General features: G+C 40.9%; 2 protein-coding genes across 2 annotated transcripts; one reads left to right on the forward strand and one right to left on the reverse strand.

The window, feature by feature from the left end:
- The first annotated feature begins 30,287 nt into the window (after positions 1–30,287).
- Positions 30,288–36,826, forward strand: COMTD1 (catechol-O-methyltransferase domain containing 1). Its single transcript, XM_042018609.1, has 7 exons — positions 30,288–30,461; positions 31,751–31,887; positions 32,881–32,986; positions 33,762–33,880; positions 34,143–34,197; positions 35,532–35,665; positions 36,422–36,826. The coding sequence occupies exons 1-7, from the start codon at positions 30,380–30,382 to the stop codon at positions 36,572–36,574; spliced, it is 786 nt and encodes a 261-aa protein (XP_041874543.1). The 5' UTR covers positions 30,288–30,379; the 3' UTR covers positions 36,575–36,826.
- A 15,450-nt stretch (positions 36,827–52,276) lies between these two features.
- Positions 52,277–60,722, reverse strand: VDAC2 (voltage dependent anion channel 2). The gene is made up of 8 exons (XM_042018610.1): positions 60,610–60,722; positions 59,563–59,612; positions 57,152–57,304; positions 57,010–57,062; positions 56,347–56,574; positions 55,030–55,180; positions 54,088–54,145; positions 52,277–53,290 (listed from the first exon to the last, which is right to left on the reverse strand). The coding sequence occupies exons 1-8, from the start codon at positions 60,674–60,676 to the stop codon at positions 53,199–53,201; spliced, it is 852 nt and encodes a 283-aa protein (XP_041874544.1). The 5' UTR covers positions 60,677–60,722; the 3' UTR covers positions 52,277–53,198.
- Between the last annotated feature and the right edge of the window lie 3,434 nt (positions 60,723–64,156).

Here is a 64,156-nt window from a genome sequence, read left to right on the forward strand (position 1 = left end):
CAAAACTTGACTTTAGAAAAAATATAAAGATGCCCTTTTAAGGGTTTTTCTGCCTACCAATTATTATGTCATTGACAGAAAAGTCCCTCTTCCTGCTTCATTGTATTAGAAATTTGAAACTTTAAAGCTGTAATCTGAGTTGGAGCTCACTTAAAAGATCTGCAACACAAAGAGGTAGAATAAAAAGCGCCTAAGACTTTCAGTAGCACTTCTCACCAGAAGATCAAGAGTACCAGGCCAAGTCTCCTCCTGCATTGGTAATGCTCACTGAGAAGAATTGGTAATTTCACTTTGCATCTTAAAGGAAACCAGACTTCTCAATCCTGCTCACAAGACACAGAACTGGACACAAGAAATGGGAATGGTTTACCTGAGGTACCCAGCAAACCAGAGACATGACCAGGATGGAATGCAGGTCATCTCTAATCCGTCAACCACAGGACATGTTCACAACCAGAATCCAAGCTACCTTCCCAGCAGAACGACTTCACCAGTGATGGAGCCAGCCTTGTAGGACCTCTGAAAGTACCTGTCCCCTGCTAGGACACAACTTTGCATGACTGTCACTACAGTCAGCTTTAAGAAGCCAATAATGGCTTTTCAGGGTTCCAACTTGACCTGTCCTGTGCGTTACGTTTGTTCAGACAGTTGGTCCCTCCTTTCATTCCATTTCACTGCTGCAGTGCTGAATGTCAACAAGGCAATACATTAAGCTACTCAAAACATAAGGAATGGAATAAGATTATCCAGGTTTTGCAGGTTTTCCAGTAAAACCATGCTTTCTGAACAGGTCTTTTAGCCAATGCTGGAGGGACAAAATAAGTGTATTGAGACTATACCAGGTTCGTAATTTTGCTATGGCACCAACTAGGAAATAAATTCAGAAGTTAGAGAAAAAAGATAGTGAGAGTTTTACTAAGTAAGAAGAAAAGGAAATCAGTCTCTATATTAAGCCATTCATCAGAAAAACTCCAACAGGGCCTAGAAACTTAAGTCCCTATTAGTAGGTTCCTTCTAACATTACTCTTTAGCCTTAGCACCCAATTTCAGGTATTTACACACTTTAATACAAAGTAAAGATTTAAATAGCAACATATGATACTCATAGCTCCACATTTTTATAGAAACCACAAGGATTTGCAGGTTTGAAACCTAGATCACACATTAATTCATTTCAAAATAAATCACAGCTCTTTGTGGAAGAGAACATACTTTGAGATTTATGCAACCATAAATGGTCAGTTCTCCTAGTAGCATTTTGAACTGATATCACCTCTAGTATATATGCCAGGTTTTTTTATGTCTAATCCTTAAGTGTTTCACTGCCTTTTTATCGTAATCATGCTTAAGTGTTTCTTTGCCTTTTTATTTTAATCAATTATTTGCTGGTAGCCAGTAGCAATACTTGACAATTTCTAGGAAAAACAGATCTTTATTTTTTAATTTGCTTATTTTTAAATGAGTTAAGTAAATCAAGAATCAATACTCCAAAAACATTTTTCATACTTGAAATCTAAGAATTCTTTTCAGCAGAAGCCCAGACCTGAGACAATAGTTTCCTAACACTGCAAAGACCAAAACCAGAAATCCTACACCATTAGACAACCACCCTTACAAGCTACCTCAATCAAACTCAAAAAAACATTTCATTCTGCCAGAGGAAGCAACTGAAAATATTCTATTTTTCTCCAAATCTCTGCTTTCTACCCAAAAGGTTAATTTTTTGAGGGCCAACAAGAATTAACAACAATTCCATGCCAGCACAGTATTTTTCTTCTTTAACTTGTGATCAGACTGTACTCCAAGCAACAATCCCCAACAGAAAGGTGCTTAAAAGAAATAAGCCACATTACAAAATTCTAAGTGCCACCCAGGCTATCTGCTGCTTAATGATGACATTCACATTGCCTGCCAGACAGAACACAGGACAGGACCTTTGTCAAGTCACTGGTCTGAAAACAAGCTTATCATAGATAGGATTAAGACATAAGCATTACATTCAGAACCAGACTTCCTAAAGTTGAGAACAATTTCACTCAGGCTTAGCAATCAGTTCACTTCTACTTTGGAAGAAAGAAAATAAATCATTATGTATTTGCTCCACTTTGATTATTTTCCTGCCAACTTCTCTAATCTCTAAGACTCCCTGCATTATGTAACTATCCAAGCCATTCTTAGTTGCTCTCTTTTCTCAGCAAATCAGATAGAAACTGATGGATCAAACTTCCAAGGGTAAATTCATCTTTGGTACTCAATATTAACCAACATCTTTGAAAAGACTAAAGGCTGAAGCATGTGCTTGCACATATTCAACACCAAAAAACCAATGACAGTTGATGTTGTGAGGACAGTTTTCATTAATTGCTCTCCTAGCAAGAAAGGAGGAACAGACTTCAATAGTGCAATCATCCCACACGAGACTTCTTTGAATAAAAATACAGGAAGGTTATACTCTACAGGCCTCTGTATTGAACCATACACATTCAGGCTAAAATCAGGAGTTAGTCAAGTTGTATGACTCCTATGGAGAGAGAAGTCTGGAAGCCTTCTATGAGAGCCACAGAAGACAGTATTGACTTACTGTCTTAACCACAACTGCCTTGAAGATCTACTAACAGAGGAAACCATGAAGCCAGACACAGACTCCAATAAAGAGTCTGAGAGACAACAGAATATAACCACTTTAATTATTATGCAAGTAGCTGAATGACACTGCAGTGCACAATTAACTGTACATCTCACCTACCTCTTTATTTCATGTTCAGGCAGGGAGCCCTCACTTTACAGAGACAGTCTTGATAATGGCAAAAGACAAAACCAAATAGAGCATAAGGAATGTGCTCCCAGATGACAATGAGGAAACCACCAGGAAAAAAATTAAAAGGCCTCAATTTCTTTCAGCTGCTAAGGGATATATGTCACTCCATATGGAGATTGGCTTTATGACATTTCTCTTGGTGAAAGCTGCCTGAGTTAGAAACTAAAGGTGTTAGAATCAGATAATCTCGTGACCACACTGACTTTAGTGAGGTAGGTATAGCTCAACTTAGCACCTGGCTGCGTCGGAATAAGGCTTCACAAAAACCAAGCAGAGATCAGTTTGCAAGCTCCACTTGCACGAGCCCCGGTTGTATCCTGCCAGTGCTACTCGAAGTCCCAGAACAGTGCTTCTCTTCCAAGAGAGACGGTCAGGCAATCACCTAAACCCTGTTAAGCTCCAAACTAGACAGCCAATATCATAGTCAGAGCAAAACCAAATCTAAACCCAGAAACAAGCAGTTTCCTCCCTCGGCATTACAACTAAATGAAGCAGGAAGGACTTTTATCCACACATGTATCTGTAGGTGTTGCACACCCAAGTAGAATGTGCAAATGTGGATTCCTCTCTCATGATTACTTGTAGGGGGTTTTTTGTTTGATTGGGTGGGGGGGGGGGGGGGGCGGGCGGGAGTATTAAACGTCTGAATTCCAGAAAGAAGACATGCTGTTGGATACTAGTCTGTAAAAGCAGAGGAGCATCTGACAGGCTGGTTTCTTAATCTAAATGATCCCCATTGACAACTGACAGTCCTTTCAATGAAGAAGCACCTGAATACTTAATAACAGAGAATTAACAATCTGACAATAGGTAAGGTACTTGCTCAGGCATTAGTAAGGAAACAGAGTGACACCTTACATGAAAAGCTACCTGAATGCCATTTAAACTTGTCAAATTGCAGAAAAATAGAACTTCAAACTGATAAAACCAAGGTTATTCATTATGTGAACTAATGTCTAATTTTCTTAAATTGCATCCATTTTACACAAGTTAAAACAAGAGAGATCTTCTTTCTCCTGTTTGCTGGAGCAAACTACCCAGCACCACCAAGAACTACTATAATGGATTCTCAGATCCTACAACTAGAAGACACCAAGCCAGTCACCCTTTCTGACCTCCTGTAAAACACAGATCATACCAGTCGTTAAATGAAGTCCCTGGTTTTGAGCATGCTGTCAAGGAAGAGTGAAATTGCCAGCGGAGAAAAATCCATGACAACCCTTAGTAAAACACTCCAGTGGTTAATTAGCCCCATTCTTTTCAAACACAGCTCTTTCTTCTAGTCTAAATTTGTCCAGCTGCAACTTCCAGCCAGCAGCAATCACAGCACACTTGTCAGCTAGATAGAACATTTCTGGTCCTTATATAGGTACTTATAGACTGGTCAAGCCACCTTTAAACCTCTGCTCAATAAGCTAAAGCAGATTGTGCTCTCAGAGCATGTCACTAAAGGACATTTTTTCAGACCTTTTAATCATTCTGACATTGCCTCTGATCTTCCTCCAATTTATCAGCATCCTTCTAGCACTGTTGAAATGAGAGCCAGACACACTATCACAAAAGCAATTGCACCAGTGACAAAGGAATTACCTCTAGCCTCTCATTTTAAAAATCCCTCGTTTTCACACCCAAAGACCTCATTAATCCTTGAGGTTACTTAGGAACTGGTTATTCAGCAGATGCCTCAAGTCCCTCTCAGAGTCTACCCCTTCTCAAAGGGGTCTCCCATTCTGCACCCACAACCTCAATTTCCTAGATGCCAAATTTAACTTTTGGTCCTATTAGGAAGCTCCACATTTGCTTGCTTACATTTTCGTACGTGGTACTACTGTCTTGGAAACCTAATATTACAGAATACCATCTTCCTTGTTGGCACAAGACTTGGGGGAGCATAACTGCAGACTTTAATCACTAATGACCTGGGGGCTTATTTCACATTCACATAATTAAAAAGTATTTAACAACAGATCTAGGAACCAAATGCTGCAGGACCTTACTAGAATCACATATGCTCAGCAATGATTCCTTGCTAACCATCATGTTTAGAGACCTGTCACAGCTGGCCAGTTGGTAATATCATTAGTATGTGCCATGCTAGTTCTCTATCACTTTTTTCCAAAATGTCCTGTGGTAGCAAGTCAACTGCTTTAGAGATGTCTAGAGAATTTCCTTTAATCAACTAAATTTATCAAAAGAGAGATCAAGTTAGTTTGACAGGATCTCTTTTCCATAAACCCAACTTGACTGACATTAATTATATTACTCTTTTTAACTCTTTGCTACTCAAATCCTTTAATCAGCCATTTCATTATTTTGCCCGGGATAAACATCAAGTTGACAGGGCTATAATTACCAGATTTGTCTTGTTTTCCCTTTTTATGCATTGGCACAACATTAGGTTTCTTCCAGGCTTCTGGAACCTCACCACAGATCCAGGAACAAACATCAGTGTCACAGAGAGACAGACATGCCATCATTTTAAAAACTGTTTATGGTTGCACAGGGTAAATTGGCTCCAGCACCTACATACCTGTCACAGGATGTGTATCACGGATCTCACTGAAGCACAACTAAGCCAGGAGCAAACACCAAGAAAGGACAAGTTAAAATGCTAGATGGCAGGTGCCTCAATCTAGCACACTTTCAAGGACTCAAATAACCACAATAGCATTTCAAGACTCCTTTGAGAGGAAAGCCCTCCTCAGCTGCCTCCTGACCTGTCCATCCAACAGACCCCTGAAATGCTGCCCTGCTTTGCATGGTTTGATCAGAGACTGCAAATCAGAGCAACTGTGAGAACTGTGCACAAGTGAGCACATTTGGGAGAGCAGCAACAACTCATTACCATGAGAGGAGATGCTGTTTGCTGAAGCCTTCTAGGCATGGACTCTAATTGAAATCAATGCTGAACTCTCAAAGTCAGGAGATACATAAGCTTAAAGATGTCAGCAAAATCTAACTTGTAATGAAAAAAAGATTAGACAAGTGGAAACCAGGCTACGAAGGGGCTAGAGGGCCTAGATGGAAGTGATAGCTGATGTAAGAGATGGGGACATGTCAAAGAGCAAGAAACATTGCAGAAGGGCAATAAGGCAGCAAAGGAGAAAGAAGCAGTTAACATGGAAAGAATGGTGGAGGAGAAAGATATTAAATCGATGGTACCACCGCAAAGCCAGATGCAATTGCTTGAAAGCATGTTTCAACAGTCCCCTCTCAGCCTGCTTCAGTCAGCTTTCACAGCCTTTGCTCAGTGCTGTCAAGTGCCATCCCAGTGCACAGAGGGGAACAAATATTACAGGCAGCAAGAAAATGAAACTGAGCTTTCAGGGTGAAAACCTGGATCTCCTTACCACTCACTGCAGTCATGTGACTGTAGCTGCTCTGCTCTCCAGGGCTGTAACACAACCTGTGTTAACACTGGGCAGAGCCAGACGCTTGGCTCTGACAGAAATGGTAGACAACGAAAGTCTTGTTGGTGGAGATGCTGTAGGTCAAGCGTCTTATTTGCCTCCTGACACAAGCATCATGATGCTGCATTTTTCTGAAGAGGGTAAGTCACCAATCCAAGAAACCTCATTATTTCAAAGAGCCACTCTCACCCTTAAAAGCAACCTTGGGCTTTTAAGATTGAAGATAGGGGTTGTGCATTTCCAATCTTATCCCACTGCATTGCCCAAATTAATTTTGGTAGAAAGAGGCAAAAGGAAGGAATAGCATTTCTGTCTCAGAAAAAAAGCAGGATGCTGAGCAGTGAGGCAGTACGGCAAAAAACCAGAAGAGGGGTATATTTTGAAAGGACGTGGATAACTGTAACCTGACTGCACAAGACCTTCAACTGCAAGGGTGACAACACTGGCAAGGGAATGGTAGCTGTGCCTCACTTTCATGGCGGCAGACACAAGCAAAAAAAAAAAAAAAAAAGAAGTACCATCAATTTACTAGGTTTAGTAAAACTTTATTATGCTACGTTCAAAGCATATTTACCTCTATGTAAAACAATACCAAACTCATTGCAGACCTGGCCAAATTGGCTGACAACTCAGAAGAGATGGCATAGCTAACAGCAACCAAGCTAAAATGTTGGGACTAAATCAAACTGACAATGTCCCTTTAAGGGAACAAGCATACCCAAATAGGTCTATTTTTAAACCACTTTTGCAGAAGGCTGCTGCCATTTCTGACACTGTTACCAGCAGCCAAGACAGCATCTGCGGCAGCAATTTAACAGAGACAGTATAGTGGCAGGAAGCTCTTCTACCTCCCTCCCCAGCCTTGTCTCAGGAAAAGAGCAGTAAAGAGAATTTAATGAATTTTGTTCCCCAAAAAATTCGAAGCAAAGCAACCAGCATACGGTGCATTCATCAAATGGAACAACGTAGCCGTGGCTATACGCACTCAGCGCTCTGATCTTTCAGGCAGTGGTGTTATTGTTAGTCAGACCACTCGTGGCTCCGGAATATCAAAGAGGGAGAGATGCAGCAATTCATCAGTATATGTAAGAAATGGGTGAGATTAAATCTACAGCCAGAGCCACAAGGTAGCAGACTTCAACTCCTGGTACAGATTGGTCTCTAGAGGACCTTTCCTCCTCTCCTCCACCCAAACAAAATTAATTCATTTTTCAGAAAGTCTGTTAGGTGTTAGGGGAAAAAAAGAAATCTTTCTATTGTCATGTGAAGAAACAACACTATTCCTTCCAGTGTAACTTAAAAGACATCAAAATTTTTATATGTTCTTATACTGATTTTTTTTTATAACTTCTGTGGTCATTCCTATGCAATATATGGAAACACAAGTCTGAAGAGGAGATGTAGCACACCTGGTCAAAGGACCCATTTAAAAATACTTAAGACCATATTAGACGTGGAGGAAAAAAGCCTACAAATCCTATAGTATGAAGTATTTTTCATCTTCCGCTAAAGCAACACTAGTGAAGAGTCAATTGATCTAGCTGATTCATGCAGAAGTAAAATCCAAGAGATGCTCCATGCATCAGGAGGGCTGTAGTTTTAGATTAGTAAGTTCATTGACACAGCTCTTAAAACTTGCTCATTTGCAGCCTGTATTTTCACAAAACAGGGAAACAGATGCTAATTAACAGCAGTGCTTCTGAGAGCTGAGTAGTTACACCCAATATTGGCAGCATTCTAGGTTTCCACACTAGGGAATATGACATTAACATGGGTCAAGCCATCTCTGCAATTCTTCAGATTTCCTTCACATTGTGGAACATGATTTAATAGAGGCACAACCTCCCCAACACTTTCCCTTTTCCCATTAACAAACTTCTAACAACCCTGTGGCATGCTCAGCAAGTGCTTTGCAGCAAAGAACTACCAGAGAGACATTTAAACTGTTTCAGCTGTCTTTCATACAGTTTTAACACCATGTGATCAACAAACACTACAGACCACAGCAATCCACAAACTAACTTCATTATCTACTGCAAAACCGAACAGTTACATGGACTGCAACAGTGCAGCACAGAGTTCATAAAGCATCCTCTTCTAACCTTAAAAAGCATAATTTCCAGAGCATAAAGTGCTCCCTTATTCATTAACATCAAAATGTCACTAATGGTGCCACTAGACATCAAGCAGCATCCTTTTGAGAATCTGGCACATTCTTCACTCCCAGCTTTCAGATGAGTACAGCATTCAGCTGAATAGCTTTTTCAACAAATGACATGTCACAGCCTTGACACAAAAATACTTGCACCTTGTCAATCATTCACTCACCATCAAGTTCCAATGTTCATCTTCACAGAGATGAATTTTATCTGCACTGCAGTTAATGTTAAATACGGACTCACAGAGGAGAAGATGAGCGTAAGTAAAAGTACAAAGTAATTGTGGCAAATCAGAGAAAATACCATGTCATTTGTACATTAAATAGGCAACTAGGAACTTCTGTAGCATGTAGACATTCAGGCACATGGAACAACAAAAGCTGAGGGTTAGATGACAAGGATAGAAATGTAAGCAGATATGGATGGTCTCCAATTTTAAAATGCTGACCTAGATGTCCCAGCCCAAAGGTTAGCTACTGTTTTATCTGTCAAGGTTGTTATACTACAACCATCACTATAATATAACACAGCCAGTCAGGTACTTTATTGCCAGAGAGAAATCCATGTGTCATTTCCAACACCCCAGTTATTTTTTTGATAGATGTATAAAACAAAGCACTATTGTGCACAGCAAGTTGCCTGTACTAGCCAAGGCATCATTCACCACACCATTCAAACCAATTCAGTCTGAACTAAAAAAAAATAAAAAGGTAAAAATTAAACATAAACATTTTAGAATTATTCAGGAAAAATATTAGTAATTACTAACTTTTGTACTTAATTTCTCTGGGTCTATATCACAAAAATAATTCAAATATCTTAAGATGCCTGTGAGGAAAGAGCACAAGCCACCTTAAGACCTAGTCTGGCATTTCAAAAAGGTGCAAAAGAATTAAATTCAAAAGAGCTGGCTCCTTAATACTTGGACGTCACTTCAGAAATAACAATCTAAGATACCTGGAATGACAAAGTTGTCCCCACTGAATCCAGATGCTAGTGGAATTGATCATAATGCAAGATACAAGCTACAGGAAAGGTCTTGTTTAGTATTACACTCTTCCTGCTTTTCAGAGTAATTTTAGAGTTGTCTTGGCCTCATTCTCCCCTCCTCCCCCAGCAGGCTTACACTGAATGGTACAGTATTTCACAATTGCATTTTTAATGGAGAACTACATTTAATAGAGAAGGCCATTTTCTAGCATAGCACCACTTTGACACAATGTTTTCAACCAGCATGTTCCCAGACTTTTCCCAGTCCTCCCAAATCACCCAGTGAAGACACTTTAAACATCTGTACATGCCATCTTCCATGGAGATCCTGTTGGGCCACCTCACATAGCTAGGACACAACTGAGTTTTTATCAGGCATGTCTCACTCTAGAGTTAAGGATTTGGATATATTATTCCTCTCATTTAGCATTCTGTTTATTTCCTTTTATCTTGATGCCAAACATCTTAGACAATAACAGATTAAACAAACTAGTCAGTCATCATAGATCATCTAAGCTGATAGACAACAGTTCTAAGGTTATTGATTCTTATAGATTTTAATATCCCATTGAACAGCCCAATGTGATTAACTCAATTTAATTCAACGCCACTCATTCATTACTTTGAGCTCTTAACTTCCACATGATAGGTCATCTGGATTTCTGTCTCCTCAGTTTTCTTTTCATCCCTGTGTCATAGATCAGGTTACTCTAGACAGTATTTGCAGTCAAAGACCTCAGGGAAACAATTCAAGAGCAGCAAGCTTCAATAAAGCAATCTCTCCATTAAAGAAGGCTTAAAATAATCCCTCTTTGAATGTAGGTGCTGCTGCTTTAGTAAGAACCCCTCCAGTGTGGGGCATTCCCAAGACTCTAGGCAATGGATAACTGGCAGGATGGATAGCCAGGACACACTGGAAGACCGTCTCCATGTTCAATGACAGCAGATAAAAATCACAGAATCATCAAGGTCGGAAAAGACCTCCACGTCCCTTTGACCAAACACCCCCATGCCACCTAAACCATATCACTAAGTATCACATGCAGTTATTTCTTGAACGTTTCCAGGGATCGTGACTCCACCACCTCCTTTGGAAGTCCATTCCAATGCTTAGACACCCTTTCAGCGAAAAAACTTCTTCCCAATATCCAATGAGAACCTCCCCTAGCACAGCTTGAGGCTATGTCCTCATGTTCTGCCACTGGCTGCCTGGGAGAAGAGGCCAACCCCTTCTTGCTGCAACCTCCTTTCAGGTAGTCATAGAAAGTGATAAGATCATCATTGAGCCTTCTCCAGACTAAACAACTCCAGCTCCCTCAGGCCCCTTCCTCATATGACTTATTCCTTAGACTGTCAGACCAGCCTGCTCTTGTGCCTCTCTCTTTTGGCATTTTGATCCTTTTTCAAGCTACTTTGGGAAGGCTGGAAGCACTAGACATCCTCTTTTCACAGTGGCCTCTATGCACAGAGCTTCTTCCTGCTTTACTGTGCCAGTGCAACACAACCATATGTCCCTTTCTAAACCCTTTTATCTAAGGAGGGCTCTCGGATATGAACACTGGCACGAGGGAGAGAAGGAACATAACAGCAAGTACTGGAGCTCTTAAAGCAATGTATTTTTCTGCTGGTTCTAAATAATTTTATTGTATCTCAGATTTCCATCACATTATCTCAAATGGCAGGAACTGGCCCACCACTTGCTTTCATAGCATTGCCATTACTGCAAAGAAGCATCTCTTTTAATGGTGCCAGGGTTATTGGTCCAACAGGAAAAAAAAGGGATTGTGGTAGGGTGCCCATTTACCCACTGCTACCTCATTTCATCAGCCATTTATCAACACATTCTTCATTTGGAGAAATAAAATCAATGGTAAGTGGAGCTCTTTCCGTGCATTTAACTTCCCTGGCGTGATACAGGTGGTAACACAGCTGAGATCAAACACTTTCATCTTTCCTCCAGAGCCAGCTTGGCTGCAGACTAGCTGCTTCTCAATTAGAGATTGCAGTATTTCTGGAAAGGATTATTTGTGCTTTCTACAGCTCAGATTTGCCTCGCTGTTGCTTTTTTTACTTAAAGAACAATCACCTTCTTCTTACTAGATCATTCACCTTTTACCCAAGGTCTGTAAGAAATAAAAAGGCCCAGCTCAAGTTATGTATGAGACATAAATCTATGGGAAACTTTAAGCAGATATGAAGACCGAGATTTTAGAACACTGATTCTGTGTTACAGTTTATAAATCCTGTCACACACTGCAATAAGCATTTCTCTGTTAGTTTCCTGAAAGAGAAGGGTTATAACTGCATTTTGAATAAAGACCAAGGAAGCTTCAGGAGATCTCCTGGTTTTTTGCCAAGTCATTTCTGTACCCTGAACATTGTTACTCCATGTTAGGATAACAACAGTTCCCTGACAACAATTGCCTTGCACAGCAAATTTTACCAAGTTTAATTTCTTCAAATATCCATGAGGGCAACAGAAAAGGAGTGCCACCATTCCAATGCTTTGCAGGGAGAAAGAGGTACTGCAGTAGCTTGTTCCACTTTCAGAATTCTTTTTCTTGGTTTTATATTTAATAAGTAAAATGAAATATCCCAGCTCTAGAATAATTAGAGATCCTGGAATCAAAAGGTTAGTAATGACTTATGTTTCCATAGCACCATAAATGAGATCTCTGTTATGGCTTGTAAGAATGGCTGATACAGAATCAACACCTGAAGAGAAGTCATACCAATACAAACCTTTTCTTTTTGAGAGGGCAGAGTATTTCATAATGTAAACCAAGGAACAAGAAAGAACAACTAGAAGTTCCTATTTTTGGCATAAATTCCCCATGATCTCTTTCATGACACTTACTACTTTGTGTGGTTTAATATTGTAGTAGAATACTTCAGATCTTTATCTGCATCCACACCTCCCTACATCACCTGCAGGGTCCACAGGATGATAGTATGCCACTTTTAATTCATTTAAGTTTCTACACATTTTTGTTTGTTAGTATTTGCTTCAGTTGTTCACTCTTTGCAATTTGTCAGCACTTCACAAGTAATGATTCAAAATAACTCAGATGCCTAGTTTTCAAGTTTAAAGCCAAATGACCTGTAGTCTCACTCCTGACACTGAGATCAGTAACATTTGGCTGATAGGTAATGTTACAGATTTACACATACAAGTTTCAAAACACTACATACTGGAGACACTTCCCCCACCTTCAGGCTAGCTCCTCATCCAGTAATGTACACGTTGTGTTTTGCACCTTGTGAATTCCTACTATGCATATAGCTCAATAAATCAGCACTTATAAATCAGCCACAGCCTCTGTGTTGCATCCATCTTCCCACTCCCTGCCCTGAAATGCTCTGTCAGCAAAGGCTTGAGCTATTGGCTCTGCAGGTGCAGGTAGATCAATATTAAACACATGGCAGTTTAGTCTGCAGTGACTAATTCTAGCTCTGCTCCACCAGTCATTCAAGAGTGCAGGTACCTGGCTGAGATTACCAACATACTCAGCACTGACCAAAGTCACCAGTATAACTCTTGTTGAGACCCAGCATACAGGTTCTCCCATAAGCACTGATTATACTGGCCATGGACAAAAGTGTTCCTGAAAGTTGAGGAAGTAGGACCACATTAAAAGACATACCAGATGGTTCAGAATGAGCCGTTGTGTTGTGGTTAACAGCTCTTTCACTTGCTGAAACCCACAAACCTTAGCTCTCCTGAGAATAGGCACATCTTGCCACATCCATACTACGTAAAAAACTATCTGTCAGCTTAATTTTTAATCTTTGCCACAGAAGAAAAATGGGTACCCAGAACTCTCACTTCACTACCTTTTACTGATATTCAACGCAAAGTGGAATCCAATTTTTATACACATTTTAGGTTGCACCTTGCCTGACACTCAAAGAAGTAAAATCATGGAACTGTATAAAAGAGAGGAAAAATGCACACCAGAGACCAGGCTGAAGCAGCACAACTTTGCATAAACTGTTTTCATCTCCAAAAATAATACTGACTCTTAATTCCATCAACATTTCCTCTTACCACAGAGCTAGGAAAAGGCTTTGATGCTGAAGTACCACATGATTTTCAGCAGGGCATCATCGTAAGTTAATGAAAAGAACTGGGATATGATAGAAAAAAAAACACATTATCTTTAGTCTGCTTGGAAGGGATGTCGAAAAACAACATCAAGGAGGCGGCAGTGTTCCAGCCACAGGTATCACAGGTTAGTATATAGACCCAGAGAAAACATGGGAGGGCAGCAAGTTGATCCAGGGGTGCAAACACTACCAGAGACCATAACTCATGCTTCAGATGGAGAAAGATGCCAGCATTTAAAAAAAAACAAAACAAAACAAACCCCACACTCTACCTGCCCAGCTCAGCTGTGTGGACAGGCAATAAAAATAATTCATACTGCAAACTTGGCACCTCTGTCAAGGAAGACAGCATGCCTATCATGGAGTGTCATGACATGCTACAGACAAACAAAGCCCTTCACGGCTTTCAATTGACAGGTTAATCAAGCACAAGAACGATTTCCTTCCTTCCTGCATCACCACGAGAATGCAGTTTCCTCCAGAGCAAAACACTGAAGAGATTTAACAGCAAAAATGTAACTCCACACTGTAGATAGTACAAAGGAAGCCACAAAGGTAGGTGAATGAAGGAAACAGTCTATAGCTGGAAAATAGCCAGTTACAGGCAATAACCCTGGTTGGGAATACCACTTGTTAATGGCCACTTAAGTCTCTGCCTTAGAAACTCACCTGGAAGGAACTCCACCAGTTAAAATAAAAAGAACAAGTCACCCAAGTCACCTAAAAAATCATCACCCCATCTTCTGCAGCATCCAAGGTTTCTGCATTTGAGTGCTCACCTGAGCATCCTCAAGATCTTTCCAATCACAACCTGAGTTCAGCTCTCAGAGCTGAGGTACACGGGGGCTCCAGACTGCCATGACAGACTGTTCCATGCTGTCAGTAGGTACCGTGAATACTCTGTCAGACTGGATCCTTGCTCTGGACCATGGTGTCATGGTTTAAACTCAGGCAGCAACCAAGCCCCACACAGCCATTCATTCACTCTCCCACCAGCAGGATCAGGGAGAGAATCAAAAGGGTAAAAGCTAGAAAAGCTGTGCATTGAGATAAAGACAGTTTAATAGGAAAAGTAAAAGTCACACATGCAAGTAAAGCAAGGAATTAATTCACTGCTTCGCATGGGCAGGCAGGTGTTCAGCCATCTCCAGGAGAGTAGGGCCCCATCACATTTAATGGTGACTCAGGAAGAGTCATCACTCCAAACATATCCCCACTTCTTCTCCCTGGTGCCACTCTTGGGGAAGTGACAGAGCAGCTGCATGGTACTTGGTTGCTGGCTGGGCTTAAACCATAACACAAGGGCACATTTTTACAGGCCCCAATATGAAATATGCAGGCTATTGCATTTACATACAGCCTTCACGTTCCAGCTGCTTTAGGAACAAGACAATAGTCCACGGAGAATGCTTCTCTGCTCTTTCCTCTTGTTCTTTTGCATACCCTTGAGCTGGTTTGCTTTTAGCCAAATGCCAAAGATACCAGGCCTTCATCCTCCATGGCAGCACTCTACCCCACAGGGAAACACATCAAAGCTGTCAGTTCTACACCCACATCACCATTTACTGAGAAATTGCCCTGTCCTATTGCCCACCCACCCCTCAACAGATAAGCAACTTCACCACATGTGTCAGTCTTCAGTACAAAATGGAAAAGCCTGCAGCCAAAGCAACAGCTGCCATAGTCAATTTAGCCATTGGTAAAAACAGAAGTGAGGGAGTGAGAAGCTCACTGAAACTCTGTAGTCTCTGCTATTTTTATTACAGAAGACCTTGATCAACACCATTTCAGATATAATACCTGTACGCATTAAGACTCTGGATCAGGGTAAAGTCCCAATACAGGAGACATGCAAGAGAACTAGTATTTCTGTTTCTACAACCCATTAATACGGTGACCACATGACTAAAGTCACAAAGCGAAAACTGGGATTTGTGTCTCCTGTGACACTGATCAGCACCAGACTAGGGAATAAGAGGCCATTCACATGCAAGAACTCCAACAGCCAAAAAGGAGCCTTTAAGAATGAAATTCAGTGGGCAAGCCTCAAAACCGTCAAAATCAAACTCTCATGCTAATGCTCCTAAGCTGCTCCCGGGCCCTGAAATGCCTTCATTACCTATGTGGAATGATTCAGTAGAGGTGAAGACCGAACACCAGACCCACAGCACACACTCAGACCAGACAATCCAGCAGCAATTTTCCTTCTCCTGAGCTCACTTTTACTAAGCCTTCAGCAGAAGGCTCTAAACAAGATCTCAAACCCCAGGCTGTAAGCAGTGTTTTGGTGGGATGGTTTTTTGTTTGGTCATTTTCCTTCTGTTGGACCATACTTTCTACTCACGGATGATGCAAGGGGGAGACAAAGAAAGAACTAAGAAAAGCTATAAGCCTTTTGTCTATACCATTAGCATCAAAGATGTGCTCCTATATTCCAAGATGCTGCTGAAATTACATAAATTCACAGCCCTCTCCACCTTGCAGGATGCATTTCCCGTGCCCTCCAACCATATCTGTGTTTGTACTACGGTGGCAAGTAATGACTCCAACCAGAGGAGGACTCCATGATGCCAAAGGCAGCACAGCTACAGTAAAGAAACAGCTCCTGCCCCCAAAAGCAGTCATAATTTAAAACAAGGTGAAATGAGGGGGATGAACCAAAAACAGATGACAAAGTAAAAGGATGGAAAGCTATTATATGAATAGGACTTTTAACTGACAGTCTCTACTCCCTCTCCTGTTTTTCACTGAGCTTAGCTACCCACAACCAACACATAATAAAGACTAAAACCATGAATTGGAGTTTTAGGCCTTTTTTTGGTCCAGAAAAGGGCAGAAATACAACAAAGAGCTACCTTAATGCAGGGAAATTCAGCTGTTCCCATGCTCTTTTAAGCAAGTAATTACAAGTGATTGTGTGATTCTCTAGAGGTGTGTTAGGGGAGGCAGGGATTTAAATGCTGCTCTGAATTTTACAACAGGGGAAGGTACTTATCTACCCTGACCTGGCCCTGCTTTTTATGACTGGCTTATTCCATTCTCAGATGCCTAAAAACGATGAGAAAGAATGAGAAAGTGTGGGAGTACCCTTCTTTTATCCCTGCCTGAAGCAAAGAGAATGTTTAATTTATAGCATGCCCACTACACACACCCCTCCACAGCTTGTATCACTCAGAATCCACAGCAGAAGGACATGACATTTCTCCAGATTGCAATATGTCCATTCATTTTCAGATACCAGTACCACTGTTTAGGATAACTACTGCACACCAGGAAATTACTAGGGGGGAAAAAAAGAAAGAAAAAACAAAACAGCCATGTGCCAAGAAAAAAGGGGACACATGTGCCAAGCTCTTTTCCAAGAAGATTATGCTAGAAAACTAAGCAGTGATCTGAAAGGATAACTTCAGATGAATAGACTCATATGCAGCCCATGTACTTAGCCCGTATGCCAACTGCCAATATAGCACAGCTCTGCTATTCATCCCATCTGATTGTAAAAGGGTGGGAGTTGGAAGCTTTGCACTGCCAAAATGCCAGCCACTAGCCAAAAGGTACATTTGGTTGCTTGTCAGTGCAGCAGATGTGAAATGGGCAGCCTTTCCCTTCTCTGACCTCCTCAAGGACAGCAAAAGCAGCTCCAGAAAAGAACGGAGATCAGCAAAACTAACTGATTTTCTGAAAGTTCTGCTTTTTGGCACTATTCCCACATCATGGGGTTTTTTTCCACCAAAAATTTGTCAAGAAAAAATAACCCCCTTAATATTTATCTCTTGTATAAGAAAATCCAGGGAGCTAAGGACATCCAGATTAAACAAAAAATGAGAGAGTTATCAATAGCAGCAAGGAGGACTTGTGCTGACAGGATTAAGAGGAATGCTGACCAGCATGAGGGAACACATAGGACTGAGACAGCACAGAACCATAAGCCCATACGAAATCTCTCTGTTTTCTCTTACAAATACCCTGCTTACTCACTGCCTTTTGAAGCACTAGAACATGTAATGGGGTATCCCATATCTGGAGGCACTTTTTAAAAAATTCAATAATCTTTTAAGTACTGGGGAGAGAAGTTGCTGTACCTTGCTGTGTAGCATGGAAGAAAACTACTGTGACCATAAATACAGAAGGAGACAGCAGGAGGAAAGGAGTTTCACTTCATGACTCCAGTTGAATCAGTGCTGGGTAGAAATCAGGTGCAAACAGGCCAGCTAGAAATCTGTATGTAACAATTCTACCCTTAGGAGATATTCCTCTAAATAAAGATATGACAAAAAAGCAATCTTGCTGCTTAACAGAACAATAAATATCTGCCCAATCCTACCACACTATAAAACAGACAAAAGAGGGAGTTAACTGCAGCAGCTAGGCAGATTGCACGCAAAACAGACACAGCAGAGATATGAGCAGATGTACAGAGGAGAGGCTTCACAGAGTTACCATCCTGAAGGGGAAAGGATGCTTTGCTTCTTGGTATGCTTTCCACCTTCTAGGAACTCCACCAAAAAACTGACAAGCCAAAGATACTCAGTTTGAGCCTTAAAAAGGCTAAGATTTTTACATCTGCCTGTTAGGAAGAACTCCTGTATTACATATGACTCTAAGCAAGCTGATTGGATAAATCCATGGGTGATAAGCTTTATAAAAGTTACCTCATTTAATTAGCCATTGCATTTTCAAATCGGGAGCTGCATTTAAAGCCACTGGGACACTGAAGTTATTAAAAATAGGGTTTATTTACAGAGCCATTCTTAGCAGCATATTTAGTTAATAAAATATAGGTAAATTGTATGTGCTATTAATAAGCTTATTAAATAAGTTAACCCAAGCACATTTCTGACTTAATACAGTAATCCATAACTTTCTCAGAGAACCTCTCCTTCCCTCTTCAAGGGAATTTACAGGGACCAAACTCCTATTTTTAAATTCAGCCTATAAGCGGGATATTCAAAGAGGTTAATTTGAATGACCAATGTTTTAACACGTTCTACCCAATCAGAATAATAAGAACTTTAACAACATGCTCCACTTAGTCACAACTCCCTTAAAACAAACAAAAAAAAAAAGTTCTTCTGTTACTGCCAGGAAATTATGGAATTTCACCTTAGCAAGTCTACAATACAGTAATAAAGATCAGATGGAAACATCTCTAGACACAAAACACACTTCCATCTACAAAAACACCATCAGCACCTCCAGCTGGAAATGCCAGGGGACACTAGGAACCAATTGTCGCAATGAAGAACTAGGTTTCTCAATTACTATGTGGTTATTGTGCTCTCTCAATTACACATAAATATCTATGAGATTTCCCAACTACTCCCAAAGTGAACTAACAATATTCTTACTATATTCCATTTCCCTCTCCAGCCTAGAGAAATGTCACAGTTACATGCACGCATGCAAGTCAAGGATGAACTAGAAGATGTATTACACTGATCAAAGAGAAAGACAAGCCTTTCTCCCTTAACAGCTGAAGATTCATAACTTTCCCTCTCTTCTGCCACTAGTTTCTCTACCTGCTATCTCTACACAGAAGTAGGACAACTCAAAAAACATTCCAGTTCCTGAGATTCAGTTTTTTATAACAATATTTCAGTAACTGACGTCTATCCTTTCTTCAAGCTTCCAAAGTCCACAAATGGTTCAGTCATTCACTCCACGCAATATGAGATATTTAAAACTCTGACACCTACACTTAATCTAATAATACAGAGTCAGAAAGCAACAGGCATTTACAGAACACAATTCATTTTCAGAGATTTTTGGCTATCTACCTTAATATGTGTTGTGCATCCAGAAACATTTGTTTCTCTGCGCCAATGATATACAAAAGTCTAGTCAGATGCAGGTGGCTAAAGATATTAAGCTGAACCCCTTAAATTCAGATTTACAGAGTACTTCTTCAGAGAACTACAATAGGTGAAGCAAAGACACAAAATTAATAATTTCTTGAATGGTGCCAGAAGTATACTTGCAAATAATATTTAAAAATCCCATACTAGTTTCCCAACTCAACTTACTTGTCACAGTTGCAGTTTTTCAGCTCACCTCAGAGCCAAAGTCAAGGGTACCCTTTTGCTGCCCTGCACACAATTTTTCTTGCATCTCCCCTAAGCAAGTCCAGTCCCCAGTTCTCATTTTCAGGCCCTCCTCAGAGTTTGATCTGATGATCAAACACAGTTCACTGCTTCAGTATCTGTTCCCTTAATGCAGGCTTGAAAACACCAATAGCCCTTTCTTTACCTGAGATAATATCTTGTGAACAGTTCATTCCTGATCATTCTGCATCAGGTCCAAGATTTTTTTTCACCCACCACCCACTGTGTTACATTAGAATAGACAAAAAGGGAAACAAGTTCCACAGTCTAAATGGCTTTCACAATCTCAAAAGGAAGGGAGGCAATATGGAGATGAGGGAGGGCAAAGCAACCCCAACCACCAACAGTTTTGTTGCACACAATCATAAACAACTAATGATGAAAGTTAACATTTTGTTTTTACAAACATCTAGGAGGAACTAGATGTTCCTCAAAATTAGATAAACAATGCTAATGCTGTGCACTGACTTAATAGGTAAATTCCTTTATAATGGCAGAAAGCAGTGGGAAGAAGCAGGATTTTTCACTTTTGTCTTCCTACAATTATCATTTTTATTACTCAGGGTTTGGTTTGTACTGGGGATACTTTACAATACTTCACTCAGACACTACTGTCCCTTAGGAGTGGATTCTGAAAGGATCATTTTGCTACCTTCTGGGTTCAAGGCTCTAAAAATGTGTTATACCAAGGGAAAGACAAGTGAAGAATAACTTGCTGTAGTACTACAGTACCAAACACTGGAAAAGAGCAGCTTAGCCAGAGTTTGATGTGCTTTAGTGAAAAAACAGAACAATATATGGCATCAGCCTGCAACACCAGCAAGCAGTATTCTTTGCCAGAGAGTCAGGAGGACCCAACATGTGTATAGTCAAATATTTTATGTGTATTAATGCCTAACAAAAGCTGTTGGCATTGTCCATGTTAAGCCAAAATTTCCAAGGCTTCAGGGAATCCCCAGGAACTCCTGGATTCTCACACTACATCAGATTCTGTGTGGTGACAAGAACAGTCCTTCAATGCCTGCACACCTTATAGCTTTGTAGCTTTCTCCTTCAACTCAGTGAAGGAGAAACTACCTTCTAGTGAAAGATTCCCTGCCTCTAGTGAAAGGTTCCCTGCCCATGGCTAGGGGTTGGAACTAGATGATCTTTAAGGTCCCTTCCAGCTCAAACCGTTCTATGATGACCTTACATGCATGGCCTCAGAAGATGTAACTTATTTCAAAGCATCTAGATTGCTCTGCATTTTTCACTGTCTTTACTTCATCAGTCCATTTAGAACACACCAGTTGTCACTTCCGTGCTTTAAGACAGCAAATAAGTCTGATCCAACATAACAGAGACAGGCTTTCAAGCATGGTGAATATTTGGGTCTTCAAGATTGTTTCAGCACCAGAAGACCCACTACTTCTTCTAAGGATGTGCCAATACAAAAAACCATGGAAAAGATAGAGAACTGGGGAGGAGCAGTCAGCCTCATGTTTACTAGAATTTTTACAGGACATACAACACTTGGTCCATTATGCCACTTGCCCTTTTTAAGGCCAAGCTGATTCCACAATAAACACCAAGTCCACATTTCATGCCTTATTTTATGTATACAAAAATTCTGTGGGTACATAAACATCAAAAAGCTAAACAGTCCATGAAAGAGACTGCAACAAGGCTGGAGGAGTTACTAAACTCCATTTGGTCACAGAAATTGTCTCTGCCTTGGAATGAGACAAACAACTTTGATTTTCCAAAAGGCATTTTATCAGGAAGGCGTACGTAATTACCCATGTTCTCCAAAGCATCGAGACAGACGACCAGCTGCATACCTATCCTCCTCCTGGCCTAGCTCCCAAGTACTCTGGCATTTCCCACTGTTGCCTGCATGAATGTGACTGAAGACAAAGGCAAACTGCATTAAGGTTTCTGGCAGTTGGGTAGCACTTCATGTTTTAAGGATCACAGCCTAGGATTCAGTTACAACAGTAACAGTTTACAACATGCTACAAATACCCTGTTAGGAAACATAACAGCTCCAAACTGCTTTGTACTGTGAAATATGTCAGCAGAGCTTTGCCAGGGTACAGCCATGTTAAGTATTCTGTATATCCTTGAAATCCAAAAGTTTGTGCCATCGTATCTGACTAACTTCTCACATACACTTCCTGGATAGGAAACTGAAGGTGGCTAGATTAAGTTCTAAAATTCTGTTTGGTTTGGGGGGCTTTTTTGGTTGGTGGTGTTTTTTTGGATTGGCTTTTTTTGGAGGTTTTTTTTGGGGGAGGGGGTTATTTCAAGTAAAAATAGTTTCCTGTTCTGCATCATTTGCTTCTGTCCTTCTAAAACAGGACGTGTGAAAATCCAGAGGCAAATAAGAGCAGCTTCTCTTCAGTGATATGATGTGACCAGAACTTCAATATACCTTCTCCAAGTTACCTGTTACCTCTGAAGCCTCATTCAGAAAATCACTTACCTCTTTTTAAGGAAAGAACACTTACCATAATAAGGAGATACTGCCCTTGTTACAGCTTTAATTTAATTTAATTGCCCAATTACAGCTTCTCCCATTTTCACAAGAGACTATATTATTTTAAGTATTCCTCTGCCTAGCAGAGTCTTTACTTACATCAAGCAGGTACAGTGTAATTTATTTCAGATAAAGATGAAGGGAGAAAAAAGGTAAAGCTCTCAGGAAAGGGCACAGCAGGACTGTGTTTCCCCTCTGTGGCAAAATGTAGCAACTTCAAGAACAAAATGGCACCAGCAACCATCTTTAAAAAACACACAAAGATATAGGGGGAGAGGGAGAAAGAAAAAAAAAAAAAGTCCTAAAAGACTAGCAGTTCTACAGCTGTATTTGGAATAAGGGACAACCCACAAAAGGAATGCAAGGTGAAAAGGACTATAGAGAACATGGGGTGCAAAGGAAAGACTGTGAAGTAAATTTCTCCCAGATATTTCTTCAAAGAGCATGGCAAATTCAGGAACAGGTTCCATAGCAATTGTGCAATGCAACCTAAAAGAGCTAACTCTTGTCCAGGGATATTTATGATGCTTTATACAGGGAGGCTATTATCCCTTGGAATGGACTACAGAAGAATCATTTTGCTACTTCACGGGTCCAAAGCTCTAAAAATCTGTGTTACACTGAGGAGAGTAAAAGTGAAGTATGCAGAAGTGATCAAAAGAGAACAGGCGGGTTTTATAGCCTGCAGGGGAAACAACTGATCATATATTCTTCCTATGACAAACAACTGAGAAAGTAATTGAGAGCCTAGGAGAAACCAATGTTGTTACCTCAGCATTATTGATTTTCAGCAGACATCTTAATCTAACACATGACAAAACTTTGGTCATTCCAGTAAGATATAGCTTTCAAGGAAAAATTATATTTATAAAGGTAGTTTATGGTTCAGTTAGAGATTCTTATGAAGTCAAGCTCAGGCTATAAAGGAATGGAAAGAAAAGGACTTCTTAAAAACAAAATGGATAGAAAGTTCGATTAAAAGGTGAAAATACGATTCAAGTATACTAAAGCAGAAGGATCTTCTGATCTTCAAAACACTAAAAGGAAGCAGTAAAAACATAACTTTAAAATACTATAGTAAGAAAGCCTTATTCTTATCAAAGGGATGAGTGGCACTGAAGATTCACAGTTCACCAGTTAGGCATTCTTTAAAAAATTTCTTGCAAAATTTAACAGAAATATTCCATGTTTATAGTAAAAGAAACTGGGGTTATTTAGATGTAAATATATAAAAAAATGAAGCCATAATAGGATAAGAAGATAAAAGTCCATATAGTTCTTTGTTAACATTCAAACTCAAAGAAATACAGCAGTGAAGAAAAAAAAATATTAATACTAAAGAGTAAAACCTCATAAAAATACAACAAACATCTTACAAATATACATAGAGAAAAAAAGTGACTTCGGAGCGTGGTAATTACAAAGACTGCATCTTCAATTAAAATAAAAAAGGCAGAAAAATAAAGGGAGCATTGCACACAATTAAAAAACTTCTTCCTACCTTCCCTCTGTTTTCTCCTACGAGCAATCTGCCCTTTACACTCTCAGATACCATTCTCTGCACATCTCACTCTCCTGTTTACTGGGAATAGCTGAACCATTCCCCCCACTATGGCTTTTCAGCCTGCAGGGGATAATGCACCATCCATGGAGTTTCAGTTGATGACACTAATTGGGCTCTTTTTTCAGCAGATGTTTTCTACCTGCTAAAACCAGTACTGCCTTCTTCCCAGCTGCATCATATTAGCAAACCACAGCTGATTAACATAGATGGCCCCTTCTCTGTTCTTTCCAACTGACAAATAGTCTACTAAGAATTCTTGATTTTGAGTCCCAAAGTTAACAGCCAAACACAGTTTTTATATGCTTGTGACAAATCCTTATTTGTGAAATGAAATCTGACCTAGAGCTCTCCAGAAATCAGGCCTAGTGAGATGACCATTCATCATTCTTTAATATGCTTGAGGTAGGCTATCTAATAACAACCCAGTCCTGCACCTCTCCTGCCATCGTGCTGCTGCTGTTGCTTTTGTGCACTCTTGGACAAATGCCCTTAAGGGAAGGAAAAAAGCACTCACTTCCAAAAGTACTCTTTATTTCTGGTATCCATTCGCATGGCTAGTATGAAACAAATCCAGCCTGCTGGGCTTTGACGCAGATTTTTTCAGATGTCAAAAAAGAGAGGTAAAATGTATAGGCATGGGAGAGCCTGCTTAATGAGGTGTCACAGCTATGGTTGATTTGTTCACTGCTCCTTTAATTTTGTGTATCAGAATGGTAAGGAGCAACATTTCTCATGTTTTGTTTATGCACTCTACAGTTTAAGGCTTAAGTGGAGCAGCATCTTGAGACGTACTGCAGGCTTTGCAAGTGAAGCAGAATGCTCCACTCAAGTTGTGTCTATTTCAATCACATGGGGACCATTTGTAGGAGCAAATTAATGCTAAGCTTTATTCCTCAGTACTAAACACCCATTGTATCACTGTCCATGCAGTTGTTCCAAGTGTGAGGCTGGACTATGACCTGAAAGGGGATAAAAGTCTGACACTTGTTTTGAGGAATTCAATGTGCCTCTGATACATGTACTTTGACTGCAAACTCTCTTTGTCAGGAGAACTGCTTCTATCATTGGATCTGTCAAGCTGAGCCACCAAACAAGCCATTTCACTGGGTCTCCCCCAGTCAAGCTCAATTTGAGTTTTACAGTCCTTGATACTTGTGGGATATTGTCATAGAAGCCATTAACGTACTTTGCACTGGGAATTATGCTGCTTGGCAGGGGCTATCTCTCCTCACGATACCTGCATGTCCAAAGCTGAACCTAGTCTTGTAATGAGATTGCAAAAAGTAGTCATATATATTCAAAATGTTGGCCTGTAAGCCAGTAAGGCCTGAAAATATTTACCAATATGTCAAAATGCTTCTAGCTGAAAACCGTTTCTAAACCATTCGCTGTTTGCAAGTTTAATGGCTTAAGGCTTATGGGCTCATGAATCACCAGCTTTCTTAGCAGCAGCATTTGAAATGTTGATATCTTAGCCTTGAAATAGATGTGAAGGTACCACAGCCTTTACAAGCTGTTATCAAAAGACATACTTTAAAAGCTCCCACAAAAGACTGAATGCAATAGAAGTAGCTGAGCAGGATGAAAGTAACCGAACCAACTTAGTTAAAGTCATTGTTCATGTCTGTGTTCCATTTCAGTGATCACCCTCCAGCTGGACAATGAATCATACTAAAGGAAGCTTTGCTACTTACAGTTTGTCTGACAAATAAATCCAGATGACTTTAGAAGCAATGATGAGTACTTGGGAAATTATTAGTCTTATTTCAAATTACTGAATTCAACTACAAAAAAAATTTTGGAGAGCAATTCCATTTATCACAAATTAAAAAAAAAAAAAAAAGATGGTACCATTCTTAAAATTTCAAGATTTTCTCTTGAGAAGATGAATGAACATTCATGGCAAAAAAATTGCTATAGCAGATATGTGTGGAATGAGTATCTCTAAGGTCAAGGAGGTTATGCTGGTAAATGGCATACCCTGCTTTACAGAACTGCAAAATGAAATGTTCGGCATAATACTGGAGAGATAACAAGGATGGAACAGACAAATACATAGCAAAAACAATTAGAAGAAATAAGAAATTTCAATTGTGAATAAAATAATAATTTCATATACAGTCCTCTAAAATACACCACCAAGTGATTTATCTAATTCTTGCAAGGGGATATACACTTTGGAGTGTAAAATTATAAAATATACACATTTTTCATCTACAACACCCAAGATAGATGAATGAACACATAAATATGGTAAATAAGTTCTGTTTCAATTTTAAACAAAGATATTATGAAAACCTATTAAAATAGAATAAATAAATACAATCAAATGCTTATGGGTTTGCTTATTTGTGAATATCTTAAAAGGTAAGGAATTCATGGCTTGATGTCTTTTCTGAGTATCTGGCCCAATCTATGCATGCATTCATCCACAATGTCAGTGCAGACAACTTGCCAATATGCCTCTTCCCTTCTATCTCCTTGAACCAGGTTAAAATCCCAATCTGTATCAAACATTTCTCTGAGGATGGCTAAGATCAGGTCGGCCTCAGCTCTACAAACTTTTTGCTCCATCAATATAGATAAAAATTACTATTTTGGCTATCACTCAACCCATAACTCTTCATTATAAACCTTCATTTCACTCCAAACCCTCACACTCAGCTATGCAAAAACAAGCAGAAATATTTTGATATATTTCCAAGGTTGTATGCTCATCTTCACAACTAAAAAGCTTTGTCTAAGGTCTCATTACCTTGCTTACTACAACTTTTTTCCCTAGCTCTCATCTCATTCAAATCCCATTCGCCCAGAATTTCAATTCAATTAGCATTTTCAGCAGTTAATCTGACCATAGGAATACATAAATGCATTCTTCTTTGTTTCTCCTTGTATTTGGGCTTTTACTCATTCTGCACTCATATCTGAGGTAAACTTTTAAACAGCTCCAAATTTCATTTTCCTTCCTCCTGATCACTCCTTAAAACTTTGTTTTGATTTCTTCTAAGAAATTTGAGTTAGGCTACTGCCAAGCACGCTGCTCAATACAATCCAATTCCTTATGCTTCCTGTCCATGACCATGGTTTTACATTCACATTGTAAGCTTGGCTGTCTTCTCTTTCAGCTGTACACAACCTTCAAACATTTTTTGACTTTGCTCACTAAACTAAATACATGTAGCATTTACACTTGCTTTTCAACATTTTAGACAAATGTTGACGTGTTTTAGAGGACTGTGGGACTGCTATCCTCATTGTAAACAGAGGAGAACAATGTGCAGATAACTAAGATTTAAGTAAGCAACATTTAAATTATGCTTGAAGCCACACCAGCAACATTGCAGCCCGAATGAAGCAGACACAATATGCAACTCCATGGAATGCTTTCCAATGTCATAGGCCAATATAGCTTCAACAAATGTGTAGGGCTTATTTCCAACGAGTTGTGCTGTTCAAACATGCCTATACACACTTACTTTCGGGGTATCTGTGATACACAGTGATTTTCCACCACAGAGCAAGTATGATTTCAGAAAGAGTCATCTATAACCACTCTGGTCCACATCTCTACCCTGGCTGTCCACACTGGACAGTGGCTGAAACCCCCACAGATTTTACTTCTTTTTAGTACAGCAGCAAGACAATCAAGATGCTCATATACTATTCTTTACCACCACCTTGGAGCAGGCCACAGAACGTCACCTGGGAGGCACAGCCCGCCAGAACAGGCTGAGTTCAGGTAGTTGGCACATGGAAACAAAAAGAAAACCAACAGAAAAAAATGTAAATTATGAGGACAGTGAAAGGAAACAGCTTATTATACTCAAGGCAAGTAATTTGGCAATTTACAGTGGCGCTTGAGTTACTAGGCACATGTAAAAATATTTGCAAATGAAAGGCAGGAACCCAGAAGTGAGACCAGCCTTATCAGTAGGCTAATACTTTACCAGTCCCATTTCTACAATAAGTCTACACAGATAGATGACACCGAGGTAGATGCCATTCAACATTCTCACATAGAAAAACACTCCTGGAAGGAAGGTTCCAGGAGAAGAACAGGCTACTGCATATATCAATTACCCAGTGTCTGTAAAACCTTGAATAGATTATCAATATGACTAAAGTGAGGATTTGTACATCCTGAGGTCAGCCACTATCCTGTCTGTCGTACTCCATATGTTTTACAAATGCAATCATGTTCTGGCTCCAGCCTGAATATGCTGCCGAAACACTCCTACCCTTTCAAGAATTAAGTTCCAGAGAGAAGGCACTTTCAGGCACAGCAAATACGCCACTGACTACAGCACTAGGAGCAATCCTGATCTCCCATGAAATCTGTGCAACTGGACTGACCTTACAAATATAGGGAGCAGTGGGGTTTGTATCCAAGCCCATATTACCATTATTATTTCTAGGTAGCCTTCACCTTACTTAGCACAAGTAGTAGGCAGAAATCTACCAAAATGTTTCAATACTCAGGTAGCCACAGCACACTGCAAGCATGCATCTAATAAATCTGTTAATCAAAGTTTCCTGTTCAGTATATATCACAGAGTTACGTAAACTGAAAACAGAAATGGCTCAAAGAAAAGCTGATGGCTCCATTCTATCCAGCTAGAAGATTTCAACTCTTTTGACCCCCCTATAAAAGTATTTTATCATATCTTAGATATCTGAAAATCAAATTCCTTATCTAAAGGAAACAACATGTTGTCCAGTACAGAGATATAGTAGAACACCTGACTGCCAGCAAAGTAAGCTATTACTGATTAACAGCTTGGGTGTGGGAGGAATTTCAGAAACACATTTCAGTATGTTAGCAATTCAGCTCACCAATTCTCTCGGAGCTTTCAGAAATATGACGTTCCCAGAGATGCCCAAATGGGGCATCTCGTTGAATCGAGAGGTCAACACAACACTGGAAGCTTGCACACTTCGTGCGTTTCATTGAACACAGTAAACCGCAGTTCCTCTCCCTTGTGCTGCAGTTGTAGAGAAGAATCACTAGATGGAGCCGCATCGTCACAAATCTGATTTATGGCCGCTGGAAGAGTTGTTGCCTCCTACAGTTGTTTGGCCTAAAACTGACACGTTCCAGCGCATCCTGATTACTCATCTTCTGAAAGACGGGATGAAATGCTCTCATTTACAAAAGCAAAATGTACACAGAGAAAGTGACGAGATACTGAATGGAAAAAAGCCACCAAGAAACCAACAACACTCACAGCTTTCAAAATCAAATAAATTTTAGAAGTGAACTGAAAGTTATTTTATCTGCCAAGACAGATCATATATCTTACTTTGGTCTGCAAATCAGAAATCACAGCAAACTCCCTAGTGAGTGGCACGATCAGTTGCTGCAAAGGAAATACAAGAGCTCTGGGCTCAAGTCTTTGTAAATAAGCTCTAACACACACTAAAAATGCAGTGATAGGCAAACCTATTTCCCATAAATACCCTGTGAATATATTTAATCCGACACTTAAGATGTACTCAAAAAAGAATCTTTTTCTTCTAACTCCCCTGACATTCATTTTGCTAGCATAGGGAAATAGTTGACATGTTTTTATCCAAACCTACCAACACACAATTCATCTGGCTTTCTAGAGATGGACTATGTATGTGCCAAAAGGGAATTTTTACCTGCTTTCATCCTACATCTGTGGAGGCCAAGTTGCAACTCAAGCCATTCCTATGTATTCCTCGTCTGTGTGCAATGTCAATAATTTCATCTCCCATAGAGTGACAAAATGATAGATCTCCACATTTTGCTCATGTTTTCTAAAATCCAGATATTTCCAATACTTCACAAAATGAAAACCAAATCCCCAGCCCATATCCAAAAGGCACTGCAATGTCCTTTCACAGAAGCATGAAGAAGTTGGTTTTAGGCTAACATAAAAAGATTACACAATCACTGTTAACTTATAAACCAACTCCCTCAGCAACAGATCCGGCCAGGGAGGAGATCCCTCAACAAGGCTGTTAAGGAGTGGCAAGAGCACTGCTCCACCTCACCTGGAAGGTGCTGCAGAGGGGGCTGAAACAGCAGTAGTGGAAACCAGGCCCCATTACCCCTCTCTTGGAGAATCTTCCTTGACCCCCTTCACCTGGAAACTCACAGGTCACAGGACAGAAATTCCAAAAACCTTACATGCTTTTTGACAAGTAAAGCTGAGGCTCACACCTCAGCTGCAAAGAAACATTTGTTCTAGAGGTAGGAGAGAGCTCACTTCTTGGGCTTGTTGGAGTACCATGCCTCGTACGAGCGTATTTCTGTGAAAAGCTCTTCCATCAGAGCCTATTACCAGCTCACACGACACTTGGATGTGTTTTAAAACGAAGGCTGCCGTGAAACTGTACCAGAACCAGCCTCTGAGAAGAGACGGTGACACAAATCCCAGGTGCTGTTTTTGTCACTTTACACACCACAACCGAGTATGTCACCGAGAGGAAGGCACGCACCTCCCGCGGGTGACCCCCCCTCTCGCCACCCCAGCCGAGCAGAGCCCAGCATCGGGCACGCCGGGGCACGGGGAGCGGAGGAAACACCAGGACCAACCCAAGCACCGCCGGGCCACCACCCACGGGCAGCGCTGCCCCGCCCTCCCGGGGCGGACCGCACCGCCCCGCACCGCTCCGCGTGTGACCGGGCCGGGCTGCGCCGCTCCCTCCCGCCCGCCGCGCCGCTCCGCTCGCTCCCGACTCCAAAATGCCGCTTCCCAGCGTGCCCAAAGAAGTGGCCGTCGGGACGGCGATGCTGGGGGTCGCCTTTGCTACGGGTATGCTTGCAGGTAAGCGGCGCCCCCCAACACCCGCCACACGCACGGAGACGTGAAGGCTGCGCCCTCCTCGTGTCCCCACCGGGGACGGGACGGGAACCGCAGCGCCCGAGCAGGTCCCTCCCAGGGTGGGCAGGAGTCGCCGCCGCGGGTGCAGCCCGACGGCCATCGAGGGACCAGAGCCCTTGGGGCTGCCCTGCGGGCAGGGATTTATTTCGCTGAGCTGCGGCAGTAAATAACACTGATGCGCTTAGAGCCCAAGCCGCTCCCTGTAATCCAGCTACCGCAGTATGGGGCCGGGCCAAGGTCCCAGCGAAGGCGAGGACATGCTCCCCCGTCAGGCCCCTGCCTGCATTTGTTGGGCCGGCCCGGGAAGGCCGGGGTGCGGTCCTTGCGCACAGCATTGTCTAATGGTAGCAGTTTCACTTTCATTCCCCGGGGGGCAGCGAAACAACGAGCCCACGATCCAGGAGGGGAAGGAGACTGGTGTTGGGTTTGTAACGCGGGCACTTGGTTGCTTATCCTTCCACTCCAGGCAAGTTGTTGAAGTATTCTACATCTCGGCCTGATCGTCTGTAAAATAGAACCATTAACAGAAAATAAACCCCTCAAAATAAAAGTGTTCTGTTGTAACAAACAACTACCAGGAGATGTGGAAATGAAGTTATTGTGATTTCTTTAAAATATTTGATCCATGTGGTAAAAGAAACATCGGGCATCAAAGCTGTGGTCAGTTCTGTATTTGAGTAGACCTATACTAATCCTTCAACTTCCAGCATCTGCTTTGTTTGCATACCGGTTTCATGCTAATCAAGCCATTGATCTCCCCTGGCTGGAGGGCAGGACAGTGTCATGAGGAGAGCACAGGGTTTGAGAAGACGCATCAGCTGATGGGCGTAAAACCTTATTCATCTGCAAAACAAGGGCCCCAGAGTAAGAAAATTGTGCTCCCTCATTCATGTTTCTCTCTTTAAACTTGCCCTTTGAATTTTGATGGGGTTACTTCTCCTGTTAGATTATCGCAGTTTGTAACCATCACAGTGACCACTGAACAACACAGTACTGAAGCCTTTCCCTTTTAGGCTTTGGAGGCCTAGGCTGGACATCTTAAGAGGCTGATAAGGAGGAGGAGGAAAAAAAAAGATAGTCTACGTGGTTGTCCAGCTATGTTACGTTTTTCCATTTTCACAGCTATTTTAGAGCAAAGGACATTTAACCTTTAGTAATACTTCAATCCTTGCTTCATTTAAAACGGCAATAACTGAAAAGTATAAAAGTTATTATTACTTATTTTTTTGTAGGTAAAAGATACCCTTCTTTAGTTTTTGGGACACCCAAATCATCCACGAGTGGGATGATTGGGAAAAGCAGTCCTCTCCGGCAATACATACTGGATCACTCTTTGCGGGAACATCCAATTCTAAAGAAGCTGCGTCTGGTCAGTATCACCCACACCTCATCCTGAACTGCTGGGAGCCTGGTCACATTTCCTTCCTCTGTCTTATTTGCGTACACACTGGGGGGTTTTTTTTAACTGGTAATACCCAGACTCTTCAATGTTCAGGGCTACCTACATGACTATTTAATAGTATTGGCATACATTTTAGACATGTCTTTCTATCCTCGGCTCCCAAGGCCATGTGTTTGGGCTGCTCTTGATTTGGACTTGAGCAGATGACTTCTGTTCATTTTGTTTGGCGTATAAGGAACCTATAGCTCAGACAGATGATGTCCTTCATCAGGCTCCAGTGCCAGAGATGAGACCAGACATCGTGGCTCAGGTTTGAGTCATTTCAGGTGAGACAGACTGTGCCTGTGTAAAATTAAATGCTAACTGCTGGAACAGGTTGGTTGGAATGATCTCTAGCAGAAGAAAGGAAACAGGAGGACATACTTTCCCTTCAACTGTTATGGCACAGCTCTGCTTTTCCCGTTGCCCATTCCTCAGCACCAAGAGTGTTTCCACCCTGGGATGGACACAGCTTCTCCAGGTTTGCATTGTGTAGCCAGAACTACCTGGTCTGACCTTTGGCAGACATTAACCCAGCAGTTCATTAAAGCATTCAACATGTCTTGAAGGAAGTGCACGTGTTTGCATAAATTCACAGAAATAAAGGACTTTCACAGTCAAGGTTCCTCTATGATTCTTCATTAGTTACAAATGTTGCTGAGTTTGCGACAGCCATGGTAACTTCGGAGCATATTACTGCTTTGAATATCCACTGCTTACGGCACACACAATATCCTCCTTACTTACAGTTAAATTCAAATCAATTTCTGGCTCATAGACGGAGCACGAAGCCATCTGAAATGAGAAGGCAGAGATACCTGTTTTCCCTGGAGTTTCACTGGGTTTTTTTTCTTTTGGATATTGGTTTGGTAGATTTGGGTTTTGTTTCATGTGATGTGGGGGTTTTTTTGCCCTTTCTAGCTTACTGCTGATCATCCCTGGGGCAGAATGATGGTGTCCTGCGAGCAGGCTCAGCTTATGGCAAATTTGGTCAAGCTCATTAAAGCCAAGAAAGTTATTGAAATAGGTAAGAGTGTCACTTTGTGGTAAAATAAAACTCCTGACTGTTCTTCTCAAAATACAGCCACGTTTAACATAAGATATCCAAATACAGTAAGGTACTGCATACCTGTCAGCAAACAGGTGGGGAAACTACAGCATGAAAAGGATTTTCTGATTTGCACTTGGTTGCCACTTTGTCTAACTGTGCATTGAGTAGTTCTGGCATCAGCATGGATGGCTCATCAGTTCTGAGGCAATCTGAAAAACTGAGATCAATAGATCTCTTGAGTCTTCAGCAGTTGCAGGACAGGGTGTCTTCTGTCCTTCCTGTATCAGTTTCTTGCTAGAAGAAAATATTTTGATGCACAGGCCCTGTACCAAATCCACTTTGCTTGATGCACCTATGTTACCAGGATGTCATAAAAGATAGACTGATGCTGAGACGCCAGGTATGGGTTCCCACCATCTTCATTCTTGGCCTGGCGTTAAAATTCCCTGGTATTTTGCTGCTCACCCAGTCTCTCTGGGTTACACATGCAAGATGAGACTCTGCCTTGTCTGTCCATAAGACTTTTGGAAAAAGCTAACATTGGAGTTTGCTAAAAGATTGATTAAAAAAAAAAAAAAAAAAGTAAAAATTCCTCCCAAGCCACTATTACATTAAAATGGAAAGAAAAATCCTTACTGTCTATTAACAAATTGCCATCCTCGATTCCTTCAGAGATTTTATTCCTGAAGAGAGCCCTGTAGTTCTTTTTCTACAATACAGTAGGTGTTGATGTCTCTTATGATTTTCCTAGGTGTTTTCACAGGTTATAATGCCTTGAATATGGCACTTGTCCTGCCAGATAATGGCCGAGTTATTGCCTGTGATATAAATGAGGACTATGCCAAAATTGGAAGGCCACTGTGGAAGGAGGTAAGCAGCATCTCCTGTTACACATTGGGGACAGCTGCCTTTATATGTGAAGAGATTTCGGTGTTTTAGACTTGCACATTCACACAGAAGTATTCTTATCGTGAAAGGAGGCTGATAGAGTTCAGTTTGGGACGAGTAAGTGGTGTTTGGAACCTAAAAATAATAGGAAAACTATCTGAACACAAGTCACTCCCTGAATACAGCCTACTAACAGGTTATTTCTTGACCACTTTTATCAACTCTCTGTTCTTTTTCATCTTAGGCAGGAGTAGAGCATAAAATTGATCTGCGGATTAAGCCAGCAATTCAAACGCTTGGTAAGTAACCCGAAATAACAGATTGTTTACTCTTGCCTAGAAATAGAAGGGGGATACAATAGTAATGAAATTTAAAACCAAATATGGTTGTGAACGTGACCCTTTTTGCTAACAGGGAGGCAGCTTCTCTGATATTAAAAAGTAAAAATCTTCAGGAGTTCACAGTTTTGCTGCCTACTAACAGAGGAAGAAAATGCTTGTCCTGTGTAGTGGGCTGTACTGGTCACTCACCTGTCCTGTCCATCACTTGGTTTAATCTATCGAGTACTATTGTCAGCTGCTTCTGGGAAAGCTGATTAAAACAGATTAATTAGACAAAGCCAAATTTCTCTTATCCATTGTCCATTCTAAGCAAGTATTCCTTTGTTAAGAGAGGAAGAGTTTCCTGAAAGGGCTGAGGTGCAGGAAAGTTCAGAAGCCGATACACAACTTAGGCTGAATTGTGTTCAGAGAAGTTCAAATTTAGGATGTGCTAAAAGCGTGCAAGGCCATAAGTAAGGCAATGACTTTTCTCATTCAAGGAAAGAGAAAATGTGGGGCAGAGGAAATACTAATAAAGGTTCTGAAAATGCAAGAAATTTTCTAGGATTGTTGGATGCAGAAGGTTTCCAACAAAGGTGTTTGATGGATCCACAGATCCATTGATAACCTTGTATTACTTTCAAATCTGTCCTTTCTAAAAGAGACAAATATAACCAGTTTGCTGGTATGCACACTCCTTGAAGTCTATCAACTGCTTTGTCCAGGCATTGCTTCAGACAAAAAGGTCCTCTGCAACTGGCAATTTGGAATTCTCAGTCAAGAAGTCTGTTCAGGAGAACTTATAACTGAATTCTACTTGCCTTGACCCAGAGAGGAACTACTTATAGCAATTTTTTGCTGTGATAAATATCTCTGACAGGATTTGTTCATGACCTAAGTCATGGCACTTGATCTGCAAGGAGAGATTAGCATTTAGAACCTGTACATAAATGTGAGAAATATTCTAATCCACTCAAAAAAACAGTTGACAGCTGAAAAAAAGCTGGAGGTATAGAGTATGTCCAGTTTCAAAGTGCTTGACTTGTTTTTACTCTACCTTTCAGCAGTCCCAGCTGTATCCTTCAGGTTTGGAGCTACTCCACAAAGTCCTAAGCATGCAGAACTCAGTAACTGTGTGTTTTATGGCATACATAATGTCTAGATTGGTTTCTGTGGGATAAGCTTTTCTAGTAATTACCTGTGGAGGAATAGGCTGCCTGGTCAAGGCAGCAGAAAACATTAAATAAGAACTTTGACACAAATGGATTACAGCACTAACCAGGGTGTAATGACTCACTTTGTTGCTCATCTAGATGAACTGTTGGCCAGTGGAGAAGCGGAAACCTTTGACTTTGCTTTCATTGATGCGGATAAAGAAAGCTACAATGAGTACTATGAAAAATGCTTGCGCCTCGTAAAGAAAGGGGGAATAATAGCTATCGATAATGTAAGTACTGCAGTTCTGATGGTAATGCACGTGCAGTTACTGCTTCTGGCTGTGGGAAAAGAAAAAGAAGTCTGAAAAGTGGAATTCTAGTAATGTGATTTCTGACCTGCAATTGGGTTGCCAATTGTGACATGTTTGTTCCATGTAACACAAAGGATAAGAAAATCGAACATAAACTCCTTAAGTAAGCTACATAAAACACTAATATAAGCAAGGAATAAAACCCTCTAGAAGTAAGAAGTGATGTATTAAAATTATGTTAGTACACAGTGTGTGATAACAGAAACATAGAAATGTTTTTGTAATTCATTACAGAGAATGCTCTGTATTATTCTGGTTTGTCTTGTAGTGCATTTATACTATGTACAGTACTTACACAAGATCAAAAGTAGCACTTGTAATCAGTAACTATTAATAAGTTATCAATTAATTACTTTTACAAGAAACAAATTATGTTAAACTTCAGGCATCTTTGAGGTTATAGTGGCAGCTGAATAGGGGCTCTTAAAAAACCTATGTTTAAAGACATCTTTTTTTATTTGGGCTTCCGATCTACAGTAGAAATACAATTAGCAAGTTCTGTGGACTCTCAGTCCCACTTACTTACAAGAGTTCCGTGTCAGAGACCATTTGATGTCTGAAACACAACAAACAATATTAATTTCTAAAAAAATATGCAGGAACTTTTCCAAAGCTTCCTTTGTGGTCCAAGGACTGTATTGGAACAAATGAGGTGCATATTTCTTTTTTCAATAGGTCTTTTGGAATGGAAAGGTGTTAAAACCAAGGAAGGATGACTTGGCAGCGCAGAGCATCCACCGCCTCAATGAGAAGCTTCTCAGAGATGCACGCATCAATATCAGCATGCTCCCAATAGGGGATGGAGTCACATTAGCATTCAAGTTGTAACTCGAGGAAGCCCAGCAGATGGGAAATAGCAAGCAGCATCAAATCATCAGGAAAAATGCAGGTGGAACAGTTATCAAAAATAGTGATTTAATCTATATCTCCACTGGATAGCATAGCCTGGAAAAAAAGACTTTAGAAGCAGCAGGATGATAAGGGCAGCTAAGTAGAGAAGAGATTTATTATAAGAGCTACCATGGTTTCTTACTTTAATTGTAATAAAGGAAATAAACTTATGTGAAATTGTCCTTGTAAGACAGTGGTTGAAAAATTCCCCCTCTATAGATTGTCCAAGTGACTCAATACAACAAAGTAATTTTCTGTCCTAGAAGAGCCTCTTGACCAGTGGAATAATCAGTCAGTACCATCAAAAGGAAAAGAAGTGGAGTTTACTAATGTTTATAGCCATAATAGAAAAATGGATTTTTAATGAAATTACATCAAGGAGATTGCTAGCCTTCTCAGACTAAAAATATTTTAAGTCATTCCTTATCTTTGAAGGGTACTACATAACAAGCCTCAAAAAAAATCTGAAAAAAAAAAAAGCTTTTTAAAACCTTACCAGAGGATAAACAGTATTCGCAATACTGTAATTGTATTCTCTAAAACCTTTGTGCACAAGGACTGGATTTCTTTAACCTAGGTAACAGTGCGGGTAGATTTTTTTAAGTCAGAATGAGGAAGAGCAAATGGGCAAGAAGCAAACCAAAACAATTCTCCCTCTTTCCTGTCTCCCTCCCACTTGTCCCCCAAAGAAGCAGCTTGCTAGTTGCTTGTTTCGTAGAAAGTTTCAAGCACAGAATATTGGTGGCAAGCCTACAGAAGGATTATGATTGTATGAGGATGCAAAAGAGTTGTTAACTGGCTATTCAAATCGTTACTGCAAGCAGAGATTCCCTTCCCTGGGCAGTATGTAACAAAATTTCAGCCTGCAATTCTTTATTACAGATAAAAATTGATTAAATAAGGAACTGAAAGTAGGATTTTACAGACAGAAGCTTCACTGGTAACTGTTTTGGGGGACTGATAACACTGAAAGGGTATCATATGTATAGAGGAAAGAGATCTTCAGATTTGTTGACCTCCTGAAGGGAAAGTCTGTCAGAGCTAAGAGGATCCTCCTTTCATTTGCTTAAGTAATGCACTTGAATGACTCAAGGCACTGGGGTACAAAGATTTCAAGTCTCAGAATTGTTAAAACTGTCTACTTGGCTCATATTTTTGAGATTTCAGCTGGGTAGCTTGAGTTCTAGTAAGGGGCAGAGGTTCAGAGCCTCTGGGTCTTGCCTGTCTCAGACACTTGCTATAGTATACTGCAGTGGAGAGCAATGAAGAAAGGAAGCATTGCCTGATGGCTTCAGAGTGGGGTTACGACTGAGGAGATCTCAATTCTATTTCTGTCACTTCCACTTAAAACCCTGATTCAGCAAAGCATATCAGGATGTGCTTAAGTACTTTGCTGAATTGAGGACTGACTGCAAAATCCATGTCTGGGAGAAGGCCAAGACAGGGTGCTTGTGGCCCTTAAATGAGAATTTAAATAGGGCATAAAGTTTGCCCAGTTTCTCTTTCTGAGTACAGATTTACCTTCAGAGCTTCAAACCTCCGCGCTCCTCAAATTTCTTCTCTGCATAAAAGAAATAACACCTTATTAAATTCTTAGTGGTTATAACAGCTCTCAGAGTGGCTAAAGGAGTGTGCAGAATCATTATACATTTGCATGCAGAGCTTTTGGCCATGTTCTAGTTTACAATTTTACTTTGTCAGTAGATAACAAAAGAATCCTAAGGGTTAAAAACACAAAATGGAACACTTTAAAAGCAGGGGCATCCTCTCAAATATTCCTGCTTTCAGAGGCTATAGGCTGATAATAATGAGCAAGCTACAAGCTCTTAACAATACATACCCTGCCCTAAAAGTACCATGATGGCCTTTCACAAACAGGGAGAAGTCATTGGAACATGAATCACAGACTCGACAACTGTTTTACTATTTTTCCAAGTTGCAAGAACCCTCTCAGTGAAGCTGAGCCAAAAAGGGGCAAGCATCATGAGTATTTTTGCAAGAAATTGTTAAGTAAGAGTTTAGCAACATTCCAAACCAGATACAAGCACTCACAGTTGATGAATTCAAAAACTCCTATTCCTTCTGTGGTGGAACTAGCAAAGTCCCCATTACCTGTGCTAGAGGATGACCTTTCAAGTGCCTGAGGCTGAAGCCATGTGCAGCAGCCAGCTAGCATTTTGCCTCTGCTTTGGACTCTTCCATTTTAAATATGCAGATCATAATGTGAGTATTTCATCAAATCTGTCTCCATCCTGATCACCTAATTACCATTAGAAAGAATAGCAATGTGTCCCTAAACTATAGATTGATGAGCCATCTGTAAGCTGAAACAAAGAGCAGAAGGAAGCTTAATTGAATCAAATATTTAGAATACATTATACTATCTTGTAGTTACTCAGAAACTGGCCTTCTCTTCAGGCTTCTGTCCTGCACATCTGGAATTCATCACCGCTAACTGCATTTAATCCTTCAACCTTACTATGAAGTGACTGCTGATAATATATAATTATGGTTTAATTCAAGTGGTGAATCAGCTATGGGGAATTTGTGGGGGCAATGGGAATTTAGACTTCCATTTGCTGATGAGAATGGACCACCCAATAATGCAAGGCAAGTCTTTGTCTCTCTCTAATGGAGATGCCATGAATGGAAGCTCATGGGTCTGCTCACCCCTCTCAGGTAATACACCTGCCTGAGCTACTGCTTGCACTATAAAGGCTCAGGATTTTCTGCCCCTGGAGAGGAGCTGACCCAGGGGCACAGCTGTTGCCCAAACCCTCACACCCAGCTGTTCCTGCAACACCGACATCTCTTCTACTTGCAAGGGATGACCCCAGAGGGGCCAACACAGGTGACAAATGTACAGTTGGGACTTGCTCAGAAGCAAATGGGGCTGAAGTATGGTTCATTAAACAAAAAGCAATGACAACAACAAAAACAACAACAAAGAAAAAAGAATTCCCCCTTACGTGGTAACTCCCAGTAGCCACCATGAGAATTAAAGCATACAATCCTAACTGCTGGTTGAGTATCTCAATCCCTGCTCCAAAGGTGTCACATTCAAAATGGTATGGTATATTTATGCGGGTGACAAGGAAGGGAACCGAAGTTTAAGAGTAGACTTTGCATGTCTACTAGCTGATTAAAAGAGCAGGACTGAGACTGGATGCTTGGAAATCTAGAGAGAAAGCTGCCCCAAAAAAACCAGCTAATTGTCCAAGCGTAGACACAGGGTTCAAGGCTCAGGTGCTTAAGGCTCTGCATTTTCAATACTGCAGCTTTTAATCCTGCTGGGACATTGGAGGACAAAGCAGGGAGTATCCTCAGTCTCTCATGTTACTAAAGAAAGTAGTGGCCTAAAGAAAAACTGGGCTACTGAGTATAGCATAACTTACAGGCGTTTGTTGAACCGCTGACACTGCCATCACTCCTTTTAACAAACTCAAGTTGTTTTCAATCTATCTGAATTCAGTCACGTTATACACAGACAGCACTTTCTGCAAATTGCTGCTCATGGAAGACAATTAGCCAACTTTTTGTGACAAAGCCCTTAGGATACAGGGAAAGGAACATGAATATAAACTTCATCCAAACTCCTTCCTTTGAGGCATGAGCAGTTCCCAGAAACCTTGCAGCTCAGATCTGAGAGACATGCCATATCTCAAGCATTGCGATCTTGATATTGGAGTGGTAACAGCAGAAAGTGCCGTAAGTGGCTCCTTTTTGATGATGTAGTAGCACACAGTTGGCTGCATCCCTGCTTACATTCTCTTTATGACTTGAAGAAATCAATTCTAAATGGTCACAATGGGAGTAAAAGAGCTAAGAGATCAGTACTGTTTTAAGAGACTTTTCTCCCTGTGTGCTGGGTTGGGCTGGGGTAGAGTTAATTTTTTTCATAGCATCTAGTACAGGGCTATGTTTTGGATTTCTGCTGGAAATAGTGTTGATGTTCCCCTCACTCCACCATACCAAGGAACAGGCTGGGGTTGCATGAAAAATTGGGAGGAGACAGAGCCAGGCCAGCTGACCCAAACTGACTGAAGGGATACCATATGGCAACATGCTCAGCATATAAAATGGGGGGAAGAAGGAGGAAAGGGAGACATTCAGAGTGATGGTGTTTGTCTTCCCAGGTTATGTGTGATGGAGCCCTGCTTTCCTGGGGATGGCTTTCCTGCCTGCAGATGGGAAGTGGTAAATGAATTCCTTGTGTTTACAGCTTCTGCTTTGATTAAATTGTCTTTATCTCAGCTAACAAGTTTTCTCATTTTTACCCTTCCAGTTCTCTCCCCCATTGCACTAGAGGTAGTGAGGGAGCAGCTGTGTGGGGCTTAGTTGCCAGCTGGGGTTAAACCACAACACCCTGAGATTAATACAGTTTGGTTTTACCCATCCCGTCTACTGGAAGTGCACAGGTCTCCTCCATTGTGGCACCACCATTACACTACCTTAAGGAATGTGACCATGCCGAGCAGCTCCATCCCTTCTTCCAAACAACAGCCAGACGAACACAGTCGAATAACCTAAAGCTCCCCCTGTACAAAAGATCTGGCCCATCTCTGAGTGATTTGCAGCATGTTTGATTTTATTGCTCATTCCATTTCTACAGGAGAGGCAGCACTATCATGGCCTTCCCAGAATGAAAATGTGGAAAGTCACGAATAAAACAAGAAGGGTCTTTTGGGAAGGGATTGCTGATGACATCCCAAATAAATACTGAGCAAGGGAATGACAAAGCTGATTCTTCCCTCTTTGCAAACGTAAGAGCTGCGAATGAGCGCTTCCTGCCACACTGAGCACTGAAGTTTCTTCAGAGAAGCTTAAAGAAATTACTTCGTTTCCTAACTCATCAGTTGCTCTGCTCTCTGGTCTGCCAAGCCCTTTTCCAGGGCTGTGGCATTTCTTTGCTGCTGCATGTTGTGCCAGTGATTTACGCTAGATGAAAAGGCTCTTCACGAGTATAAAGCATTACCTCTGCATAATTCTAATCACACAAAATTGGTCTCATGCATTTGCAGCTACTCATGCTTTCCAAGTCACCTGTTTTATAATAATTTTAAAAGCAATGTTTCGAAAAAGGAAATGAACAAACATAAAACCTGCAAAAGAGGGAAATTAATGTAGGATTTCAGACAAGTTATTTATCTTCCTTTTTGGCTTAGTGCAATACTGTAGGGATAAACACATAACTAGCTGCTTTAATATTTACTCCTATTATAAGAAAAATAAACATTGCTGATAAGTCACTGCTTTCCAGGATTAGATTTCATATTTTAGAGACTGCTTTAAATTAATGCAGAAGCAAACATTATCTTTTCTTTTTATTCATATATTTCCCTAATGAGTTCCAAGCAAATTGTGCCTACTTATATTTTATGATTTTAAATAATTAAAACATTTTATGGAGGCAACTAAAATTCTCCCCAGAGTTAGCAGAAAGATTATTGATTGAACAGATCTCAGGCTACAAGGAAAAAAATATTATTTAGTTTAAAGGCTCATATTTTTATTCCTATTCACCTACTAAAAAACCAAGAGACTGCATTTTTCCAGCAACCTTTTGATTTATGCTGGGGTAGGGACTTGGGTTATGTTGGTGAGATGAAAGTAGTAACTTTCTGACATCATGAAATTAGATTTCAGAAGATAGTTAATGTGAAAGTGTTATTACTGCTGTCACAAGTAAATGCAATACCTAAATACTAAATAACACCCACACAACACCACAGCATTCATTACCCAAGATAAAGTCTCACTGTACATTCACAACACCAAGAATTTTAATCAAATCCACAAATACGAAACATCAACAGAAGAAATCCACTCTCAGAGAAGACTGGTTCACAGGATACCCAGGCTGTCGTGGCATGGCCAGAGAAGTCCATAGGGTTATGACCCACATGTCGCTGGCCTGTAGCACAACTCCCAGCAACAGAAAAGAGGGATTCTTCCAGCATGAGAAGAAAAACTAACAAACAAGCCACAACAACAGAAAAGAACCAAATCTAAAAGAGACAAATGCATTTTAAAACAGGTGCAAAGAAACCTTCACAAGAAGGGAAATGGGTGCCTGCAAATTCAAATAGAAATAACAGCTGCAGGTAAAATTTAGACTTATTTGTACGGAACCTCATGCTTGTCCATGATGTGACCTTGTATCTTGTGTTGTGTGGGGTTTTAGGAAGCAAACATTACAAGTTTACATTTAAAGGTAAGCAAAGCATGTAACTCCTTGGACTAGCAAATAAACCCAATGAAACAAAAAAGGGCAACCAACAAACCAAAAAAAAACCAAAACCAGAAAAGACCCAAAACACCTATAATACTTAGCTCCAAAATGCTGATTTTGAGCATTATTTTTACCCTGCATTGCATGTCCAACCATTTGCTTGCAACAGTGAAATTCACACAGGCTGTGGCCCACAACTCTCAATGTTTACTTCATAAGGTATGTATTTTTCCATCTGCCTACCAGAAGTCAATGCTGCTGATACCTGCTACAAATCAAAACCTGGAAAGCAGGAGGAGCAGGAACAGCTGCAATGAGTAGAACTGGAAAGCTTTGTCAGACAACAATGGACACCTTTGAATTCAAGCAGAGCAGTAAGGACTACATGGGGTCCGGGAGGGAGTGGGCAATGAGATCTCCATGCTGCTCTGTGTGGAGGGATCCACATCTGCCTCCACCTCTGGCAATGTTCAGCTCCACAAACAAGGTGAGAAAGGGTCCCTCGGGTGCCTTCACCAAATTCCACCCAGCTACCAGTGTCTCCTCAGCTTCCTGGGCACATCAGCAGGGTTTTGGTGTGTCGTTTCCAGTGTCACCTTCGACATCCTCCAGCCATCTAAATGTCAGCTACTATAAAATGCTCTCCCAAGACACTTAATCCATCTTTTCTATACAGTGTAATTAGTGGGGTCGTGCCAAAGCAGAAAGCCACAGTTAACTGTGCAACTACTGTGCCATCATGTATTATATCAAAGAGATTAACACAACCTGAAAAAAAAAGCAGAGCCCTCCTTGGTTTCCTGTAAGCAGCAGAGCTAGATTATATTCCAGTGAGCCTCAAAGACATCCCCAGTGCAGCAGAGCATTAATTCACTATCAAAGTACAATTACAAAACAACACACACTAGGTCAAACTCCTGACAAAATGATTCCTGTACAAAAATTGGGAGTTTCTCCACAGATGTGTAGAGCCAGCTTCTATATCATCACCTCTGGGTCTTCCCACAGCTGTTGTGGATTTCAGGCACAGTCATTTCTTGGGAGCTATTCCTACCAACAGGCAGTAGTCCCTCTCCTCAGGTCAGGAGAACCATCAAGACCCCATAAGGTGTTCTGCAGAGGGTCTGTGCCACAGTACCAAAGGTGAGCTCCCTTGGCCCCTATCAAGGACTGCTGCATGGGATCAGACCTATCCTCACAATTCTGAGACTGATGCAAGTTACCACTGAAGACTAACTTGAAGGAGACAAAAGCACAAGATACATTTAATTTAACAGCCAGAGAGCCAACACTTAAATTCTTTCTGTCATTACAGGACAGGTCTCAGGTACCATCAAGCCCATCTCACTCCCCTCCCCCATGCAGCTTTGGTTAGTTTGATGGCTGCTACCAAGTTTTCCTTTCTTCATTTTCAATGTAGTCAGTCACATACCATATATTGAGTAATAACCTTTAGCTCAAGTTTAAGTTCAAGTCTGTATTTAAACTTCTAGACATGGACTATGGTAAACTCTTAAGGAACACTTTAAGCATGCAGATAGGGTCTGTCTGCCTGTTGACCTTAGGAACCATTTATGGTCTCTTCTACAAACTACACTAAAGATACATGAGTAATGCCGCAAAGCTAAGCATGGACAATGTTGCAAAAGACTAATTAACCTTGCACAAGCAATCTTAATTTTGACAGCCCCTATTGCATGTAGGCATTATAATACAGATTTTAATTTTATGATCAAACATTTCTGCATTCAACCTTTTATGTGGTCCTTCCTGACCTTATTGGGTTTCATATTACTTTTTTTGCCTTCAGGCTAATAAACCGAGAACCTATAAACAGGAAAGTAGCTGGCTTTTGGTAGCCTGTGCCAGTGGAAGATTCCTAGGTCGCAGAGGGGCCAAGCAGCTTTGTGTTGTGGTCGCAGTTCTCTAGCAAAAGAAGTAGACAAAATCAGGGAATCACCAGCAGAAATTACAACTGCCTTTTCTGTATTTAATTATCTTAACTTTCTTCTTTGGGTTTATCTTACTTCCTAAAAGAAAACTGGACTGTTAACAGCTACAGCAACACTGAGTCATTTCAGCTAATTTCCTGTACTTTTTCTCCAAGGGATCAAAGGCTGTAAGTCAAAGGGAAGAAAAACAGAGGAGAAGAACAGGTTTTCCACAGTTATCCTGTGAAGGAAAGGATCAAAGTTAAAGCCTTTCTTCTTCTGGAAAGTTTACATTTTGACTGCTTTTCTGCTCCTCAGTCCTTCTCTCCCTTGCTGCTATGCCGGTTGTGCCTGTAACCCTGTCCTCAGGTACCCACCAGCTGCTGTGCAGGCAGCTCAGCTCACGGACCAAGGCGGGCGTGTACCCACTCCCACCCAAGGCCAGCACAGCTGCACTCTGCCGTGTGGCTGCCAGGTGCCTCATCCCCACCAGAACAAGCACATGTGACACACCATGAAAATCCAGGAAATCACAGACAGAAACATGAGAGCAGTCTCATTTCATGAAAAGAAACTTAAACAGCTTAACAAAAAATGTTTATAAGGCAGCAGGCTCATGCTTCCCACAAGCCCTGCTTTGCCAAACCCAGAGGGGACCCAAGGCCAACCACCCCACTCCTCTGGCACTGGGGTGTGCTGTGAGTTAGGAGGAACTGTGCCTTGGAGAAGCTGCTACTAATGACTATGGTGAGACTCCATGGTACATTGCTACAGCTGCCCACAAAGAAAAGGAGATGTTAGGAAATGGGACTCTGAGCCAGATTGTTTTGGAACAGAGAAGGTGTTTTAGTTAGATTGTGCTGTCTTGGCAGGGAGACTATCAAAACTCCTGCATCAGTGCTCACTCATGAATTCACCTTATGATGGGCATGAAAAAGTTAAACCAGGGGAGCTTCAAGCTATTCAAGTTTACTGCAAACAATTTCAACACAAGCTCATATACCCTAAACACAGAGAGGACTTCTGCTACAAAGCATTAAGACTCACCCAAAAGCCTACCAGTGTTGTATCAGGACTGCATGCTGTACCAGATTTCCTAAGGTACTTCAAAAGAATAATACAAAAATAAAATATTTTCTCAAACACAGTGGAAGATCAGCCTCCTAAGACTACAATATAAGCCTACACCCACAGTAAATTACAGTACCATGAAGAACTATTTGCAAATTGCAGTTCTCTTAAAAACATTTCATAAAACATTGATTCCTGAAACACAGACACCCATTCACACTCACCTAGTACAATCTTTGTCAGGGAAAATTCTGCAGCTGACAGCATAGAGGGCCACCGCCTCTGCTTGCCACAACCATGAGAATGTCTGTCAAAGCTGGTTCTGTTCAGCCCAACAAATGAACCTCCCAGGTGTGACAGCAAGAGCTGCTACATACTCCACCATAACGGGCAGTCTTCTGTCAGGGCTAAAGGACACACACTGCACACCACCAGCAAGAGGAAATAAAAACACCCCTACCCTACTCCCCAAAGCACATGCTGCCAATTATAGATGTGAAAACGATACCAGGTGTCTCTTGTGATCAGTTGCAACCCACCCAAACCACTCTACAAGTTACCAAGGGAAAAATTCACCATGTCAATTTGGCCTGGGCTCAGGCTCAGCCCCCTGCACCAGGGCAGCTGGCAGTACACCCATTTCTCCCACTCCCCAGGAGCTGAGGGGTTCAACACAACTGGCAAAGAGGTGTTTGCATGCTCTGCTTGGAGGGGAAACAAAGCCCCAAAGACCAACAAGGGTCCCCAAAGAAGACAAGGTGAGGCAGCATCCAGGAGAGGCGGTGGGGAGCCTCGGGCAGCAGCTGATTACCCAGCACCATGGATGCACTAGTCATTTTGTTTTTTCCAGGAAAGACAAATTTTGTATGTTCATGAACAAAACAGCCCAGACAAAAGTTGTCTCTCCTCCCCATCCTCAACTGCAATATTCTACACAGCAGCTTTCTAACAGCCCCTCTGTGTGAAGGGGATGGTGTCACTCCTCACAGCAGTGATGACCACTTCTGCCCCCATGGCACCAGCAGCTCAAATAGCAAAGGCTGGTGCTTCACAACAGCATCACAGAACCACAGAAACAATTAGGTTAGAAAAGACATCAGAGATCAACAAATCCAACTTGTGATAACGCCCCTGTGTCAAGCAGACCACGGCACTGAGTGCCACACCCCGTCTTTTCTTAAACACCTCCCAGGACAGACCCTCCCTGGGCAGTCCATTACGATGTTTAATCATCTTTTCTGTGAAGAAATTCCTTCTAAAGTCTAAGCTAAATCTCCCCTAGTGCAGCTTGAGGCTATGTCCTCTCAACCTGTCACCCGTTGCCTCGGAGAAGGGACTGACCCCAGCCCAGCTACACCCTCCTTCCATGTAGTTGTAGAGAGTGATAAGGTCACCTCTGAGCCTCCTTTTCTCCAGGCTAAGCAACTCCAGCTCCATCAGCTGTTTCTCATAGGACTTGCCCTGTAGACCTTTCAACAGCTCTGTTGCCCTTCTCTGGACACACTCCAGCACCTCAATGCTCTTCCTGAATTGAGGGGCCCAGAACTGAACGCAGTACGCTGACATCACCAGTGCTGAGAGGGACAATCAGTTCCCCAGTTCTGCTGATCACATTATTTCTCATACAAGCATGGATGCCATTGGCCTTCTTGGCCACCTGGGCACACTGCTAGCCATATCCACATAGGACAGGCCCTTAGCAGACTTGCTGGGCTCTCTTCCCTGTCCCCATGCTCCAGTGGCTTGATTGACACTTAAATTAATTACAATTAATTGCAAGATGGGGGAAGAGTTTGTGAGCTACCCACACTGTAGCAGTGTGAGTTCCCTGGGCTGCAGCCATGCGCCCACATTTCTAACATGCTCTATGGCCAGCACAGCATCGGTCCAGCCCTGCCACACTGCCTGATGCCACCAGACATGGGAATATCACGGGTCAGCAACATTTCAAATCCTTCCCCTTTGCCTGCTGGGTTTTGGCAGCTGGTGTGCCCTGTCCTCCTGCCAGCGAGTGCTTCTCATAACCGAGGGTGGCCAGAACATCTCTTTGGAAATCAAGGTATCACGAGCCATCTGGGGATTTCTTTTAGAAAAGTATTGTCCCGTCAGGAGCAGAGCTGGAGTCGGAAAGATAACTTGTTGCGTTAATTAATTCTGTTAGACAGGGGACTGGATGCTCCCAGGAGCCAGCTGCCGCAGGCCGTGAGAACCGGGCTGGCTGCTCCCATAGACCCGACGGGCGCTGCCCAAATCTCTCCGTCGCAGGTCTAGAGCACCCCGAGTACCGCCGTAGGCGGGGTGTTTCCTCCTCGAGTTCTGTTTCTTTACCTCAGAATCAGCTCGGGCTCTCTGCCATCCTCATTTCCCACCCTCCCTCGGTCGGTGGGCTGAGGACGGTGCCCGCAGCAGCGGCTCCTCCTGAGGGCGCAACAGCGGCGTGAGGGGGCGCCGGCAGCCACCAGGTGGCGCCCACGGCCCGCGGCAGACGCGGGGCGAGCGCTCGGCGCCCCCGATGGCGGGGGCGGCCCCGGCCGGCTTGTGGGGATCGCCCTCCTCATCGCCACTGCCTCGGAGCGGCCCTGCACCCTGCCAACTTGGGGGGATGGCCCCCTCATCCCCAGAGCCGTGGCACCGCAGTGGGTCACGAGGAACAGTAAATTGCAACAAAGCTCGCTCGGAAGCTGCCGGGAAAACATCCCGGACTGTGCAGGAGAGAAAACTCACACACAACCCTCCCCACGCCGCAGCCAAACTCCAACCACAGCATAGCGAAACAGCATTTCTTAAACGAAGGAGAGACGTGTACGTACTAAAGAGTCATTTAAAGTGTATTTTCAATAATGTCACCATAGACCACTAAGAATCCAAGGGCAAAGCTGACTGGTACCTTGTGAGCTCCTACCTCAGCTCTCCCCTGCGTGCCGGCTCTCCGGCAGAGCTCGGGTGGCTCAGGCTGAAGCGATGAAGCACAGAGAGAGATCAGGGACATTTCGGTAATAGCCATTTAGTATTTTCATGCTCATAGGAACACAGGCAAAGTAAACAAAAAAAAAAAAGTAATAAGTGCTAAGAATGCCAAGCCCTTAAACAACGTCATTGCCTCAGCATTAGAATCTTCTCCCATGGATCCAGAACGAACATCCCATGGAAACACCCGCGAACCCTTGAAACATTTCTGATATGTGTGCTACTGTTAAACAGCAGCAAGTGTACTGCAAGTACTGCCGTGGTATTAGGCTCAGCAGAAAATTCTAATTTTAAAAGATACTGAAGTAAAGGTCAGATAGTTGGAGCTGGAACAGTCCATGCTTGCCATCTTTAAAGGTCTGTCAGCACTTTTCCCAACACCAGCAGATAAATGAGGGTAGATATGAACCAAATCTCAGTATGTAACACCCCACATTTTGTCTAATAGCATTTTCACAAGTTTTAATTGCATATTCGCAGAAGTGACTTTGCCAAAAAAAAAAAACTTCCTCTTTTTATATAAGCATTTGTATTGAATTTGCAACTTAAGTAAAAGATGCTGTACATGATGCTCACAAAAATCCAGTTGCTTATTGCTTCCCATTTGACCCAGCAGCATGTGGAAAGGACCCAAAGCACAACTAAGAGGCAGGCCCAGAAATAATCATGAGAAGGGAAATACCACTAAATACCACTAAATGAATGCACACTACACTAATGGATATAATCCGTGTTTTTATTACTATTCCCGATTGGGAACAGAAACATTCCACTGCAAAGGGAAACTGACAAACACAATACAACCACTTACAATAAATGTAGCCTTTTCATGCCACGTAACAACCCAACCAGCTTTTTCTTTGGGTTTTCCTCTCTGCCAGTTGGTTCCCAGGAAGCATTTCTACCTGCCACTAAGACACTACTGCTACAGGTGTGAGCCAGTTTTATCATTACTGACTCACCTTGCATAGAATTGCTTCTGTCTTTGCTCACCGGTCTGATAAGGAAACAAGAACCTTTGGTAAAAGCAGGGCTGAATCATCCATGCATGAGCTGTCTCTTGTTTGCTCGGTTCTACTTCCCCTAGGAGAGCAGGCACCATAAATTAAATGTGTATTTGTGCCCGGCCGACGGCATGTTGCAGCAATGAGCCAAACACCAGAACAGGACATTAGAGGGCAGCAAGCACACTTACTGCTGCCTCGCTTTATCCAGAGCCAGGGGAAACGTAAAAAGCCCTGTCCCAACGCTTGGGGGCGAAAGGTTTCCATGCCCATTCCGAAACAGTTCCCAATTTCCAGCTTTTGAACAACTACAGTGTGCAAGAGGCAGATGTAGGAATATACCACACCCAGCTGAACCACGTGAAGAGTGCAAGGTTAAGTGAACCAACCTGGAGAATTTCTACAGCACAGGAAGAGCATAAACGTTCAGGACACTCAGACAGTAACTTGTGAAATCCAGGGCATCATAATCTCATGTGAAAGGATTTTTATTTATGAAAGCGTGATTAGGTCTCCTTGCAATACACAGACACCCCCTGCTCCAGCTGTACCAGGCAGGAATGCAATGCTACAGTTCACACAAACAGAACGATGCTCTAGTCATTAGTTATCTCAAGTGGTGGGGGGTTTTTTATTCAGGACACTTGAGGAAAGGCTGTCTGGCACTGAAAGTTAAGGCTTTTTACATATTTTAGTAAAATGGAGCCATATAAACTACCAACATTCCTTACCACAAAACTCTAATTACACCACAAGCTTCTGTAACAGTTGAAAAGTAAGTCTGAAAGCCGTTTTTAATAAGCCTCACTTGAGAGATAGCAAGAAATAGATGCTGAACTTCCTTTTCATGTTCAAAGTAATGATTTACGACAATATTTTAGGATAACTCACATTTGCACAGTTCTCTTAACTACTGCAGAGCCCTTTTACTTCTCCAGTTGCCTATCAGCATTATAGCAAATACAACTATTTAAGGTTTAAAGGCTGAGGACTAGTAAAGTCATGCACACTTACAAAGAGTAAAATGAGCAGGTTCAAGTTTTCCATTACTAATTTTTAAGAGTTGAAGAGAAACGCAGCAATATGTGCTTCTATTTCACTTACCCATTTTGTAACCTCAGAAAAAAAACATCTAGAGGAGCAGGTAGTGAAGAAAGAGGTTATAGTGTTTGCTTCTAAAATAAAAAAAAAAACAACAAAACCCACAAACCACCATCACCAGAAAAAAAGTCAATTACAGCCCTATCAAAAGCTGAGAAACATCAGTGTCACTGGTTTAAGGATAGAAACAAGGCATCATTCATAACCAAAAGACACAATTAATTATTTGCCTGGGTGCTGCAGCTGGACAATGCATACAGGCACACAACATTTCAGGGAGGTTTTTTTGGGGTTTGGTAGGTTGGTTTGGTTTGGGGCTTTTTTGGTTTGTTTTGGTTTTTTAAGGTTTAGATTTTTTTCTTTTTGTGGTTTTTGTATCAGAAGAAGCCCAGACACTCTTTGTGAGGCACCAAAGAGGGTTATACTGAAAAGAGAACACATATAAAAAATTCAATGTCTGGCTGCATGGTCTCTAGCTTTTAAGTGGCCTAGCACATAAAACCACCTCAAACTAAAAATACGTACTACAGACCTTAACATGCAATGACAGCAATGAATTGCACCTTACATGCTTCTTCCACCATCAAGGGGTAGAAATATGACTCAGACAAGGGCATTTAGTGACAACAGCAATAAAGGTAATCCAAAGCACAAATGCTTTGCTATCATGTAAGAAAACTAGTCAAACACACTAGCAAGCCTGCTTAAGAGCCTGAGCTGGACGCTTAAGCTCTACTGTCTTCTGCAAAGGTAGCTCAGCTACTCCACAGCTAAAGCCTAAACACAGGTGGTTCATAACAGAGTGCTTCACGTGAGAATTTCAGTCTGAGGGCAACAATGCGGGATGGAACAAGACCTCGAGGAAATCACTGAGACTTTTATGGGCATTAATTTTAATCCAGTATCAACTGATAATACTTTTAAACCAGAGAAAGCTTCCTGATTATAAGCCAGCCACCTGCACTATGAAGGGAGCTGCTGTGAATCACTGACTGCAAGACTAAGTATCAAGACACCCTTCTCAGCTATGAGAGTGTCTTAAGAAGTAGGCTCCAGGCATTCCCCCAAGCTCAGTAAATCCCAACTCTTAAATGTAACCAGTGCAACTACATGTATTTAATATATTCCACATTAAAAACATTCACACCTAGTTCAACCTTAAGGGATATTGGGTTCACAGACCAAATATCCCTCATACTTCTATTCTCTCTTATTACTATCCTGGAAAAACATGAGTTTTCCCATTATTCTGCAAGTTTCTGGACTTAAAATGGGTATCTGCCAAGATTTATTAGTTAAAGGGAAAGCAAGATCAGATGCATTTTCCTCAATCTCCATTTAAAATTGTCTTTATTTCAGTCATTTTAAGCAGAAACCTCTCACAGCAGTTGGGATAAGCAGGCTGTTATACCATTACACTGTTACATTCAATTGCAGAGATACATCTCACTTCATACAAATATAAGCAAAAGGTGTTTGTGGTGAGGTTTTTCAAGGAACATTTCTTAAACGTCTCAGTGTGCCAAGTACATCGATCTGCACTTTTTGCATCAGGAGGCCAACTAGGACCACAGTATATCTCGCCTGTGGATCACAGGGGGAATTAAACCATTGTGTTGTCACAAACCTTACCTGACAGAAAAGCACATTCAATTTGCTTGAGGAATCCAACTGTTCACCTATATTCAGTATTGTCATGGGTGGGGGTCCTTAACTGCACAAAGGTACAGAGCACTACTTCTTGGATTACTTAAAGTTAAAACTTAACTGAGCACTACCCTCCTATCTTCACTCTTAAAATATCTGAGGCACAAGTATGTGTGTGTACTTGTTTTATTCATAATTTGTCTTGGGATACCAAACGTATTTCTAGCTCAGGTCATTCAACAAAATTGTTGACCTCATTTCGAAACATCCAGTGATCCATTTTTCATTCATTAAAAGGAACATAAAAACAAACATGCACACAATTGTACAGTTTTCATAAATGTCTATTTCATTATTTGTGGGTAGCGCATTAAACAGTTAAATACATTTAAATAATGTTTAAGTGACTGCACTAATGCAGAATTTTAACTAGATGGGTAACCAATTTAACTAGAAACCAGCTAACAAGTAACTGTCTAAATACTTCAAATACAGCTCTTGTTCTAGGTCATCCTTCCTGGAAAAAAAAGCCTGCTGGTCACATTGGAAATACATTTTAAGGCCAAATTCTTCTGATATCCCTTCTCTGCAGCAGTTTCTTCACCTTTTCAAGCCTCCAATTCCAGGCCAAGACCAAGTTTATGGCCACCAGCATTGATGCTCTTTCCATCTATCAGGGCGGACAGTGTAAGCTTCACACCTGTAAGATTTTTAAGCAGCATGTTTACAACACACACAGTAGCTTTCATGCAACTCAGCCTCTGTCATTACAAGTCCCTCTCTTTCTATACAATTACTTTCCTCTAAAGATTTTTAGAGGAGAATGCATTTACCCATGCAATCTGCTGAAAGTCAGTCACGTGAAGAAAGAAAGCTGTATGATTTTTGTAAACAGTTATGAAGTGAATACAAGTCTCTAATTGCAAAATACACAAGAGTTCTCCTCTACTACATTAAGACATGCAAAGGAGGAGGAACACTGTGCATACACAGACACTCCTACCTATAAAGGGATAGAATGAAATTAGGATTTTTACTGGTTTTCAAATAAGGAACTAACCAATGGTAATATAGCCTTAACAGGTGCTTTCATATTTAAGCAGAACAAGTTAAGTTCTGGAGGGTTTTTTTACTAAATATGAAAAGCAGGAAGTGTGGGGTTTTGACAATCATAATTTGAAGACCTGCTATCATTCAACATGGTATAACTGGACAAAGCAATGCTTTGCCTAGCCAAAAGCTAAGCTGTCAAACATAATACAGTCCACTCCTGCACAGATCAGTGAAGAATATAATGCATTAATACCATTAGATAGAGTTTGTCTTGTTTAGATAAAGGTTTGATGTACGACTGACGCTACTGTAAAACATCTACTTAGCCTTCAAAGAAAAAATTATTCTGAAGGAAAATAGTTGCACATAAATGTAGATATCTCAATTATTTTCTTTAGGATGCATAGAAGATATATATAACATAATTCACATGATAGCTCTTACCTGGCCTCAGGGTCTGGGTGTAACCCACTCCAACTAGACTAGAATTGTTCACTTTTGCCTAAAAAAAAAAACCAAACAATTGAAATGTTCTAACTGATTAGTTATTTGTTACCATTCAGAACCACAGCAACACTGCCGTTACCACTTAAACCAAATTTTACTGTTCTTTCAGTACCCCTGTGCTTCCTGAATTCTCTCCTTCCAGCTATGCCCTCGTCCCTCAACTTACAGCAGAAGCAATAACATATTTAAGAGCAGAGGGAATGTAAGGGCAGGGAGAACTGTTACTGGAATGTGGTTTTGCAGGTGAACTTCACCACTTCCCCCTTTGCAGAAGGCAGAGCCATCTACCACCAGTGTCCCAAAAAATGCCACATCAGAAGAATCCTACATGTTCATATTAGTATTAGTATCATATTAGAAGAATTAGTATCTTGCAAGTCCAATCAGTCATGCAGCAAACATTTCATATTATCATCGTAAACAATTTGTACAAAATTATTTATGTCACTTTGCATCACTTCATCAACAGGATGATTCTAACTTTGTAACATACAGGAAACTTTTCTGCTGATCAACTTTTAACCAGTATTGCCAGAGTTCTTACCATGAGAATGTGACAGAGCTCTCCAAAAACTGGCGTAAAAAATTTTCTGTAAACTTACAGAACCAGACATGAAGGTTTTTTGACAATTGTGTTTTTCTTTTAATAAATACAGTAGGATCTCTAACATAAGCATATTTGACAGCCAGATTCTATGAGACTTTGCTGTAAGCAACATTACAGAATTTAAATACTGCTGGTTTCATTATAATTGCCTGGACTGTAACAGTAATTCCTACAAGGCCTCCCAGTCTATTTTGTACTAATAACACATGGACTCACAGAAACTGGAAATACACTATACTTTGCACAACCCTTCAGGTTACAGCCATACTTACTGAGATAGAAGCAGTGGAATCCAACTTGTATTTAGCTGCAATGCCAAAGCGAGTGCTGTTGCTACCTGCTGTCCAAGCCAGGTTTACAGCAGTTTCAAGAGAGTCACTCACTTTTTGGTAAATTGACCCACCAAATTCGGAACCATCATTGCTGCACAAATTAAGAGAAAAATTAGTTTCCTATTTGCATAATCCCCTCCTTTTGTTCCCCCTTTTATTTTAATACTTCAGATTTTTATTCAAATAAGAATTTCAAAACTTTGAGTTGCTTCCCATTTTTTGACAAGAGAGGGGAGATGAACAAAGGCTTCAGGGCAAAATTAAACTGCAGTAATTCATGGAAATAAAAAGGTATTTCAGAGTGCTACAGCTAATTCTCATGTTAATTGTCAAACAAAGTCCTTGAACAAAATTCCAGATCACATCCTTACAAAACTGACAGATACGTTAATGGTTACAAAATGGGCATTCTGAATTATATGATTATTGAGTATGTGAAACTCCTGAAGAACTGGATGACCTTTCAAAAATCTGTCACAATGTTTTACATCAGTAAATTGAAATAGAATTCTTCCAGTCCAGACTATAAAATATTTTGTTGTTTTCTCCTATATTCTTCAATTTCCATGAATTCAGATAGAATCCCCTTGCTTCCCTTCAAAAGCAGAAACTTTTAACTACCTAAATGCACTAGAACTCCACCAATTTTATTAATTTGGATTGAAAACACCATGTTTTTCAGTACGTTTTGATCAGATTGCTCTGAAGATCTAAAGGCAGAAGTCTGAAGAAAGTTCATAAACAAGATGCCTTACACTTGTTTAGTTATACTGTTTCATGCACTCTTCATCCCTGACAGGCAAGAAGATGAACCTCCACAAAAAGTCCAAAAGCAAAGATCTAGTCTTGCTCTAGAAACTACTACAGCATTAGTGCAACACTAACTACTACCTCTAACAAATCTACTGCCCTTAAATTACAATCTGATACAATTCAATATAATGGGATAGCCAGAAAAAGCATTATGATCAGTTCTACATAACTGAAGTACTCCACTTCCAATTTGCATGTACTTCAGTATTTGGTAAGCTGCATCACGCGTTATGCTGCAAGTGCTAACCAGTCACAGGTGTTGACTGTTTTGAAAAAGAGAGATACAAAGTATCATTTACATTTATTTAGAGTTTCCTATTGAAAAACACACTCCATTAATAGCCTTGTAAGCACCTCTTGATATTTCAAGCATTTGTATTTTAACTAGAAGGAAAGGTAAAGAAAGCCTGCTTCTGGAAAGCCGGAGAAGTTTTCAGTACTTACACATTAGTGTGCAGTTGGAAGTCTCCAGTCTTGTAACCCACAGAGAAATTATTTCTTGTCAATTTTGATTTGGCACTATCAAAAGTCATCTGATAACCAGCAAGCCAGCCTTCAAAACCAAAGACAGCTGAACCATGGATTGCAGGTCCGGCAAAATCGAAGTCAACATCGCAACCTAGGTTTACGCATTCACGTTTATAAGCTGACTTAATTTTACCACTTTTCTTTCTGAAACAGAGAAAGAGTTATCTTAAGAAAAGCATACATGATCCTCCTCAATGATCTGCCCAATTCAAGTCCTATGACTCTACACAACGTATCTAAATGCCTTGCACATGCATCCCATCCCCTGGACCAGGCAAAAGTACAGCCAGCCCATCCAGAGCACACCGAACTACTGCAAACAGGCACTTTCTGATTAATGTAGCAGCAGTTGCATGTCTCCTGCAATCTTCCAGGTATTTCTATCCCATAAAATAAGTAAAGTTGTGAAATGTGCAATACTAACCCCATAGTGACGTGGTGGTAAAGAGCCTTTAGCATTGGGACTTGCTAAGCTGGATCAATAGCAAACCATACAAACAGCTCTGTCAATACCATAGACCAGATCAACAGACCATGGGTGTTGCTACTCCCTAAGGTAAAAACATTAACCGTTCTTACCCTGTATTTGGTGAGAAAGTTGTATCAAATGTCAACTTCAAGCCTTTGGCAATCTAATTGAAGGGTGGAGAAGATAAGATAAAGCTATAAATTCAGTTCTTACACAGAGGTAAAGCAAATAAATATTCTCCTAATCTATTACCTGATCTTCAATTGCAATTTCTGTTCCCAGAGTGTTATCTGTGTTCCATTTTTCTGTGAAAGTCAGACCATACTCAGCCCACTTGTATTTGGTCTCCAAGCTCCCATTCACTTTTCCAGTGTCTGTGTTCGATGAACCAGATGTTGTGAATTCCTAAAATGCACAGAAGATACATGTCATCCTGAAAGCATTACAGAGAGTGTTTCCTTCAGCAAGCACTAAGACCTTGTTACAATATGGAAAAAATTTAAAATCAGTAGACAACTTGCAGGGGGAGAAGGGAGAATAGCATAGCCAAGAACTAATGACTCATGCCCACATGGAGCCTCCCCCCAGTCCCCATCTCAACTGCAGTGTTCCTGCCACCCCTACAAAATGTACAGGGTGGCAACCTAACTCCAAAGCAAGACAGTAGCCACCATAAGGATCCTCCTCTAAAGCAGAAACAAGTTCTTGAAATGTAAGGCTCAGTTTAATACTCCCAATGAAAAGTTAAAAATCAAACGAAGAGCCAAGAACACTCTAAGGCACATAATGCAACTCCAGTAAAATTCTTTAAGGATCACATATGTATTTTCATTATTCTTGTCAACCATCCCTGAAGATAAATAATGTGCAACCGTAAAATGTCATAGAATGGCATCACTTTTCAAATTAGGGATGGGGTGGGTGCTTTGGTTTTTTGTTTGGTTTGGGTTTTTAATTGTTTCTTAAAGAGAATTCTTAGTCTACCCAATGTGTTAGCCTTTCACACCAGCCATAGGCAGACATGTTTTACTGACACCTGTAAAATTCCTAATCCCCTGGCACTTTGGTTCCATGACACAGAAATAACATTCATGTTTGAAGTGGGAGAGCTAAGCAAACAGTCTGGGTTTATAGTATGGTATGATCTTACCTGGAACTCTTGAAAGTACTTAGAAGTCAACAGTATCACTCACATTTCTTTATTAAAAGAAGTAATCACTGATGTCTCTCTCTATTTGCATTCTCGCAAAGAACAGAATGAATAGTTTCTGTGTACCACTATTCAAAAACTGAAGGCAATTAGAAGTGGAAGCCATGTTTGCAAATACATGTTAAAGAGCTCTTTCCAGTGGAAGAGCTCTTTCCAGTGAAGAGCTCTTTCCCAGTACTATTTCCCTTATGACTGAAGAAGTTCATTATTTCAACTTCTTAAAACATTTAATTAAACATTTTGATCTCTGTCTTCCTCCATGCACAACATTCTTTTCAAACAGACTTCTCACACTTACCTTCCCCAGAGGGAAACACAGATTTGAAATCACAAGTCCTTAAGCACTCTTACAGCAAAAGCCCAGACAGCACAAAATGAACGTGGTTGAGACTGTTCTTTAATGGTGGCTGAATAAATTTAACCACGTCCAAGACATGTGCTTGTATTATGTTAGTGACCCACTACACCATACACAGTTGCATAATTCTAGTAGGTCTATTTCTTGGCAAGGGATGGGCACTACACAAATACCTTCAGCTTTAATCTCTTGCTTTGTGCTATTCCTACTGCAAAGGGTCTATGTGACTGTAACCATTGCGGCAACAGCTTCAGGAGAAGCAAAGTATTATATTATCTCTTACCTCTGCCTTAAAACATCTGTAGTACATATATGCCAGCAGTTTCTCCTCCTGGGAAGGACGGCTTATAACTAATACAGGATTCACATTAGGGCTTGGATTTTTCAGAGAATTTTACCAGCATAACTGGTAGTCCTCCAGAGAAACAAGCTAAGGTAAGAACAACTACCTCTGTAATAGGGCTCTTGCAAACTGTTTTTCAGTTGGGATACAGACTTCTAGAAAAAAACAGAGCATATAACCCACGAACCTTGTTTCTAAGAGCAAGGTACACTGCTCAGGCTCCAGTTATGGGGAGGAAAAAAAATAAATCTACCTTTGTATCTTGCAAAGTCTGCTCTAGAAATAGATAAAAGTTACAGGGGGCACTGCTTGCATGACCAAGATATCTTGCATGGAACACTACTGCAACGCTTTAATACCTAGAGGAGCCAAAGATTCAACATACTTATTCAATGCCAACTACTTCATACCAAAATCAAGATCACAGAAATTTCCACCAAACAGTATCACAAGATACTTCAGAAATAAAATCTGTATACTATAATTGGTATATTAAAATACTTTATTTGTTCACCTTCACACTTAAGACCAGGGACAATTAACAAACCCTTTTATTATGCAAAGATTACTGAACAAGACAATATTCCTGATACATTCAGATCTTTAGGGGCTTCTGAAATTCTCTTACACCAGAAATTTGTCATTCATATAACCTATAAAATACTTAACAGCATCTGAAAAGTGCTCTTTTTAACTAAGTATCAGAACATAGCTAGAAAAAAATATAATTAATTAAATTTACTTAAACTCACCACTCCACTTGCAGATTTTGTTTTCACATCCAGTTTCACCAACCCAAAACCTTAACAAAGAGAAGTCAAAGTCAGACAATTAGGCCTTAACTAAGGCCCTGCACATTTTTCAATATGCTGGTCTTTCAGGCAGTCTCAGCAGTGTCCCACATATATACACATATATAAACAGCTACAGAGTGACTTCAGCAACATTAAACTTTTAGATGCCTCAGCAGGTAAAGGAGGCCTCTCCAAAACAAGGCAGGGAAGTGCCTCTCAGTTCTACATTAGTACATTTAACTACCAAATGATGCTTCCAAGAGGAAATACATTATTTTCTGTTCCTGGAATGGAATAGTTTTTATAGTCAATGCCTTTTAAAGAGCTATCCCAACGCATAACATGCCTCTTTTAGCACCAAGACAAAATATCTCAAAGTAAAAAACTGTAAAGCAAAGTCACTGGGAAATACACAACCACTGGAACTGTAATAATATAAGTAGGTTTTATGGGAGTGTCAGTTCACATTGTTATCCAGAGAGGTGAGCAACAGTCTTGGTGAAAAAAAGCCCACACTTTTCCAAAGACCAGAAAGAAACAGCACTGTGACAAAGAATGATTTAACTATGCAGCTGTCTGGTATTAATACATTTTAAGATGTGGAAGGATTCTTTTTTCCAATAGCCATTCCTCTTTCTAGTCCAAAAAAGGCTACAACACTACACTGGTATATAACCCTTTCTATATCAACAAATGTTGTGGCACAGACAGACCAGTAAACAAAGTGTGCTCCTAAGTTAAACTACACTTGCTGCTTACATTCTTTCATACTTGCACACCTCTGACATTTATGTGGCTTGAGCAGTAAGATTTAATAACCTTCACATCAAAACAGCCCACAAAAAGCCTTCAATGATCTGTTAGTTGGCAGTAAAGATATCAACACAGCACACCTTCCTCCTCCCCAAAAACACTGGTATTTGATCATTTGATTTTCCATACAGACTTAAAAAGGCAATTCATTGTTGCACCTCAAACACCACTTATAAAAGGTACTATTCTTACCATATCCTTTATTGAAGATATCTCTGGCAGGTTTGCCAAGGTCTACATATGATGGAGGAATCGCCATTGGAGCTGAAAGGTAAGGGGCTAATTAATAATGAACCTTTTACCACTGCACACATGAAAAAATGCTACCCCAATTCTTTCAAGATAGTCTTTAAGACTGATTAATCTACATAAAGGCAATTAATAGATAAAATTGATATAATTATACACCTATAATTAATAGATACAATACTACAGCATTCCGTGAAACACCTAGATTTTCAATGAAAGTCACTGAACACAGGATGTTTTCTTGGCTTAGGCAGAGAAGAGGCATTGCAGAGAAAAGGCATTACAAGACCACCCAGTTTGTAATTTTTCAGGTAGATTTCTCCATACAACTTTCATTACCAGAAATTAAAAAGTAACTCACATTTCCAGAGTTGGCATAGTTACTGCCAAAAACCTGGACACTGGAAATCTAAAAACCTGTAATGCAGACAGTTATTCCCTGAAGTTCTACAAAGTCGAATTTGACACACGCTTATGAAAACTACCTGAAAGTACCGACAAGGTTTAATTTTCGAAAATGTAAAAAGAGAGCATATCTGCTCTCCAACATCATTTTTGCCCCATATTTTAGATGGCAGACACACAGTGTAAAAAATAACACGTAACACCATTAACCAGCAATCGATCTGATAACATACAAGAGTTTAAGTTTGGGAGGTTGTCTTGTTAGTTTAAAACATCCAAGTAGGAGGAGTGCAGGGTCTGTGAGATCTCTTTACAAGTCCCCTTCTCAGACAGGGAGCCACTGTTAAAGAACCTGTCACTGCAGATGAGCTATGGCCCAGCCTCTCTGGCCCCATGGACAGACACCAGGCTAAGGTCTCACCCAGGCCCATATCTCACTCTCCTCCCTGGGAAGATAAGAGTGTATCTGTACCCTCCTTGAAAGACTTTTCCCATGATTTCAACAGCAAGAGGCTGCTGTTACACAAGCCCTGTATTTTAAAGTTGAGAAATACAGAAAACAGAGCGTATTAGTAACTCCCCCCCATGCTGTGAAAGGGGGGAGAAGGGATGGGGGGAACAACAAAACTAACTAGACAAGGCAATGAAAAGGCTAAGCACAAGCAAACAAAAATCTTATCTTCTCAAACTGATTGGTCACATTTGTTTAGCAGGCAGAGTCAGATTAACATAATTGACTTTTTATCTTGCTTTTGTGTGGTGGATTGATTTTATTTTTCTTTTTAAGTAAATGAAAACATTATCTTTAGAACTTGAAAAATAACAAGTGCAGTGTTCTCACATGTTAACTTCCAAACCCTAATTACACCTGCCATATATAGCCAAATTGTATGAACTGCTACTATTAAAAAGAAAAACCAAACTATTTTAGCAATCAATGGGAAGGCACAAGACTGTTTCTTATCCTTCTACAACTCATAATGCAGTTTTCCAGAGCACCCTACTTCAGCTCCCTACTGCTCTAAGAGGATAATTTCAACCTCCTCTGAGAAACAATATTTACACTCAGTTTCACACACATACACACAAATTCAGAAAAACATCTTTAGCAAAGATGTCTAAACTCTACAACCAGGTCACTATATCAAGATATCTATCACTTGCTTAAGGACAAGTCTGGTTTTCCAGGGAGTTAAGCTTAACTTTTTTTTTTTTAAAGAGACATAAAAATGGCTTAGAGCATCTGAAGTTTGAAGAGACTTAGCCCAAGTCCAAGTCTACAGAACAACAGACCTTAATCCCAGTGACAAGCCATTAAATGATTCCTATTATTTATTCCATAAAAAGAAGCAGGTGAGAGATCAAATTACAAGGGAGAGTGAGACCTCTCGCCTGTAAATTTCTGCCATACAGCAACTGTACAATTCTTTAGCAGTTTAAAATATTACAAAGAAGGTTTAGCTACATGTTTCCTTTAATGAACAGATCTCTAACTAGCATCTTCAGAAGAATAATTATTTCTAGTTTTGAAGTTTCATATTAGCCTTCTGCAGAGACATGCTTTTACAGTGAAAATAAATGAGCTTTTCCCTTTTGTTTTCAATGTTTTCAAACTGACTAGACAACCAATACAGACAAGAGATTTATGCTAAGCAAAAATGCCTTGAGAAGTTAACAAACTTGTATCTGTGTCAAAATTCAGAGGATTATTACAGTAAAAAGGATGTTGCCATTTAATCTAGCCTAGTTAAGCATCCTTACTGCTTCAGTGAAACCAGCCAGTATTTGTCAGACATTCCAGCCTACAGATGCAAGTTTTGTAATAAAATATTGGTAGAAAGTACAATTGTCACACTGCTGTTCTAATACTATACTATAAAACTGACAGGGATGGATGAGGACAAAACAGAAAACCAAGAGGTAATTTTCGATACACTGAATACCTGATAAATCAGTGTCATCATCAGAATGCTCATTAAATGAAAACAGGGCCATAAAAAAATCAGTTCTGTGTCCTCCAATGTTAGCTTGGTTTGCAAATTCTTATAACCACAAGTAATTTTCTTCAACCCTATTTTTCCACTTAAAAACTAATTAGAAGTGACTAAACTATAAGTACCACTTAGCAACTACAGGTTTGTTGTAAAAACTGTAAAATAATTGACTGGAAGTACAGAATATACTTGAACCAAGTGAGAGCTCCACCTTAATCTTTGCTTCATGCCACCGTGACCAAAAAAAAAACCAAAAAAATTAATCTGTCACTCAATAGTCACAATCATGCTTTCTTCTGTGATTAAAAAAAACCCAATCACCTCAATAACTGAACAATGTATTAACGTTATTGGAATTACTACATCACAGTTTTCCTTGGAGATACTATTTCAAAACTCTCACGCCCCACAATTACAGAATGCCACAGACCTCTATTAAGATTTCTAACAAAGATCTCAAGATATTCAAGAACAAGCTACAACCCAGATCAGGTCATAATAAAAAAAAAAAAACAACCCTGTACTCAAGCAATTTTAAAAAGCAACAACTACGCCGAAAATATCCCAGTATCCCAACCAATAACAACAGAAAAACCGAGATTATTTAAAAATTAAGTTAATTAATTAAGTTAAAATACATCGGACACACGGTGACCTTCAGGCTTACGCTGATACGCAGAGCTTAAAAAGAAAAAAAGCCACCTCCTTACCCTTGCATTAACTCTCTCCCTACTCACAGATCGGAGGTGGTCACGCCAGCCTAATACTGGCCAAGCCAACGCAGAAACTAAAAAGGCAAGGTCTGGAAACGGACTACAGGCTCAGGGAGCGAAGGCAGGGGTAGTAAAGCAGCGCCTCCCAGAGGGGAAGGGCAGCGAAGCGGAGAGCGGGGATGCGGCCGCAGCCCGGGCAGGGCAGGGCCGGGCCGAGCGGCGGCCCCAGGCCCAGCGCCAGGCGCGCCGCCCGCCCCGCCGCAAGGTGAACCGACCCGCTCGGCGCGGCCATCTTGGGCATCCCGGCCTGACCCTCCCGCCCCGCCGCGCCTCGCGCACCCGAGCGCGGCCGCGGGGCCGCGGGGGCAGCGCACACGG

The sequence above is a fragment of the Corvus kubaryi genome, unplaced genomic scaffold (genome assembly GCF_017639235.1).
Source record: "Corvus kubaryi isolate FWS band 111438036 unplaced genomic scaffold, C.kubaryi_AGA036_p1.0 138, whole genome shotgun sequence".
NCBI lineage: Eukaryota > Metazoa > Chordata > Aves > Passeriformes > Corvidae > Corvus > Corvus kubaryi.

Excerpts from the sequence above, each read along its gene's own strand:
- COMTD1 (XM_042018609.1), top strand. The coding sequence starts at position 30,380 with ATGCCGCTTCCCAGCGTGCCCAAAGAAGTGGCCGTCGGGACGGCGATG. Across the intron at positions 31,888-32,880 it reads TTCTAAAGAAGCTGCGTCTG|CTTACTGCTGATCATCCCTG; the intron begins GTCAGTATCACC and ends TGCCCTTTCTAG. Across the intron at positions 35,666-36,421 it reads GAATAATAGCTATCGATAAT|GTCTTTTGGAATGGAAAGGT; the intron begins GTAAGTACTGCA and ends TTTTTTCAATAG.
- VDAC2 (XM_042018610.1), bottom strand. The coding sequence starts at position 60,676 with ATGGCGATTCCTCCATCATATGTAGACCTTGGCAAACCTGCCAGAGAT. Across the intron at positions 56,575-57,009 it reads ACTTTCTCACCAAATACAGG|AAAGAAAAGTGGTAAAATTA; the intron begins GTAAGAACGGTT and ends TCTCTGTTTCAG. Across the intron at positions 54,146-55,029 it reads ATTCCACTGCTTCTATCTCA|GCAAAAGTGAACAATTCTAG; the intron begins GTAAGTATGGCT and ends TTTTTTTTTTAG.